The 60,948-nt window shown below is 43.0% G+C and overlaps 1 protein-coding gene across 2 annotated transcripts; it reads left to right on the top strand.

Moving 5' to 3' along the window:
• The first annotated feature begins 888 nt into the window (after positions 1 to 888).
• On the top strand, positions 889 to 57,068 carry PGM1 (phosphoglucomutase 1). Of its 2 annotated transcripts, none has more exons than XM_082357702.1 (11): positions 889 to 1,393; positions 30,355 to 30,517; positions 30,862 to 31,008; positions 32,455 to 32,580; positions 34,939 to 35,129; positions 36,405 to 36,559; positions 39,060 to 39,175; positions 47,938 to 48,073; positions 50,897 to 51,080; positions 53,875 to 54,009; positions 56,400 to 57,068. In XM_082357702.1, the coding sequence occupies exons 1-11, from the start codon at positions 1,148 to 1,150 to the stop codon at positions 56,487 to 56,489; spliced, it is 1,689 nt and encodes a 562-aa protein (XP_082213828.1). In that variant the 5' UTR covers positions 889 to 1,147; the 3' UTR covers positions 56,490 to 57,068. The 2 variants fall into 2 exon arrangements, with proteins under 2 accessions (XP_082213828.1, XP_082213827.1); XM_082357701.1 differs by lacking the exon at positions 889 to 1,393 and adding an exon at positions 24,873 to 25,359.
• Positions 57,069 to 60,948: the final 3,880 nt, after the last annotated feature.

Genomic DNA, 60,948 nt, shown 5'->3' with positions numbered 1-60,948 from the left:
AATAAATCTTACCTATTAGTACACCCACCCTAACCAAATGAAGTGTGGCCCATCAGTAAACAGGTGGAAAGTAGCAGGTTGAATTAGATCTTTGAATTAGACACAAATACCCTAATATTTAGAGAATAGAAAAAATGAGTCAAAATCTAGCTAAGGCTGACACCCCTGACATCCCTCAGAACGTGTTTCCGGAAAGTTATTTACACATGAAACACCAGCTTAACCACAGGAAATGTTGTACAGATCTTCTTCCACTTAGGGTTACCTCCTGATAAACCCACTGTTAGGTGAAACTATCATAAGGGGAAAACGCATTTAATACACGTAACCTAGCAAACACTGTAGCTCAGCTTAGCTTACCTAAAAGAGTACTTACTTTACCCTGCAGTTGGGCAAATTCGTCTAACACAAAGCCTATTTTATAATAAAGTGTTGAATGTCTCATGCAATTTACTGAATACTGTACTGAAAGTGAAAAACAGAATGGTTGTATGGATACAGAGTGGTTCCACGTGTATTGGTTGTTTACCCTCCTGATAGGTGGCTGACTGGGAGCTGGGGCTGGGTTTGCTGTCACAGCTCAGCATCTCCAGTGTACACAGTACCCACTGCATATTGCTAGCCCGGGAAACGATCAAAAATCAAAATTCGAAGTACGGCTTCTACTGAATGCTTATTGCTTTCACACCATCATAAAGCGGAAAAATCCTAAGCTGGAACCTTACCAAGTCTTCTAAGTCCGGCTGTCCCTACTCTATTTTTCCCACTGTGCCTCAAGTCCTTGCCCTGTGACCCGGCCCCTACTCCAAGCTCTGCTCTTCCACTTAACGGAAGGAGGCGCGGATCTCATTTTACAGCGGATGGGTTTACGAGGGGAGGGTAAATCAGAGAGGCTCCACCCATCTCACCGGAGGCCTGGGGGTGGGCGCTCCCCATTCCCCTCCCTCTCGGACCTGCAAGGAGGTGGGCTGGCCGCGAAGGGAGGGCCCTGTCCCCTGTCCCTTTAAGGAGGAGGGACGAGCACCAATGAGAGAGCCGGCATTGCCCCGACCCAGCCGCGGCTTCACCACACAGCAGCTGCAGCCACAGCTCCGGTCGCCCCTCGCTTAGCAGAGTCCTCTCCGGCCCCAGGAAGCTAGTCGCCACCATGGTGAAGATCGTGACCGTTAAGACCAAGGCGTACCAAGACCAGAAGCCGGGCACGAGCGGGCTGCGGAAGCGGGTGAAGGTGTTTCAGAGCAGCGCCAACTATGCCGAGAATTTCATCCAGAGTATCATCTCCACCGTGGAGACGGCGCAGCGGCAGGAGGCCACCCTGGTGGTGGGCGGGGACGGCAGGTTCTACATGAAGGAGGCCATCCAGCTCATCGTCCGCATCGCCGCCGCCAACGGGGTAAGGGACGCGCCCGCTCCTCGGTCGCCCCCGTCGCCCGCCCGCCTTCTGCCTCACTCTTGCGGGGCCACTTCCGCGCGCGCCGCCGCAGTCTCCACCCCCTCGCTTCTCTGCGCTCGCTCTTCCTGGCCTAGCGGGTCGGGCGGAGGTCGCCCAGGGCCGGACAGTGGCCACGGGGCGCCGCAGAGCTGCTCTTCTGCCAGCTCCTCCCATCCCTCGTCGCCCCCCGCCGCGGGCGAGGAGGCGCGAGGCGAGGAGCAGGGCTTGACCTTGGGCGGCCCGCCCCTCCGCCTCCTGCGCCTCCCTTCTCTCTCCTCCTCCCCCCTCCCCTCCCCCCGCCTCCGTCCAGGCCTCTGACCTTTACGTTAACCTTTTCTGCCGGTGAAGATCCAGTTACCGAGCAGAGTGCAGTCGCCTTAACCGGGAAAGGTTAGAGGCCGCCGCCTTGCTCAGAACCCCCTTGCATCCCGCCGGGTTGCCTGCTATTCTCGTCCGGGACTGGCGCTTCCCGCTGGCTGCGAGCTCAAGGCTTTGGGCACCCGCCCCGCTGGTGGTCAAGCGCTCAGTTCTGAGGAGGCGGTCGCAAAGTCCCTTTCCCCGTCCCCTAAGTTTGCTGGGACGGAGCTTCTGCCTCTGCCCTGGCGCGGCCTGGTTGCTAGGGGGCAGGCTTTTGAAAAGGCTAGTCTTTGCTCGGTGTTGCTTCTGGATCTGTTCCACCGAGGGGGCTGGAGCTGAATTTCCATTAGAGCGGAAACCAGCTACCCAAGGGCGCTCTTACGTAAGCAGTCGTGGCAGGCCAGGAAATTAACGCAATACCTTGGTTCTGCCACCCCAGCTAAGAAACGTTAAATGAGTTAATGGGGCAGGTCCACTCAGGTGAGACCTTGAGATAGACTTTTCAGTCAACCTGGTACATTTGCGAAAATGCGGCTTTATAAAGTAGGTAAATTGGGGTGATTGTTTACTCTTAAAGAAAAGTTTTCTAACGAGTTTTTTTTTTAAGTTTTCTTTTTTCTTTCTATATTTAACATAAGATTTGACTTATACTCACCTCTTCTGGAACTCAGTAATATTTAGTAATATTTTTATCCATTTTAGCAGTACTTTATTTCTCTTATTAACATATTGAGTGCCGTTTTGCCAAGCCCTGTGAAAAGTACTTCCCTGCAGTATCTCATTTATCCTCCTGTAGCCTTATGAGGTAGATGCTATTATGGGCATCTTCAAGATGCCAATGAGAAAACGGAAACTTAGGCAGGTTCAACAGGAACTCTAATGGCAGCACTGAGAATCTAGTATAGACCTGCTAGTTCCAAGGACTTGAACAGTTTCTGGGAATGAAGAGACCCTTGAGTCTAAAGATGTATTTTCCAGCTGTCTCTCAAATCTAAACTGGGAGCAATCTACATCTGCCTCTCTGGGTCAAACATTTATAAGCATCGGTGAGAGAAGATTGTCTGGATTTGTTTTCTTTATGCTCCTGAGTTTTCAGACAACCTCACATTCCCTTGAAAGAAGAATGAAGAATGAACAAGACCTGTATCCCAGTACAGCTCTTGTTCATTTCCCTGTTATCAGCTGTGTTGAACTTGCATTTCTTCAGCAAACACTGAGCCTATACTATGTCAGAGAAATGGGTGGAATAAAAAGATGATTTAGAAGCAAGACTTGTCCTTAAGGGGCTTACAGCATAGTGGGAATTTAAGGGGTCCAACTGGAAAACTGTCCATTTGAGAGTAGCGTGGGGTGGAAGAAAAGAATTAGTTAAGACTAAAAATATATGTTCTTAAAACCTCTTCACCCTTTTGCTTCTACCCTGTTGCTTTCCCCCCACCTTTTAGCCAATCTTTGTAAAGGTTGTCTGCATTCACCATCACAGATTTCTTAACTCCCGTTCACTCACCACCTCGCTGCAATCTGGCTTCTGTTTCTTCCACCACTCCACTGACGTTGCTCTTGCCAAGGTTACTGATGACTTTCTGGTTGCTAAATCCATTGCACACTGTTTAGGCCTTATCTTATTTGACCTGCCTGTTGCATTTGGCACTGCTGACTTTGTACTCTTTTAAAATTCTCATTCTCTTGCCTTGATCACTGTCTCCTGATTCTACTCACACTTCTTGAGAGTTCCTTCTTGGACTGCTTACTCTACCCACATCCTAGCTATTCCCTAGGTTTCCATCCTCAGCTTACTGTTCTCTGATTTTATTCTCTCTCTCTCTCTGATCCCTCACCAGGGATTTAAATATGCTGCTCTTTCTCTTCTGGTGCAATCCAGATAGCATTTTCAGAAAGCCTTTCCCAGCAGCCCCTGTCTGCCGCTCTTCTCCCTTAACTGACCTTTCCCCATAGATACCTCTAGAATAGATGAAATTGTCAGTTTACATGTGACACTCCCTCGTACCTAAGGCAATGCAGCATTCAATGAATCCTTGTTCTGTTGCCCTGAATTATGAATTATGAAGTATATGGAAAATACTTCAAGTATATTCCAGCACTTAAAGCCAGCATATAGTTTACAACCCATACATTTATTCTCATTAAACATTTATTATGTGCTTACCTCTTATCAGTCATTGTGCTTAGTACTTGGGATATAATACATTCCTGCCCTCAGTAAATACATAGTCTGGAAGGGGAGGTAGACAGGAATAAGCAGACAGCACAGTGGGTTAGGTGTTGTGAGGGAGTTATGTACCAGATGCTGAAGGGGCAAGAGCATGGCAGGCTGTACTTGGGAGCGGAAGGGGAAGCGAAAAAGTTTTCACAGAGGGGTGGTAGCGGGATTGAGGCTTACAGGATGAGTTGGAGTTTCTAAGGTGGATTTGCTGGGGGAGGAATTCTAGGCAGAAAGAATAAAAATCATAGGAGTTGGGGACAGTTCTCTTGGGCAAGTTATTCAATTTCTGATCCTTTTTCCCCCTTGTCTGTGAAGACTGGAAATGATAATACATACGCAGTGAGGCTCTTGTGAGGATTAAATGAAACAACGTATTTAAAAGTACCTGGCAGCCCCTTTTCACCTGGAAACTGTTTGAATGACACTTGTAGGGAAACCTCAGGATGAGCCTGAGGGCAGGACTTTCTCTTATCAGTGTTCTGCTAATATGGGGACACTAAGTTAATCATACCCAACCTGAGGCACATATTAACGCCCACACCCCATAGATCTCAGCATTGTCTCCTACCTTCCTCTTACCCTCAACGGCCCCAACCAAAATAGAGGGATACCTTGTTAGTCAGAACCCAATTGGGTACAAGTGACAAAAACTTAGATTAGCCCAAGCGAAAAAGGAGGGAATTTGGGATACCTTCCAAATGTTCATTTACTGCTTAAAACCTTACCCAGACTGGAGAGGGGGAAGGGTAAGCTGGGACGAAGTGAGAGAATGGCATGGACATATATACACTACCAAATGTAAAATAGGTAGCTAGTGGGAAGCAGCCGCATAGCACAGGGAGATCAGCTCCATGCTTTGTGACCACCTAGAGGGATGGGATAGGGAGGGTGGGAGGGAGACGCAAGAGGGAAGATATATGGGGATATATGTATACATATAGCTGATTCACTTTGTTATAAAGCAGAAACTAACACAATAATGTAAAGCAATTATACTCCAATAAAGGTGTTAAAAAAAAAAAAAAAACAACTTTACCCAGACTGACAGTGTCCTCAGCCACTCCCTGCGGGAATCCAGTATTTGGAACACAGTCCTGGCGTATCTGTGTTTGCTACTGTTTAACATCTCTTGCATTCCAGGAACAGAGGGGGCAATTCCCAGTCTCTTTTCCTGACTCTGTGACTGTGGACCAGGGACACCTGAAATGTTTGCTGTAGTGAGAAAATAATGCAATATGTGTGGAAGTATCTTGTAAAATATAAAACATGAGGTGTTTTTAGTGTGGTTGCTTCCTGCAGAGTGTGAAACAGCAGAGTTGGAGGATGGGGCTCTCTCCAACCAACCTCTTCAACCTACTTCCTCAACATGCTCTCCTCTCTCACATCTGGTTCCACCTGGAGCGTTCTTCTCGCCCCTTCACCTTCAGGTCTGGGTTTAGTGGGCACTTCTCTGCTCCCAATCCCTGAATCAGGTGCACCGCTTTTCTGCTCTCGTAGCCTGTCTTGCTCACCTCCATAATAGTGCTGACTGCATCTGAGAGTGGTTGTTGGGTTGCTTGTCTGTAACCCACCTGGCCTCCAACACAAACCTTCTTGACTGTAGGTCTCAAGTGGATGAAGCCTGGGCTTGTCTTGTTCTCTGCTTTATCCCAGGAGACCATGCAGATTCACTGCGAGTTCATCTTGAGCTCCCCGCCAGTGTGTGTGGTCCTCACACTGGTTGGTTTGGCCCCAGAATGGCTACTCACCCCGCTGATTAAGCCCATGGGACTCACACAATGTAGTGACCATTTCAGCTCACTCTTTAGCAACACAGGCGTTTGTAAGCATATTAGAGTTCAGTATAAGAGACTAATATTTATTCAGAATCAAATCCTTACCCCCAGATCCTACCATGTGGTGACTCAGGAGGAAAGTTACCCCAGATCCTACCCCCAAATCCTTATCCCCAAATCCTACCAGGTAGTGTGACCTGGGAGGAAAGTACTCCTTGGGCAGAATCATTCACACTCAACAGCAGGCAAAAACAAATTCATGTATCAGTTGCCAAAATAAGCCGTATGGTATAATCTATAGGAAAACAGGATCTCACCCTCCCTGTATGCCATTAACAACAGTTTAAAAGGAAGAGGCCAAACTTAACCCTGGGAAGATTTTTATAATGTATGGACAGTCATATCAGCCCTGGGGTGGTGGAAATTGGTATTTCCCGATATCATTCTGGGGCCCTCTTGCAATCTCACGTGACTCTTTTGTATATTAAAAGCTCTGAAAGTCCTACTTAACATTGCCTGATCCAGTTTTCCCAAGCTTTTAAGTAAGATATAACAATCCCTGAAACTGCTTGCTTTGGGATATACTTATTTATGGAAAAGATCAACTGGATGAAATATCAGAAGACCAGAGTCCTGATTCCAACTCCACCATTTCTAGCAGGTTGGACAAGTCAACCAAGTCTTTCTGTACCACCACCTACCTGTCACATTTCTTCTTTTCAGAAACACTTTGGGGCACTCATGAAGAGGAAAAAGGGAAGAAATTGTTTCCAGTATGAAAACATAGTGTTCAAAGTGTTTCAGACTCATTGGCCTGAACTGATTGGCATTCCTCACTGTATTTATTCAGGGCTTCATTCACCTTTTCTATCTTGTGCCTCAGGGACTCATCTGAGTGGTGATTGGGATGAGCATTGGGAAGGGAGACTTCCAACAGTTGAAGTTAAAAAAGCAACAAAACCCTGAGGCAAAGGCAGCCCCTTTTCACCCTTTCCAAACATCCCCCCCAACCCTAGGGCTACCCCATTTGTGGTCCATCCCGTTTGAGGACACCAGGTAAGAAAAGTCTTCTCCAAATTCTCCCAACTGAAGGTAAGCCCTCAATTACTTGGCACACTCAAGAGCCATTAAAAATTTTTTTAAATTTTTTAATTTGTGTGTGTGTGTGTTTTCACATTTTTATTGGAGTATAAATGCTTTACAATGTCATGTTAGTTTCTGCTGTATAACAAAGTGAATCAGCTATATGCATACATATGTCCCCATATCTTCTCCCTCTTGAGCCTCCCTCCCACCCTCCCTATCCCATCCCTCTAGGGGGTCACAAATCACTGAGCTGATCTCCCTATGCTATGCAGCTGCTTCCCACTAGCCATCCACTTTACATTTGGTAGTGTATATACGTCAATGCTTCAGTAGCCATTTTTAAAAGGTGATTCCCCACTTTAACCACAGCTCCAATGGCCACAGAATGACTGGGTATGTCTGTGTCAAGTTCAAGGAAATTTAAGGGAGAATGAATGGATCATAGAAACTTGCCTGCTTAACTTTCTTAGAGGTGTAGCCCACTCAGATCATTCTTCTGAAAGCTTTTCTGAAGTCTGAAGGGGTCCAGAATACATCACTGTGGCATAAAAACTATTTCGAGCTGAAGGCCTTTGAGAATAGGCATTTTTCTGAACCCCTTTCTCTGCCTAAAAGCAGAGCCTCCTCAATTGTTATAAATCCCGTCCCTGGAAGAGAGTTTCTGGAAACCAAGGAAAATTGACTCAACACCACACCTAAACAGACATTATCACAAAATTATAATATCCCCTACCCATTCCTTTAAGGCCCCATTTATCTTTCCTAAAAGTCCTTTGTTTCTCCAACACTGATAACCACAGTGAAAGTTCTCACCTAGATAGAGTTTTGAAGCCTGAAAACATTAGCTTTTATTTTTTGGCCTCTATGCTTTGTCCCTCCCCTGATTTCTCTGTCACTGATGGTCACTTTAAGACAGTAGGAAAAGCTAGGCTGGGTAAGAAGACAGTATCCTTAATGGGTTATTTGCTGGTAGGCTAGTTCCCACTGTCTGGCAGAGAATCCCAGGAAAGATTTAAGCCTTTTCTGCTACACCTGCTGCTTCATGGGTAGCTGCTTTAGCGTAGGTACACAAATGGTCTTCATCTCAACTCTGCAGTGTACAAATTACTGGACTTGGGCAACGTGATGCACAAGCCACAAAGAAAACTTTCCTTAGCAGAACCATAACCTCCATTTCTGCTAGCAGGCTGCCTAGTCCTTGCCTGAGCTCCTTTCTGTATTGTGGCAAGAAGCAGCCAACAAACACTCCTGTTCTGAATTCTCCTAACCATTTGCCTAGAGCTACAGGTTTGGTTGGCCCGTGGTCTGCCTTCCAGGGTAGTGGTGGTAAAAATTTTGCCATGGCCATAAAAAGTATGCCAATGCTGCATATTTTAGATTCTGTTTTGGTACAGAACACCAAATTTTGTCATTAGTTGAAACGTAGGTTTTGGCTGCTATAGCAGAGTTCTAAAATAAGTTACTTAAAATAAAAGTTCATAGTAATAGGTTCAAGAGTATTACCCTTTCTGTAATAGACTGGGTGTGGGCAGTCCAGGGCTGGGGTGGTGGCTCCACTGTGTCAGAGGATGCATGTTTCTTCTCTTTTGTTGCTCAGCCTTCCCCAGTGAATTGCCCTTATCTGCATAGTCCGTTGTGGTTGCCTACCACCATATGGTCATTCCAGCCAACAGGAAGGGGAGAAAGAGGGAGGAAGGCACACCTTTCTCAGAGGCTGCATGTAATCGATTTCACTCCTGTCCCATTGGCTGAAACTTAGGCTAAGGCCTCCTCAAGCAGCAAGGGAGGCTGGGAAATACAGGTATACCTCATTTTATTACACTTTGCTTTATTGCACTTCACGGATACTGTATTTTTTGCAAATTGAAGATTTGTGGCAACTCTGTGACGAGTTTTTTTCCAGCAACATTTGCTCATTTCGTGTCTTTGTGTCAAATTTTGGTAATTCTCGCAATGTTTCCAAATTTTTCATCATTATTATATTTGTTATATGATCAATGATCTTTGAAGTTGCTAGTGCAAAAAGATGATAACACTGAAGGCTCAGATGATGCTTAACATTTTTTTTTTACCAATAAAGTATTTTAAAATTAAGGTATATACAATTTTTTTAGACATGATGCTATTGCACACTAAACAGACTACAGAATAATGTAAACATAACTTTTATATGCACTGAGAAGCCAAAAAATTCATATGACTGGCTTTATTGTGATATTCACTTTATTGCAGTTGTCTGGAACTGAACCTGCAATATCTCATATAGGTATGCCTATATCGATGTTATTCTGGGTACTATGTGTTAGGCTAAATATTGGGGGTGTCAGTCTAAATGAAAGGCAGTATTAATCTTGGGGAATACCCCACAGTCCTCATTATCATAAACATGCTTTCCAAATTTATTGAAAACCACTCAGTCATTTTTAAGCGATAGAGTTACAGAGGGAACATAGAGACCTGATTTTATATCAGTACCTAGATTTTTTGAAAAGACCTTGACTATCATTTATTCCAACTACAGGCTTAGAAAGGAACCTAGGCAACAATCATTCTCATTGTGGAGGACTTTTAAAATAAAACTACTTTATTGAGATATAATTCACACACCACACAATTTATCCATTTAAAGTGGACAACTCAGTATTTTTTAGTGTATTTACAGAGTTACGCAACCATCACCACAATCTAATTTTAAGATATTTCCATCACCCTAAAAGAAGCCCTGTGCATTAACAGTCAATCCTTCTTGCTCCCCTACACCTTCAGCCCTAAGCAACCACTAACTCTACCTTAGGCCTCTGTAAATTTGTATGGGTGGATTTTACACAGACTGAATGTCCAGTTTTGCTTGCCAGGCAGTAGAAATTATATTTGGCAGGCGAAGCCCTGGGAACGTGAGAAGCAAAGGCAAAGGGTCCGCCTCCAGAACAGGAATTAGTGTCCTGTGCTTCTGTGCACATTGTCCGAGCATTGGAGATACAGGATCAGAATAATGTCCTCATTCTCAAGGAGCCTCTAGTTGAAGGAGGTAGATTGACACAAAAACAGACAATCACCACTAAGTTTTATAAGTGCTAATACCTGAGGGAAAAGCGATGGCTGTGGACGCTCAGAGCTGGGACGCCTGCCCCAGCTTGAGGCGGTGGTTATGTGTGGGAGGGGGTAGTGTGTCCAACGAAGCCTTTCTGCAGGAGGTGAGTCTATTTTTCTCAGCGCACTCCTTGTCGAAAGCCAACCAGGCTGTCAAAAAAAGGAGGAGAAATTTCTCCAGGAGAATAGCTTCTTCATTTTCATGAGTGTAAGCAATCAGATTTCTTTTTTTTACAAACATATTTGAACTTATATATCCAAAGTAGTATTGTACCCTGCAAGTCGCCACTCTGGGAACCATACACTTATTCCAGTGATGCATCTGGTGCAGAAAGCATTTTGAAACTCCTCTACGGGAATTATTCTTCAGCTAGTCGGTTTATGGGTCACCTAGGGAAACCAGTCACATTATTTTACAGTCATGCCTCATTTTTCACCTAAAACGATGTAACAAGATTTGATCACCCACTTTATTCATTAGACATGGCTCCAACCAATTTTCTTCTCTTTCCAAAGTTCACATCTATTCTCAAAGGATGAAATTTGTTATGACTGAAGACTTTCAAAGAAAGTACCACAGACTGTAAAGACAATTGCCCGAAAAAGAGTTCCAGAAATGTTAGTGCAATGTCAGCATTGTTTGAATGCATATGTTGCTACCCAGCGTGCTTGTTTTGAAGGAGATAATATTAATTTAGATGAAGATACTCTGGCATAACTGTTGAAAATGAGTTACATTTTATACTGTTCAAGCACACTGCCCTGTCGAGAAGGTCTTAGAAGACAGTTCATGCTGAGGGAGATTCTGGCGTTCTGCTTTCCTTCTGCAATTTACCACAGTGGGCTGGGGATCCAGTTCTCGTCCATCCTGGTAAACATCTCAACATGCTTTGGTGCATTTAGAAATTGTACACAGTAGGAAGGTTTGTGAGAGCCCAAGTAGACAAAATGACCCTGACCTTGGAAGGGAGTGCTATTAGCTCAAAGCCACAAAAACCAGAAACCTAGGTGTTAAGCCTGTGTCCACCTCAACTCTAAGAGATCATCCCATGATTGCAAAGAGGCCAGAAAATGGAGCTGGGTTGGCATAACTGGGTGGGGATGGGGAAAGACCTTTTGCTTTGGTAATAAAACTATTATGTTACGCTGCCCCATGGGGACTTTGAAAGAAATGCATTCTGTGGAGCTAAATGAAATCCATTTAAAAATGAAGCAAAAGGGAAATAAGTGTAGGAAACTCAGATGGAATTGGGAGTGAGGTTGGCTCCTGTCACAAAAGACAGCTGCCTCTCTGGGTAGGGCCATGCAGTTGGCGCCAAGCCCTCTGAGGTCAAATTCATGAGAAACATGCTTATCACACAGTTCACCATAGCCTTTTACCCTGTAAGTAGATTTGGTATAGAGTAAAAATATCTGCCTTAACGATTAATGTGAGAACAAAGTAAAATTTGTGAAGCACTCACCATAGTGCCTGACATTGGAAGTATGTAGCAAACAGAAGATTCTGATGATTCTAATGATTATTATGATTATTCCAAACTCTGAAGCCAGTGGAGGGGCAGAGGGGAAGGTCTTCTGTGTCTGCCATCACCTCCACTGCCTACATGTCCTATCCTATCTATGTCCATACATTATCCCTTGAATTTGATCTGTGAGGCAGAGGTTCACAGTTGCTGTAAGTGTCAGTCACAAGGCCATTGATTTGAGGCCTTCACCTTACTGGAGTCATGAGCTAGCAGTGGGTAGTTGAAGATGGGTATTTTGGGATGGATCTGTGGAATGGTTACCTGGCCCAGGCCAATGTCATGTTACAGATGGGAAGCTGCAAGAAATGTGTGCTGGCATTACTGTGAACCTCCTGGGCCACATGTATTTTCTCATTCAGCAAGCATTGCTGAGCACTCTTTAAGTGCCAGGCATTGTGTGAGATGGTTGCAGGTACAAAGATAAATAAGACAAAATCTTCATTCTGTGGATTCATGATGGTAGAGGAGAATCCATAAGTAGTTACAAAAATATGGTGTGAATACAAGTGTATTAGTTTCCTGTTGCTGCTGTGATAAATGACTCCAAACTGGGTGGCTTAAAACTACAGAAATTTATTTTCTTACCGTTCTGGAGACCAGAAGTCTGAAATCAAGGTGTTGGCAGGGTTGCACTCCCTCTGAATCTCCAGGGGAGAAGTTCAGGGAATCAAAGGATCACAGAGTCACTCAACCCCACCTTGAAGGGGAAAGGAAGAATGAGGATGTTTTCTCTGCCCAGACAAGGTGATTTTTGAGGCAAGTGCAGGATGATAAAGAGGAATCAGGGAGACCTTAGCCGAGAGTGAAGTGAGGGTGGAGGCAGGGCACAGTTGCTGCTTTAATGCATATACCTAATACCGTTGTTGCCCTATTTAAAACTATGCTAATGATAATAATTGACAAGAAGATTCCAGTGCTCCATAATCCACACTGCTTTTGTAGACTTCTGACATACTGTCAAACGGAAGACAGCCACTTGGTGGCTCCTTGAATCTTACCAGATAACTTTAGTTCATAGTGATGGGTTGGAATTGAAGATTTTGGTTCAAATCTCAGTTGTACAATTTACTGTGCAATATTGTGTATTCTGCTTAACTGATCTAAAGCTCAGTTTTCACACGTGTAAAATGGAATCAAGTCTAGTATCTGCCCTATTGGAGAGTTTTGTGAGAATTAATTTAAATAATGGGCATACAAAGGTTTGGAGGGCTCTAAGGTGCAGTCATTGGTGCAGAGAACTCCAAACTCCGTCTCTGTCTTCACTGGCTTTCTTCCCTATGTGTCTGTCTCTGAATCTCACTCTCCTTATAAAGACACCAGTGATTGGATTTATGGCCCATTCTAATCCAGTATGACCTCGTCTTAATTTGATCGCATCTGCAAAGACCCTTTTTCCAAATAAGGTCACATTCACAGGTATCTGGGGTTCAGAATTTAACTTTTTTTTTTTTTTTTTTGGTGGGATGCGCAGTTCAACACACAACACCTGTGCTCTGTCTACCAAGTGCAGTGGGTTGTACAGGCACCAAAACTCATATACTTTGCACTTGGCCAATATCCCGATGAGAGTCACCTGGAATCTATCTCTTAATTTTTTCCAAGTTCAAATGCACTTGATCATCCAAAGGAGCCATACAGCCTAAGCACCAGCTTTGGCGTTAAAACTGGTGTCAAAGCCTGCCTTCCGGTTTATTAGTTGTGAGACTTTGAGCAAGTCATTTATTCCCTAAGCCTCAGTTTCCTCATCTGTAAAATGGGGATTGTGAGGATATCTACATCGCAGGGTTGTTATTAAATAAACCTGCCTGAGAACCTACATGTAATCCTGTGTACCATGATAAGCCCATTACATGATCTCCTTTTATCTTGTCAACAACTCTTAAAAAGTTGGTATTTAGACCTTGGTTTTACTGATGAGGAAATAGAGGGTAAGTGATTTGCCCAAGATCACCAAGATACTAAAAATTATCAAGCGTAGGGATGCAAACCTAGATTTCCACTATGCTGAATTCTTCAAGGTAGACATTTTTAATAGAGTTATCTAGAGCTCTAGTCTAGGGGGTTCCCAAATCTTTTATGTTGTGGTGCAACTTTTGATTTTCCTGAAGCCTTGTTCTTACTTAAATCTTAAAACCCAGCGAGAGTGTCCTGCCTCTGCCCACTTGGGCTACTGTTTATCCCAGGAATTCCCATAAATGGTGTAGAGTGGGAAAATGACCACATTTCTTTAGATCGCTGTTTTAAAAGCTATTGCATATTATATATTTGCCATTCACATGGCCACATAATACAGTAAGAGGCAAAATGGCATGATGGTTAAGAGGGTGGGCTCTGGAGCCAGATTCCGTGGGTTCAAAACCCATCTCCACAATTTCCTAGCTATTTGACCTTGGGCAGATGACATAACCAGTGTTCTCATACCTAAGATAGGGGCTGAGAATAATAGTATTGATCTCATAGGGTTGTTGTAAAGATTAAGTGAGTTAATGCTTGTAAAGCTCTTGGAACACTGCCCAGCACATCGTGACCTACTGCAATTCTCTCCTACTGTACAACAGCCTTTAAAGCAGTGTCATTGTCCCTGTTTTACAAATAAGAAAAATGAGACCAGAAAGGCCATACACAGCCAGAAGCTGGCAAAGGCAGGATTCAGACCCAGTCCTGTCTAAAGTCCTCTGGTTAGAGCAGGGACTGTAGATTCCCCTTCCTCCACCTTTTCCCTGGCCCATCGTAGGTGTTTAATCTATCCCACAGGCCGACCCAGAGCATTGATTCTCTCCTGCCTGGGCCCACGTGCTTTAGAGATCAGGGGTTGTATTAGAAGGATGGGATCAGTCCTTCTCAGTATCTCTATTTTGGTAGTTTATATAACATTTACTGAGTGGCTACTCTACAGCCCGGCATTGTGATAAGCACTTTACATGCCTTTCCTCATTTGTTGTCAGAACCTTTAAAGGAAGTTTTACTATCCCCATTTTACAGAAACTCAGACTCACAAAGACCCCATAGAAAAAGATGTCCCCTCTTTGTGGCTACCTTCATTCAGTTTCTTTACAGCTGGACATCCTAGTTTGGCCAGACTGTGCAATTGGAAAAATCCTTAGTGAGGAGACAGAGTAACGTAACATCTCTTCTTCTTAAAAGTCAAGAAATCTGCCCCATTTTAATTATTTGACAGAGGGCCAATCACCGTCTGCCACAGAATTCCAAGGGACTTGATTCTCATCGTATTCCAGGCGAATGGTACCCCCGAGAGTTGTGTAATGCTGCTCCAGGCAGGTAGCCCACCCATTCTGAGGCTGTAGGAAATCTTGCTTGTGTTTCCATTTTCCAACACAAGAGGGAAGCATACAGCCATGAATGATTTCAAATCAAGCAATTCTTTAGATAGCCCTCTTTTTACCAAAGGATTTTAATACATAGTTCCTGGTAATAGCCAGAATATGGGAAAATATTCTGCTAGCTCCAAATGAATGTTCTTCAGGGATTTAAATGAAAAAAGTTTTAAGGATGCTCCAAAAAGGAAATAAGATAAAAATACATATAGGGCTTCCCTGGTGGCGCAGTGGTTGAGAATCTGCCTGCCAATGCAGGGGACACGGGTTCGAGCCCTGGTCTGGGAAGATCCCACATGCCGCGGAGCAACTAAGCCCGTGAGCCACAACTACTGAGCCTGCGCGTCTGGAGCCTGTGCCCCGCAACAAGAGAGGCCAGGACAGTGAAAGGCCCGTGCACCGCGATGAAGAGTGGTCCCCGCTTGCTGCAACTAGAGAAAGCCCTTGCACAGAAACGAAGACCCAACACAGCCAAAAATAAATAAATAAATTTATAGAAAAAAAAATTAAAAAAAAAATACATATAAAAATTTTATATGAACCATATTAATTGTTTTTTTTTAGGTCAGAATGATTGAATATTGGTGATTTCTTATTAAACAGGAGTCTTCTTGACATGTGCATTTTGTATGAAAGTAATTCCTAAGCCTTGAGCATCTTCAAGTTGGAGAGATTGTTTTTAGATTTAACCACACAAATTAAGAATGGTATTTGTGGAGTGGGGAATGCCTTCCAAAAATTTTCTCTCTCCTCTGAACACTCAGAGCACCCTTGCAAACTCCCAAATTTTACTCTTTTTAAAATGATTTATTGACTTATTAATCTCTCCTTGTAGATCAGGAGTTTGACACCTTGAGTCTGTCATCTTCCCGTGGTGCACAGTGCCTGATGATATGAATGGAAAAAGTCAGTTTACATAGTAACTGCTGGACATATGGATGTAAGCAGAGGGCCAACAGACTGGCACATGTTAAAGGATGTACACGCTCCTAGGCAGCGGTTTTGTTTGTTTTTAACTCAAAATATGCTTCAGGAGTATTTTTTGAACCTGGGATTCTCTACAACTCTAAGCAAACGATTTGGTCCTTGTAATTCTTCTGGCCTTGTACCTTTATAGTTTAATGTAGTTTCTCCTTTTCTTTAAAAGACACTTCCTAACTCTATTAAAACATATATACTCATAGATAGCTATTAAACGCAGCTACATATTTGCAGATTGGTTCAGGGTAGTCATAAAAGCTAACTCTTATGTAGGACTCACAGGGCACTAGAACCAGCCAGTGCTAAGCTCTTTATATTTATTAACTCATTGTACCTTTATACAACAAACCTGTGCAGTAGGTACTATATCTTTCTTTTTTTAACTCTCTTTAAGAGATACATTTTTTTAAAAATTGAGGTATAATCGACATATAACATTGTGTTAGTTTCAGGTGTACAAGCTAATGATTCTAGATTGCAATACTATGAAATGATCACCACAGTAAGTCTAAAGAGGTGCTATTATCAATCGCCATTTCAAAGATGAGAAAATGGGGTCACCGAGAGGTTAAATACTTTGCCCAAAGTCTCCTTGCTGTTGGCTGAGGTTGCTCAAAGTGTGAAGGCAGGAGGTTTCTTTTCTTCCTCTTCTTGCCTGGATGGGACAGCAGGTGGAGCCTGCCTGAGAGCTGGCAAATGGGAGCCATGCACTACAGAGCCCTGCTCAACACACTGAAGCGTGCAGGTGTGGCAAGTAAGAGAAACCCAGTCTGACACAGTGAGCCTCTAAGAGGACTGTATCATAAGGCCAGAAGGTCTCCTGAAAGCCAAGGGCAGGGTGGGCACTTGGGCCTCACGAGAGCCCGAGGCAAGAGGAGCCCAGGCAGCTAGCCTCTGTCTCTCCTCTCTGTTTATCTCAGCACATCTGCTTCATTTTCCTCTCTCTCTGCTGACTCCATTGTCAGTGTAAGTTGGTGCGGTGTGTGTGTGTGTGTGAGATCTTAGCTATATACTCATTTACTCAAACTCCTATGAATATTTCAAGTTTATAAATCAAATATGTGTATTTACTTTTTACAGCCTTTGTCTAACAAGCAAAACTTTGAAAATATTCCCATTGTTCTCATATAATCTAATAATGATAATAGCAGATACTTGTGTAGGGTACCCTATGCCGCAACGGTTTTAGAATTTTCTGTATATTACTTCATTCAGTCACGACTGCAACAATAAGTGAGGTAGGGGGACTGTTGTTCTCGCCATTTTTACAGATGGGGGCAATGGAAGCCCAGAGAGGTTAAGTAACTTGTCTGAGGTCACAACAGCCAGTGACTGGCAGAACTGGGTTTCAACTCTTGTCAGTCTGGCCTTAGAATCCATTCCCTGAAATATTGCAGTAGACTCTCTGCATCTGATGATTTAAACATATAAGTATGGTACATTCAAAGTTTTCTTGAATGATCCAATAATGTTTATAACTTTTATAAAATTCTCTTACTTGAAATCATAAGTCAAAATAAGTTACTCACCTATATCTTATAAATTGGAATCACAGGGCCGATCTATTAGATAAACCAATATCCCAGAGTCTCTTAATGTACTTAAAGTATAGATTTTCTCCCAAGCTTATTGCAAAAATGTTAATACTATGACTTATTATCTCTCTACTGTGAGTTTGATTTACTTCATGTCTACACTTAATTCTAACTCTTTTTATGTTAAGAAGTGCCCAATCCCTGACTTCAAACTATACCACAAAGCTACAGTAATCAAGACAGTATGGTACTGGTACAAAAACAGAAATATAGATCAATGGTACAGGATAGAATGCCCAGAGATAAACCCACGCACATATGGTCACCTAATTTACGACAAGGGAGGCAAGAACATACAGTGGAGAAAGGACAGCCTCTTCAATAAGTGGTGCTGGGAAAACTAGACAGCTACATGTAAAAGAATGAAATTAGAATGCTACCTAACATCATACACAAAAATAAACTCCAAATGGATTAAAGACCTAAATGTAAGACCAGACACTATAAAACTCTTAGAGGAAAACATAGGAAAAACACTCTGACATAAACTACAGCAAGATCTTTTTTGACCCACCTCCTAGAGAAAGGGAAATAAAAACAAAAATAAACAAATGGGACCTAATGAAACTTAAAACCTTTTGCACAGCAAAGGAAACCATAAACAAGAGAAAAAGACAACCCTCAGAATGGGAGAAAATATTTGCAAATGAAACAACAGACAAAGGATTAATCTCCAAAATATACAAACAGCTCATGGAGCTCAATATCAAAAAACAAACAATCCAATTAAAAAATGGGCAGAAGACCTAAATAGACATTTCATCAAGGAAGACATACAGATGGCCAAGAGGCACATGAAAAGATGCTCACCATCACTAATTATTAGAGAAATGCAAATCAAAACTACTATGAGGTATCACCTCTTGCCAGTCAGAATGGCTATTATCAAAAAATCTAGAAGCAATAAATGCTGGAAAGGGTGTGGTGAAAAGGGAACCCTCCTGCACTGTTGGTGGGAATGTAAATAGATACAACCACTATGGAAAACAGTATGGAGGTTCCTTAAAAAACTAAAAATAGAACTACCATATGACCCAGCAATCCCACTACTGGGCATATACCCCAAGAAAACCATAATTCAAAAAGAGACATGTACCACAATGTTCATTGCAGCACTATTTATGATAGCCAGGACATGGAACCAACCTAAATGTCCATCGACAGATGAATGGATAAAGAAGATGTGGCACATATATACAATGGAATATTACTCAGCCATAAAAAGAAACAAAATTGAGTTATTTGTAGTGAGGTGGATGGACCTAGAGTTTGTCTTACAGAGTGAAGTAAGTCAGAAAGAGAAAAACAAATACCGTATGCTAACACATATATGGAATCTAAAAAAAAAATTGGTACCGATGAACCTAGTTGCAGGGCAGGAATAAAGATATAGACATAGAGAATGGACTTGAGGACCCAGGGTGGGAGGAGGAAGCTGGGGCGAAGTGAGAGTAGCATTGACATATATACACCACCGAATGTAAAATAGTTAGCTAATGGGAAGCAGCAGCATAGCACAGGGAGATCAGCTTGGTGCTTTGTGATGACCTAGAGGGGTGGGATAGGGAGGATGGGAGGGAGGCTCTAGAGGGAGGGGATATGGGGACATATGTATGCATATGGCTGATTCCCTTTGGTGTACAACAGAAACTAACACAGTATTGTGAAACAGTTATACTCCAATAAAGATCTATTTAAAAAAAAAAAAAAATTCTCTTATCCCAAGCAATTAGGAGTTACCTTTCCAATGGAATTGGCGGTGACACTGACCGGAAATCTGGCTATGGAAGCACCCCAGTCCAGAATGCCAGTGCCACCAGGGGAGTCTCAAGTGGCTTGTGTTCAAAGACCACATTCCCCAACTCTCATGTCTCACGAGTCTGCAACCCTTACCCACTTGAGAAGATTCATCTAACCTATATTCTGCCTGAATCTACTCTGAATTCTTTTCCAGTTCTTCCTATACATCAGGCCCCCAGCTCTTAGGGACGCCTGAGTGACCCAGAGTTGGATCCTGCATAATATTGTCTCATATTCTCATGTATCATCTGGCTGCCAGTTACAATTCTATAGATATTCTCATGACACGACATCCCTGCCCCACAGCTCCTGAGTTTACCTGTATTCCCAGTTCAAGAACTGACTGAATCTGACTGGCACACTTCTGAATCCTAATTCTAGATTCCTAGGAGAAAAAATGTGAGTGATCTAGCTTTGGTCAGGTGTCTGCCCTTGGTGATCATGGCCTGGCATCAGGGTCCTGCAGTAGAAACTTGGCCCTAGGTATCCACTCTTGTGGGGTGGGGTAGGGGACCGTTCTCAGAGAAGAGAGAGAGTGAACTGAAGGGGTCAGAGGAAAGAGAGCTTATTCGGGTAGTGTCTTCATATTGGAGGAAAATAACAGGGCCCAAACTAGCCAAGACTCAAAGTTGAAGTCCTATGTAAGAGGAGCAGCTCTTTTTTTTTTTTTAATATTTTTATTCTTTTTTTTTTTTTTTAACATTCAGGTCTTTTGGGAATTATTTATTTATTTATTTTTGGCTGTGTTGGGTCTTCGCTTCTGTGCGAGGGCTTCCTCCAGCTGCGGCAAGTGGGGGCCACTCCTCATCGCGGTGCGCGGGCCTCTCACTATCGCGGCCTCTCTTGTTGTGGGGCACAGGCTCCAGACGCGCAGGCTCAGCAATTGTGGCTCACGGGCCTAGCTGCTCCGCGGCATGTGGGATCTTCCCAGACCAGGGCTCGAACCCGTGTCCCCTGCATTGGCAGGCAGACTCTCAACCACTGTGCCACCAGGGAAGCCCAGGAGCAGCTCTTGACAAGATCACAGAGACCAGGATCCTCAGAGCCACCTCAGCTGCAGAGGGAATTCTTTTTTGCAAGCCTTGGTTCATCTTTTTCCAGTCTCTCCTCCAAGCTATTTGATGCACCACTGGCAGCCATTCAACTTCCCAAAAAATAGCAGTTTGTATTCCTCTGGCTTAAAAATTTCCATAGCTTTTGGTGCCTGCAGAATAAACTTTATTGTGATTCATGAGACTCTATAATCTTGCCCCAACTACTTTTCAGCCTTACCCCATCACTGCAAACCTCTTGAGAGTCATGGCTCTGTCCATGCACCTCCGGGACAGCACCGAGGCCACCAGGCTGTGATGGCTCCTCCAAGATGAACTTCTTAAGAACAAAGGTCCGTTCATCTTTTTTTCCTATCCCTATCACCCCTCAGAATGTGAAAAAAATTCATATCTTTACATCATTTTCTAGTACACAGAGGCTTTCATAGACATTCGGGGAAGTCATCGTCCCCCAAACCTTGTGAGGCAGGTATCATTATCCCATTTTAGAGATGAGGACATTAAGAATGGAAGGGTGAGGGGCTAACATTTACTGATAATCTGCTGTATGCCAGACACAGGTACTAAGTGTTTTCACACCTGTTGCCCAATTCAGTTCTCAGAACAACCTTGACAGCTATCCCCATCTTACAGGCTCAAGTCAGTTAGTTAACTTGCTCAAGATTATACCTCCTCATACACTTTAGAGTGCAAGATATGAGCCCTGGTTGTGTCTGGCTCCTGAACCTGTGGTTTTTGCATTATCCTGCAGTGCCTCTCCTGGGGCTGGCATTCACTACATGCCTACTTACTGTTGGTTGGAGAAATGAATGACTTTTCCCAGCTTTTGTTTCCTGTCACTGGGGTCAAACACCCCAAGCACTCAGGCAGGTACCTGCAGCTGTCACAAGCGCAGGGCTTTGGGCTGGGGGTCTAATGACCCCTGCTGCTTTTAGCCCAGTTAGTAGCTTTCTTTCTAGTGCTTGTGCTGAGAGAAAGGGTTACCAGTTCTATCCACTATGCCCACACCTGTGGCATTTTCTAAAGAATAATTCTTGGTTTGAAGAGGCGAACCTTTTCAGACCCTGGGTCCAGCCCTCGCACTGGCCCTGGGTCCAGCCCTCGCACTGGCCCTGGGGCACAGCAGTTAGTAACCCAGTAAATATTTGTCAGTGGCAAAAAAGAAAGAAAGATAGAATGAATAAAGGATTGGCAAGTCTTCAGTTTCTGCTGTGTTCTACTAGGAAGACATCATTGCTGATCAGAGTGGGAGCTGGAGTCTTTGCGAGGCTGGGAGCGAAGGGGTTCATAACGCTGCCATTGTGAAATTGATTGGACCCAAGACCAGTATGAAAGTTCCTTGTCTGAAGGGAATAATCCTTAAATCCCCCGCATGGTTTAAATGTAATTTGTGTCATTGTGAAGGAGTACTGGCAAGGCAGGCGAATTCATTAGGCCAAATTGGCTTCGCTATGCTCGACAGTAACGTTTCCGAAGATGAAGTTCAACCTTTGCTGGAGAGCTCAAACAAATGAGTTTCTTAATAGCTACCCCACTTAGTCTGAGCGTCTTCGGAAGCTTAATGTTTTTAATGCTTCTTCTTTTTTACCACACTTCAGAGTCCATCTAACATTGCTGCTTCTGGTAATATTTTTATGTGGGGCTGAATTCTATAGTGTCCATAAAATTATGACTCAGGCCCATCTTTAGAACAGAAGCTTTTCTAGGGCAAAGATTATATGTTTTTGGTTTAGTTTTGCATGTTGACAAACACCATGCTGACACATGTAGTTGGTGAAAACATTGCTCTTCATTTTGGGGTACAGAACTCTCTCCTTCGGAGCCTTAGATTTGATGTGCGCTTAAATTGCTGGATATTCATTGGCATGTGCAAGGGCCGTGAGAGATGGGGTCTTTTCCAGTCCATGCCTCGCCATAAAGCTGGCTCACATACAGTGAAGTAAAAAAGCGTATGTGCCCACACGGACATTCCCATCCAGGAAGGGGGGCGCTGGGTTCACCTAGTGACCTGATTCCCCAGGTTTCACAGGTAGGACTTCTCGATGCTCAAACACTGCTGTCTATTTCCATTTGTGTTCAGTAATGTTTTAAATATGAATATGTTCCACTGGGGAGATATATTTAAAAACCTTGGAAGTGAGAAGCCATCAAATAATGAACCCCAAAGTGGCATATCAGCTATTTGGAGAGTTAGGAGTGGAAGAGCACCAGCATTATTGTTTGCAGTGATTCTTCTAAACTACTTTAGAGTATATATATTTTCACCTTTAAGAATCAGAATACTTACGTTTGGAATACTTTCTGTATCAGTCAGTTTTTAGGTGGTTAGAAACTGGTACTAGGCCTAGGAACAGGCTTAATCCTGGAGAAGTGTAACTCTTACAACAGTTTCAATGTGAAAAAATATTTTTAGAAACAAATTTTAGTTCATATGAAAACACACTGCTAAGCTGTTCTAGTATCTGATGTGGCCACTGTCTTTAAAAAGAAAAAAGCAAGCATTTGCCATCCTTTGAAATAACACCTGTTGGATCTTACGCTGCAAACAAACCCATTTTGATGCTTGTGGGTTTTTGTGTTGAACATCTGTCGATTTTGAATTTTCATAGTTATGCCTTGATTCTTCATCATTTCTCATTTTACGGAATTGATTTGCATTGACCATAAACTGTAAATAAAATAAGTGAATGTGTGGGAAAAGCCCCCAACAAAACATTACTCTCCTAGTTCTGACTTTAGAAAGAGCTTCGAGAGAGAGCGGTCGATCACCAGCAGAGAACATGCTGGAATGTGTGGGCAGAGAAGCTTTAGTGGGGATATTGGAGCCCCTTTGCAACGAAGTGTCCCTGAATCTATGCTGGGCTTTCAAGACCTTGTTAAGGACACTACCAATTACATGGTTGGTTGCTCTGTTATTCCCAATGAAAAGATTGTTGAGTTGATATTTCACAAATGCGGATCTATTATTAAATATGTCAAGACACATAGACTGGCATAATTTGCGAGCCTATCTAAAATCAGAGAAAACTGGCCACAGAACTTAAAAAATATGAATTAAAGAAATGTATTTGTAGTAAGTTGAAAAACATTGGGTGTGTAAACTACTGTTCGCAAAGGAAGCTTACTTCATAAGAATTTTAGTTTTAAAATTGAAATAAGAGGGAATAATAAGCTATAAAAAGCAATTGTCTTTTGGCTGACTGGTTTTCAGCTTAATAGACGTGTCCTGTGAATTGTTATAATGTTATGTCTCGAGGTCCTCTTTGCAGGTGGGCCAGCCCCGTTTGCCATTTGAAGGAGACTAGGCTTCCTTGGTAGTGGCCTGCTTTCTGCTCATGAGCCCGTTAGCTCTCCTGGTCCAGTATGAGTAGCCCCTGGAACACAGAGACATTCTTGCCTCACAGAGGGCAGTCTGCTGCTCTCAGGGCCTGTCTGCTTTTGGACCTGGCTTGACAAATTAGTAGAAAAATACTCAGATTTTGTTTCTCAAGAGATTACTACTTTTCCCTTGAAAACCTGACTTTTATGTGCACATCAAACTGCCCAGACATGTGGCGTAACTAGTCCTGATTTACTTTTTAAGCCTTGTTAACAAGTTCACCAAAACCTTGACAATGGAGCTTCGTAACTGACAACTTTTGCTGAGCCAGATAAAGAACACAACATGTATGTACCGACATAGATTATTAATAAAATCTCAGGGATCAAATGGGATGAGGTAGAGCGTTTTTAAACATCTTAGGTTCTTCAAATGCAAAGGACTTAAACTGCTTCACTAAAAATGTTTTCTTAAAAGTCAAGTCTACTTAAAACTGAGAATATGAATATACAAAATTTAATCTTATGTCCATATTATTTTTCCAAATAATAACTTGATCAAGCCTCATGCATTCAGAAAAACTTACTTCCCTCTCCCCCTACCACACACACACTATTCTGCTTATGTTTTCAAGGATTTGGTGCGTCTTCATCCCTACTTTTCTATAAGTTCAAGGGAATGACCAAGCTGTTGGTCATTCAGGGCATATTTGTGAATCTCTATTCTTCTAGAAGTGAATACTTTTTTGTTAAATCTTTGGTGGCCAATGAATAAATCTGTTCTGTTAGATGCTCTTTTTCCTTCTAACTGGGATTGCATGTGGGAAGTAAAAAAAAAATTACTTGAGTATCAAATACTTAAGTATCAAAATGACAGTGATGAAAGTAAACCAGAGGTAACTGAGATCCCTCACTTCCATTTTAAGATTGACCTTTAACTTGTGAGATGGCCTGGAACAACTTTAGCTGCAGTTGGCCTTCTCAGTGATGACTGCCCAGAGAGGCTCTGTTTTAAGGGGTGTCAGTAGCAGTGGGAGCCACACCAGGGTGTCTTGTTCATGATCCTGCGTCTTAGCACTGCACTTGCTCCGTCTTTGTCTGGCTCTGAGAGTGGAGTCTGGAGGCCACCTGGTGTTTGTAACTGAAGCCTGCTGCATGCAACACCCTCTGGACCCATCTCCACCCTAACAGGGAAACGAGGCAAAAATAATTGAAGGGTATTTGGCTTGGTTATGTGGGCAGACTGTCCTCATCAAAACAACTTTGAAGATCTGTGGATGTGGGTGGGTGTTTGGTCCTTTTCTTTTTCACAAGGGGTGACGACAACAGGAATTAACTCTGCTTCCTCATTGAGAGTGATCTTCCAGGCAAGACCTCTATTTTAGTTACTCGGCCAACACTGTTGCAGCTTCAGTTTGGACAGACTATTTGGGGGACCCTTGACTGCTTTCTGGACACCCTCGCTGAGCCAGCTGGTGGAAGTGAAAGATGAGTGATTCTGATGAATGGATTTCCGGGAAATACAGAAGAATGGAAGAAGGTCCTCTCCCTCTGTTGACTTTTGCTACAGCTCCCTACTATGACCAGAAACCAGGAACTAGTGGATTACGGAAGAAAACCTATTATTTCGAGGCAAAGCCATGCTATCTGGAGAATTTCATCCAGAGTATATTCTTTTCCATAGACCTAAAAGATCGCCAGGGATCCACACTGGTGGTTGGTGGAGATGGGCGGTATTTTAATAAATCAGCAATAGAGACAATAGTGCAGATGGCAGCTGCCAATGGGGTTGGTATACGATAAGTATTGCTATGCTTCTGGCTCTCCACATAACCTCTTAATTTTGCAGAAATATACACAGGTACAAAGATTTGTATATTGTAAACACCTCAATGCTACTAACATCCAATTAAGTTTCATTGTGACTTCAGAGATTGTATATTGTGATATTACCCCTGAAATTACATTAGTCACATGGGATATGGGAATGTAAGCTTAATTTCTTATGTTGTGCTCCGTGCCTGTTGCTTGAAAAAGTACCTGTTGGTTTTAGACATTCAAAGCGTACCCCAGCCTTAAGCTGTCTTATCTACATTCTAACTAGTTTTGAGGGACACTCTGTCCTGTGTATGAGGCTCTAATGAGCAGCGGAGAGAAGAAGATTATGTTTTCTTTCAATGGCTTCCTTGTTGAAGTTCAGTCACTTGTCAAACAGGAAAACAAAAGCCAGGGCACGCTGTTATTTGTGGATCCTGGTAGTTGTGCAGAAATGCTAGGAGGGAATTGGAAAATGTTAGGTGTGAGCTTTCCAAGAGGACCTGTTACAGGGGAACCCACGTATAATGACCTTGGACACAAAGAAGCCCTGTGTGTGGTGAATTCGTGCAGCAGGGTAGAGATAATAACTCCTGTAAGACTATAATATAAGGAGGCTTTGCTAAAGCTCTGCATCGTGAAAAACTGTGTTGCCTGAATCAGAAGGTATCTTGCACCAGGAAGCATTGATCTTGATAATCTAACAATTTGCACAGCCTTACTGAATTACAGGAAGGCAGGCATCAGGACATTGCTGTTTTTGCTCTGCAAATTCCTCTGTGGGACCAAAAATATATTTTTAGATTTTGGATTACACTTAGCAATAATTTGGAGCGCACAGTCCTTCAGTACTTATAAATTTTAAAAATCTGTTTTATTTCCTTTCTGGAAGCAATTCTGATTCTGAGAACATAAAAATTTAGCATTGTAGCCAAATGTGTTGGGCATTCATTTTCAGTCTATTTTAACAACACACTAAGAAGGTGTAATTGCAAAAGCCAAATTTAAAAAAAGCATACGTTATCAAATTTAAAAGAGTTTGTAGATCCTATTGTTTATGTGAAGTTTCCTTTATACCCAGTTTCAGAATCTGAATGCCTCTCATGTAAAATTTGCTGATAAAGTACTCAAATATGAAATTATGACACATACACATTTTTAAGATAAAATGTGACATGCTGTAAATTTCACCTTTGAGGAGAGCTGCAAAGGGAACGAATGGTATTAAGATGCTTTTAATCTTTTGGGGGAGAACGAATGGAACATTATTTCTCCGAATATATCTAGATTGTTGAGTGGATCTGGTACACTGTCCCCTTTGCTGTGATATATTTGGCTTCATTTCATTTTTGTGCAAAGCGGAAGGATGTGGAAGAGGTGGTAGGAATGTGTAATTGAGGCAGACGCTATAGACTTTCTCAGATTTACCATCTGAAGGTTTGCTAAATAATGCAATTAAGTGATAATAATTGACTAAATATGGTAACTGCCTATTTGTTAGAGCTGTGACAGCCCCAGCAATATTTTCAAGTCTTTTCAAGGACGTTCCTCACTAAAAATAGTGTTGCATTTAAAACAGTCACACTACCCAGCTGACTTAACGTAAAACGTTTAGTGGACCCATAAAGCACTTTCATCTGATAAAACCTATCAAATCCTATATAGTTTGATTTCTTTTTCTAACATATCCTAGATTCTGACTATTTTAACATCCCTTTGATTGTGGGCAGAACTTTAAGGAGGCAATCTAAAGGAAAAAATTTATTGCCACAGATTTCGGTAGAAGTCAGTGTTCCTTCCTCAGCTTTGTCAATACCCACTCCACCCATGAGCCGATTCTAGGAGAGCTTCTCAGCCTAGTGAGCTACATGGAGATCATTTCATTTCTCCCCTTTAGTACACTTTTATCTGGTACATTTACGGATAATGGAATACACTCTGCCTTTGTTTTTATTTGCACAGAGCTGTCTGCATTTACAGGCAATTTTAATGTACAAAATAAAACATTGGTGGGGCCCCGTTTATAGTACAGGTATCTCATTCAGTCCCCCGAGCTTTAAACCTAAAGATAATTTTAGAAATGAGAATAGAACCTGTGTATATGACTGGCAGAGCAAAGAAAATGGAACTTGTTTTTTTGTTTGTTTTTGTGTGAAACATAAGAAAACACCAGGCCCTATTTTCAATTAAAAGGAATATTTTAAAGTTTGCTCCCTGTCATGGTTAACTATCAAATGTGGGGTTGGGGGGAGAGTGAGGTATCCAGCTTGGCAGAAGGACGTGAGTCTTACGGAAGGGAGTGGGGGCCAGGAGGAAGGGCAGGAAAGACTGCTTGGTGAAGGACTCTCAATGCAGGATGGAGGGGTATCTCTAAGTTGGTAGACACTTGGGACCCAGGGAAGGGTTTTTTTTTTTTAATTTTCTTTTGTGTGGTAGAGTATACCTAACAAAATTTGCTGTTTTAACCATTTTTAAGTGTACAATTCAGTGGTATTCATTACATTCACAATGTTCTGCAACCATCACCACTATCTAGTTCCAGATCCTTTTCATCATCTCATCCAAAACTCTGTACTCACTAAACAAGAAGTCCCCATTCTCTTCTCCCCCCAGCCCCTGGCAACTTTGGTTTTACTTTCTGTGAATTTGCCTGTTCTGTGTCCTTCGTATAAGTGGAACCATACAATACTTGTCCTTTTGTGTCTGGCTTATTTTACTTAGTATAATATTTTCAAGGTTCATCCATATTGTAGCATGTATCAGAATTTCCTTCCTTCTTAAGGCTGAATAATATTGCATTGTATGTGTATACCACATTTTGTTTATCCATTCATCTTTTAATGGACATTTGCGTTGTTTCCACTTTTGGCTATTGTGAATAATGCTGCTGTGAACATGGGTGTGCAAATATCTGTTTGGGTCCCTGCTTTCTTTTTGTGTCTATACCTAGAAGTGGAATTTCTGGATCATATGGTACAGGGAAGGTTTTTGAGTAGGGGAGGGACACAGTTAGAACTATGGTTTAGAAAGATGAACTAGGTGGGCCTGGGTAGGTCAGATAGATTCAGCCAGGGTAGGGCAAAGGAGGTACAGGTGGGAGAGAGGCAGGGGAGGTTGAGTCAGGAGCTGTTACAATGCTTCAGACATCCTTCGGGGAGGAAGATAATAGAGTAATATCTCCCCAATATCAGGTTGAGGATTAATATTGCTGAGGATAATTCGTGGAAAAGAGTCTGCTCTGGAAGGGAATATTTTGGCCAGCTGTACCTATTCTTGGGCTCAGGAGAAGGAACCTACCATGGACTTCCCTTGCTTCTCTTGACTTTCTCTCTTACTCTTACCTTCTGGTATAGTCCTCTCAGCCTTGGACCATTCCTGACTGCAGATTTCACCATAAGGAATGGTAGAATTAAGGGGTGACTTGGGTGGCATAGCTTAATATTCATTTATCAGTTTCCCCTTCCACATTAAGAACATACAGAATCCAAGTAAAAGTCAGCGTGCTTGATGGGCAAACACTGTTTTCAGATAACTCCATCAGCCACTCTGGCTGATTAAATTGCCATCTGTAAGCTCCTCTCATCGAAATTATGGAACTGCTCAGCCACAGGCTTTTATTTTCATCAGAACCACACCTGGAAACTGCTGGAAGGGTGAGATGTTACCATTACCACTGTATTGAGTCAGGGAGCTACCACTTCCTGAGGGAGGCAGAACGTAAGAAATATATTAGGATAACAGAAATTGTTCAGAGAGAGACACATGAGAGCCAAGATGTGCCTGCAATGAAGCGGCTGCCTCCTGAGAGGTGGTTGGTAGTGGAGAGGGTTAATTATAAGGCAGTCAAGCTGTTAGTGACCTACGGGAAGGTGGCAAAGCTAACAGTCCCAGAAAAACTTCCCCAGGGAATCCAGGTATCTCATTGGCATTTTCAACCTTAGAAATGCATCTTCCACCATCAAGTCATTTCTTCAACCATGTTTATCTTGGGTGGGGCAAGAAGAAGTAACAACTGGAAAACTTAAAAACATCCTCGTCCCTTCCTTCTTTCAGAGGGGAGGATGGAGGAAGGGCACAAACTCCTTGTTTTTTAAATCTTTTCATGTAGCAGTCACATCTCTAGTCAGAGGAACGGACAGAACTTCTTCCTTCTTTTCCAACTTGCGTCGTGTTGAAACAGATATAAATTACTCTCATTTTAGCAAAGGAGCTGTGCTGATACCATCTGTGAGAGATATGGGAAAGTGAGTTAAGAACACAACAGGAGTACCACCTGTAGCTCTTTCATGTAGGTGTTCTGGCTGGTTTACCCACTAACACTCCCAGCATTCCCTGCCTTAGGCCCAGGAGGTAGCTCAGGTACACCCTAGCGAGGGTAGGTGTGTCCTGCTTTGAGGAACCCCCAAATCCAAGCTTGACTGGAAACATAAATTTATGAGATACATTTTGTAACATTTCTTCATGTAAAGTTTGCCCTTTTTACTTTGTCAGATATTTTAGTTTACAGAAGCCTTCTCTTTGGGTTAGAATTCCTTTAACTAGTTAAATTTATATTCTCTTTCCCAATGTGGATTGAAAGTATGATTATAGTGGATAAAAATGTGGGTTTTCTCACAAATTTTTAATGTATCCAAATTATGAACCGAGTCTGGAAAGGCTGTGTTTTGTTTTCGTGCCAAAGCCTTACAGCATCCCTGGATCATACACTACAAAGTCCCAAAAAGCTATCTGAAGGAATGGCTTTGTTCAGCAATGCTGATTCTACTTCAATAATAATATTACTCAACAACAGCAATAAAATACTTCAGTATAATAATACTATTAACCCAAGCTGTTAGATGTTCATTAAAGGACATCTTTTCTTGTCCAGTAGACTATTTCTTTGTCCATCTGGCTGTTCTGGCATTTCTGTGCAGTAGCTCTGGATTTATTAAAGTTAAAGTGTGTGTTCTGGATTTCTTCTCCTAGATTGGTCGCTTGGTTATTGGACAGAATGGAATCCTCTCCACCCCTGCTGTATCCTGCATCATTAGAAAGATCAAAGCCATTGGTGGGATCATTCTGACAGCCAGCCACAACCCAGGAGGACCCAATGGAGATTTTGGAATCAAATTCAATATTTCCAATGGAGGTGAGTTTGCTGTCATTTTGAGTATAGCCAATTTTATGTTCTGTAGGACAAACTGATAACCAAGGCCTTGGGAGGTCAGGGTTCTGGTTCTGATCCTCAGCAAGGGAGCTTTTTGTTTCCTTTTGGTGAAAGTGAGATGCTTCTCATTTTGCTGTACCTGAGTATGAGGAGCCATGCGTGAATGATCATTGACATAATATTTCTTTTTAGAAAATTCTGATACTTTGCTGCTTGAATGATGGCATGGCAGATGTGTTAGTAAAGAGGAGTTGATGAGCTTTGTGTTCTTTGTATTTCCATGTCAACTGTACAAAATGACCCACTGTTTGCTGTTTGATTTCCAGGTCCTGCCCCGGAAGCAATAACTGATAAAATTTTCCATATCAGCAAGACAATCGAAGAATATGCAATTTGTCCTGACCTGCATGTAGACCTTGGGGTTCTGGGAAAGCAGCAGTTTGACCTGGAAAACAAGTTCAAACCCTTCACAGGCATGTTTACTCTTCTCCTCTCTTGCCCACTCCTAGTTCCAACTTGAGGGATTTGCCTTTCAAGGTTTTAATAACATGGGTCTTTATCTTTGGAAAGATTGTGGTCACCAAGCTTTGCATGCATTAATTAGCAGGTCTGGAAGTCTAGAGACCTGGGCTCTCTGGGCCCTGCTGGGGATCAGCTGTGTGACCTTGGCTGAGTTGTTTCCAAATCTCTCGGCTTCAGTTTCCATACCTATAAAATGGACGGCCTTGAGGAGAAGACCTTTAAGATCATGTTCACAGCTATCTTTTATTGAGCTTTTATTATGTGCCAAGCTCTTCACATGCATTATCTCATTTTATTCTTACAGTAGCCCTGTGAGGGCAGCACTGTCAGTATTCACTTTTTCCAGATGAGGAAACAAAGGCTGAGCGAGCTTAAGTAAGAGGCTCCAGGTCACATAGTCAGTGAGTGGTAAGCCAGGATTCAGACACAGGTGTGAATGATTCCAAAGCCCGGGCTTTGATTTCCTTTTCAGTAAAATCAACTTAGACCATTTTGGGGGCTAAATTGAAACTCCCTGTGTAGCAGCTGTGGTAAACATTTTGTTGTTGAATGCCAAGTTTTGACAATAATTGATGGAATAAATGTTTATAAAATTATTCATATTAATAAATGAGGATGAGATGGGTTAGCAATGTGACTTGCATTTCAACTTTGCTCTAACATGTATTCTTTCCTCTGGGCTGCAAGTTTATGGGAGGCATTTTTTTGTTTGAACCTACCCATAAGGAGCTGACAGTTGCATCCCAACAAAGAGGAAGGGGTGCTTTGGTACATTTTGAAGACATTCTTAAGGTTTAGAAAACACCAGTAGAGAATTTCTTAAACACTTCATGTTTTGAAAATGTTCAGACCCGTGAAAACTCAACAACAAGAACAATACTTAGTTCTTACTTTTGTGTTATTCCTTTAGCAGTGCATGTGAAAAGTGATTCATTAAAAATTATTTTCTCTGCTTTTTACTATTATGTCTTGACGGCAAGGGGCCTGGAAAAAGTAAAATAAAGTAGGTGTTACATTTTCTGTTATTTTTTGACACCAAAATACACTTCTCATGGAGACTGATGGGGAATCAACGTGGCAGCAGAACAGAGTTTAGCATCAGGCAAAACTCTTGTCAAAATTCCCCTCTGTGCCCCATCCCAGCTGTGTGGGCAAGTTACTTCATCTTTCAGAACTTGAACTTGCTCGTCTATAAAATAGAACTAATAACATTTACCTCTCAGGAAATCTGTTAGTATTGAATAAGAGATCATGTAACGGCCCTGGCACATTGGAGCTGCTCCATAAATGTCCTTTTAAAATAGCAATTGCACGTTTACAGCAATATGATCATTTCAGAGGAGAATGTTTCTAAATGTGTTTAGTTCCTCCGTCTTTAATGTTGCTTGTTCTCACAGTGGAAATTGTGGATTCGGTGGAAGCTTATGCTACGATGCTGAGAAGCATCTTTGATTTCAACGCACTGAAAGAACTGCTTTCTGGTCCAAACCGATTAAAGATCCGCATAGACGCCATGCATGGAGGTATGGAGCCATTTCTTTTCTGTTCCCTTCCCTCAAAGACATGAAGCAGCTCTCGACTTTGTGTATCATGATGCTTTAACAAACCTTTTCTTAAGACTCTCTCTGTTTGACGGTTTTTAAACAGTTACGTTGCAAAAATTTCAGAGTAATATTCACGCAGATAAAAATCTAATTGTATGCAGGAAAAATTCCTCATGGTAAGGTAGTGTGAAGGTCAGCGTTTCCACATTAAGCATCAGGTTTTAAGTAACAGGCAACTATTTTTGTGTACTCTCCCTCCCCCTCAGAAGATGCCTTACATTCTTCCTAAATGCCCCCATCTATTTCCGACGGGGCCTGTGGTTTGCTAGATGCGATAAACGTGCTCCTGAGCCCCACACCCCACTTGCCTGCTCCCACATACGCCTTTTCTTAGAAGATGACCAGAGCAAGCTGAGGATTAAATTCAGGAACAACAGGATGTATGTCTCTCCCTCTTCTTCCTCTGTGGGTTGTGTGGCCAGGTCAGAGAGAGCAGCTGTCACCGAACCAGAACCATGAGATTCTCTTGCATGTAGGGAATTCCTGAGCACTTGAGTTTATTTGTTTTGTAATAATTTACAATTTTAGACTCTTTGAGTCACAGGGATTTTCCCTGGTGTTGGAATCCATCTGCCTGCCTGGTTGTGGAAGACTTTCTGCCTGTGCTTGAACCCTTTCCATGATGCTGTCAGGGCCTTCTGTTACACTGCAAAACCACAGTTAGAAAACTTCTCCTGGTGGGCTGAAATCTTCTGTCTCTGGAACTTCTCCCGTTGGGTCCTAACTTGCCTCTGGAGTCCCATAGAATGGGTCTCCTTCTTGATTCAGACAAAGGCTATTCTGACTTTTCAAAGCATTCAACAGACATGTATTGAGTAGCTACTACATGTATGCTTGGGGGTAGGCAGGGGTTCAGTAGAGACTCTCTTCAAAGAGTTTTGCGATGCTTGGAGAGATGAGGTAGGTAAGAAACCAACCATCGCCAGGCCAGCAAAATGAGGGTTAGGTAGAATTTCAAGTATTCTCCTTGGGGTGTGGAAGAAGGCATAGTTTGACCAAAGGTATCAAGAAAGGTTTCCTGGAAAAAGTGGCAGCCAACTCATCTTATATGAAAGAAAGACGTAGGGTGGTGGAGGGTCAAGTGATGGTCATTCCCAGCTGAGGCAGTTGGCTGTAGCAAATGCATGAAAGCTTAAAGATAGAAGTCACATTAGGGGAATGAGCAGAAGCCTGGGCTGGCCTGAGAATGGAGCCTGTGATGGGGTATTTGCTAGTCGCCGCTGGTCGCGAAGCTGACTTCTTTCTCCAGGCCTTTAAGTTGCTCCTCGAAAGCCTCAGTTGCTATACCCCTCACAGCCCTGGCTGCCTCGGCCTCATTCTGTGGTGTGTCAGTAGCCTCCTTAACGGGGGGCCCCTAATGGGAGACACGTATTCTATACTGTTCTGACCCCTGTCGCATATATTGGTGTCGGTACCTTCCTTGGTGAAAAAACAATCTCAGCATTTTAGAGATGAACATTCTTGATCGTTACACTAAGTATCACTGTGAAGTGTGTGACTGGTTTTTCCTGTTGTTCACTGTTACTGTTTTTTGTTTGTTTGTCTGTATTCTTTTGATCAGTTTTTCGGATAGCCTGATAGAGGAGAAGGATTAGGGCTCTGAATCCTAGCTCCCACTCCTACTATCTGTGTAAGTCTGGGCAGATAGCTTCCTCTCAGAACCTCAGTTTTCTTATCTATAAATTGGAGGAAATAATCGTAATACAAAATTTATAAAATGTGTGCCGGTACTGTTCTCAGTGCCTCATATCTATTAACTCATTTAATTCTCACATCAACCCTGTTAGGTAGCTACTATTATTATCCTCATTTTGCAGGTGGGGTAGACGGAGGCACAGCAAAGAGATTAAATAGCTTTCCCCAAATGGCACAGCCAATAATTGGCAGAGCTGAGATTTGAACCCAGACACTCTGATTCCAGAGTCCAGGTTCTTAAGCACTAAGCTGTACCACCTCGTGGGCCTTTTTTGAAGGACTGAGTGAGAAAACAGTTGAGAAGCACCTGGCACAGGTGTGTACCAGGGCCTTCATATTGGTTCGCTCCCTTCCCTTCCCCCACTCTTTCCTTCATCAAATGGCCTCACCCTTTCCAACCTAATCTCTCAATATTCCTGTTTGTAGAACTTTCTACTCCAGCCTTATCTCCCCACAAGCCCTTGAATACAGTTTGCATGTTCTCTTTGCCGTTCTCCCTAGAACACCTCCACCTTATGTAGTAAGTCCTCACCTCCTGTAGTAAGTTTTATTTTCTGGTTCTTTATTTCACGCTCTGCATAGTTGTGGGACCGTATGTGAAGAAGATCCTCTGTGAAGAACTCGGAGCCCCCGCCAACTCAGCAGTTAACTGTGTTCCCCTGGAGGACTTCGGAGGCCACCACCCTGACCCCAACCTCACCTATGCAGCTGACCTGGTGGAGACTATGAAGACAGGAGACCATGATTTTGGGGCTGCCTTTGATGGAGATGGAGTGGGTACAAGTGTTTTTAAGTGAACTCTGATGCAGGTCAGGCCTGATCCTAAAGACGGGGAGAAAGCAGACTGCTTCTACCAGGCCTTGTGGGCCTAGGAGTGCCAGTCAACCCCCTTCATTGCACCTGGAGTCAGGGCTCAATTATTAGGAGACCCTCTTGAACAGAATGAGTCCTTGAAATGGAACCCATGTGTTTAATGTCTGCTAAGAGGGGCAGGGTAACTGGGGCCTGGTTATGATGTCATGACTGGTGCTTCATGAACTAGTTGGGTTCTAGGTACCTGTCCTGAGGTAGGTTTTTGCTCTAAACGAGCAGCTAGCTACTTAATCTCTGGAAAGGGTCTTGGCCTTATAATATGCCCATCTGTTCATTCACATTAGCTGAAAGATGAAACTATAATGAGAGAATTAACATTTTATTCTTTAGCTACAATTAATATTTTAAATAAACACACACTTTTATTTACATTCGTGGGTATATGACAGACGAGGAGGGAAACTGTCTTAGGTTTGTATACTTGATATCTCAGAGATAGTAAACACTACACATATTTACTTAGTTGAAAATATATTTTGGTGGTTGCTATTATTCTTTAACATCATCTAGAATTCATTGTTTCCTAAAAATAGGTTTTCCAATATCAAAATTTGGGGACATTAAAAGGGTCCCTAGCAGACATTATTTGCAATGCATCTTTCTGTGGCAGTGCATGATGGGAGTTTTTCCCTCCATACTCTCAGTTACTTGAGTACTTCCGGTATGTCAGGCACCAAGAGAGCAGTGAGGTGGCAGCATGTTCTGGTGGATCCTGCACCACATGGAGGGCCCAAGATTTAGAAGCCTTTCCTTGAGGAAATCTGCTTTGTTCCTTGAAGGATGGCTGGTAGACCTACCAGACTCTAAAGAGCCCATATTTCCTCTCATTGTGATCTCTCCTCTCTTTTGGGAGAGAAGAGAGGTGATTAGTTCCAGAGTTTGGAAAAGGTCAGGGAGGTTACGGTCCGCTGGCCTCTGGAGGGAGAACAGAAGATTCGGCCCAGAAGGAGTTTGTGCTTGCACTTTAATTTAAAACAGTTTTAGCTCTTTGGCATGGAGGTGCCATTGGCCCAGTGGTACTGTACAGATCCATTAGGAATAAAATCCAGTGTTTAGAAGCCAGTATGAATAAATGTATCATAGTTTTAAATTTTATAAAACCTCCATGTAAGATAGTTTGGTTTCTTCAGCACTTTGATTAAAAGATCTTCCTTTGAATTCCCCTTCTCCCAAAGGATCGAAACATGATTCTGGGCAAGCATGGGTTCTTTGTGAACCCTTCAGACTCTGTGGCTGTCATTGCTGCCAACATCGTCAGCATTCCATATTTCCAGCAAACCGGGGTCCGCGGCTTTGCACGCAGCATGCCCACCAGTGGTGCCCTGGACCGGTACGTCTCTCCATTCCCTTGGCTCCCGCCAGGCCCTTCACAGTGCTGGGAACACCCTTCTTCCCTTTTCACCTAGGGCATCTGATGCATAGTATGTGCTATGGAGGTGTTTATTTTATGAAGGAATGGATGAACTTTTTTCTGGATTGGTTGTCCCCCCTCTGTGCTCCCTTAGGACCCTGCATTTCTTCCATCCTGGCACTTATCACACTGTGTCCTGATAGCCTGTTTACTTGACTATCTGCCCTGTTAGACTAGAAACTTCTACAGAGAAAATAATGTCTTATTCACTGTCCTAAACTCTTCCTGATCATGGTGTGCCTCACACACACACACACACACACACACACACACATATCATTTTTAAAAATGAATGATTGAATGTTAATAAATGAATGGATAGCACTTCGTTGTAGTCAAGACATCATTTTAGAGACTCACTTTCCCTTAGCAGTGTACACAGAGTTCAGGTGAAAGAGCAGTTTGATGTAAGATAAGTGTTTCAGCAGAACTTTCAAAAACATTCCTCATCCAGCCCCCATCAGATGCCCATACACACACAAGCATAGTAAATGTTCATTTATCCAAAATCTGAGTAAACGTAAAGCTGAAATAGTTAAAAAAAATACATTCAGTTTTTGAGAAAGGCGGTACCAGTGACAGTAAACAGTTGATATCTCTGACTTGCTTATTTATTGATTGATTGTATTTCATCTCACTTGCAAAGGCTTTAGGGTAGCTTATGGGATCACATCTAAAACATCTGAAAAGTATAAGTCCTAAATGAGGACCAACCAGGTAGAGTATTAACTAGACCATGTTAGGTGTCCAATAAATGTTTCCTGGATGAATAGATAAAGAACAAGTGAATGAATAAAAGGTCGAGGCCAGGGAGGAAAGCAGAATGTATGTATCTAGGCGCTTACAATCATAATTAATATTAATTGAACATTACCTTATGCTAGACACTAGATATGTTTTAAGTCATTTAATTCTCAGACCGACCCCATGAAGTAAATGCTATATTTAACTCCTCTTTACAGGTGGGAAAACAAAAGAACAAAGAAATTAACTAATTTGCCCAAGGTCACCCAACTAGTAAATGATGGAGCAGAATTTGAACCCAGAACCTTTGCTCCCAGCCACTGAGCTATACAGTAGTTATCTATTTCGTGTGTGTGTGTGTGTGTGTGTGTATGTGTTATAGAACTAGTGCTGACTTCAGCTAACAAAGTAATGGCTAATATTCATATAGTAGTTTGTAGTTGACACAGCGCCTTTTTACATTCACCATCTCAATTGATCCTCATAGCAGTCCTTATTTTAAAGAGGAGGAAACCAAAAGAGTAGTTAGCAGTCTTGCCCGGGACCCCACAGCTACATCAGAGCTAGAATTAGAACCTGGTAATTCTGCCTTCACATCCTCCATCGGAAGTCGTGAGCTGGTGTGTGGCCACGCTCTTGTACATTAGACCGATCAGGTCCTGAAATACCTTCTGTGTAATCCAAAACAGTTTAATTCCAAGTTCTGAAAAAATTGTTAATCCACATATAGAATCACAGTGGAAAATACCTCATTACCCAGAAAAAAGTTCATTGTACTTTCACAGGTTTCAAAATCATAGATCTAATTTTCCTCAAATATTAGAATTGAAATATGATATTGTGTTGCTAGTGATAAAACAAGCATTTTGGAAAGCACATCTCACTAAAAGAGTAAATGAAATGTAGGTAACTTTTCCTGTTCAAAGGGCAAGGGATTAAAAAAACAGTCACTCAAAGGTTTCAAATAGGCTAAGGATAACATAGGGAGAGGTAAAAGATACATTGGAGGGGACAGGGGACCATGCATCAGTGTGGATGCAGCTGGTGCACAGGGGAGACCACACTGGGCACTGTCCTTGGGGGGCCACACTGGGCACTGTCCTTGGGGGGCCACACTGGGCACTGCCCTTGGGGGGCCTTCCAGGGAAATGAAAGGAGCACTGACTGGGCAGCTGGACAGCAGGCATTGGTCATCCTGGCCGTGTGACCTTGTGCTGATCACATAACATTCCGGGTCCTGTTTCCTTCTCAGTAAAATACTGACCTCCCAGACCCAATATTCTATGTCTCTATGACTATAGGTGCATCAAAACATCACTCTCTTATTCACTATGGAATGGTTATAAATACTGTCTGTATCCAAAACATGTGGGTTTAAATGGCCCCCCAAACAGCCTTGCCCATTTTGCCACTGTTGCTTCTTCTAAAATGTTAAACTCAGTGACCTGAATTAATTCTTTCTTCGTCCTCTTTCCCCCCCTCCTCTGACTCCACATATAATAGCACATTGTGTGCAAGTTTTCTCATATGATTTTTCACCAATCTTAGAATTATGTGTACCTCTGAGGAATACTAAATGGGACCCTTGATACAATAATGGTTGCTGTTTTCCATCCCTCACATGGCTCTGCTAGCAGTCCTGCTGTGATGTAACTTTGATTTCATGCCTTTGAAGGGTGGCTAATGCTGCAAAGATCACTCTGTATGAAACCCCAACTGGCTGGAAGTTTTTTGGGAATCTGATGGATGCAAGCAAACTGTCCCTTTGTGGGGAGGAGAGCTTCGGGACCGGTAAGTGTGCAGTCCTGAGCCATGGATTTCTTTCCTGTAAATGCTACTTGCAGTGAAAGCTTAGACTGCTAAAGGCAGCACTGAAATAGCAACAGTAGCTGATGTGTCCTGAATCAAGATACAGCTTATTTATAACAACCCTGATGGAGTGTACACATTTGAAAAGCAATGAGCACATTCTGCCAGGGAGGGCTAATTTTACTTTCAGAGGATCACATCTACTGAGGCAGGAAGTTTGATCCTTGAGTCTGTGGAGATTAAACAGAGTGATAAACACATTTTTCTTCCCTCGGTGGCCAAGGAAACCTTTATAAATGTTTTCATTTCTAGGAAGAAATATGGTGGAGCGAGTCAGTTTCTTGTTTTTATTTAAGAGAAGGTTTCACCACGGCATTACATCTTCCTCTTTAATAGGCACACGTTTTCCGTAGCAACAGGTTGTGATTTATTAAGGTTAAGTGGAGGGAGACCATTAGCGTGGAACTCAGTTGCTAGGTGATCAAGAAGTTGACGACAAGGACCTATATGTAAATTGTGGTGTGATGAAAGAGTAGAACATGGTACGCTTTGGGAGATGTCCCAAGACCCCTAGATCCCACTTTCTATGCTCTCTCTCCTCTTCTATGTCTGTCCAATATCGACCTGAATTCCCACCTCCATGACCTTTCCTGTAACCCACCCTACATCAGTCTCTTTCTTTTCTAAACATTCATTCAGGAGTGTGGCCCTTTGCCACGTGTTGTCTCCAGCAGCCAGGTTGCAAGGTACTTCAGTGGCCCTATTTCCTCTCCTCCTATTTCCTCTACCCAATATTTTGAAGTAAAAGGACCAATCTTCTGGGTCCTTTAGTGCTTTTCTTCCATCCTTTAGCAAAGAAAAGATCAACATCTAGCATTCTATCAGCCTTGCCATTAAGTTGCAAGTCATGCTAAGTTAAACAGAATAGAATGCTGATTTCTTTTCCTACAAGTCCTAGGGCAGGGTGGGTAGAATGAGCTGGTAAATTTGAGACACCCATTGACAAAATTCTAAGCAGTTTAATACCCTTGAGGGAGTGGCAGTACTTCTTGGTAATGAACTGGCTTGATGGAATTGGAGAGTATTAAGAAAGATGGATGAGTCTGGGGGGTTGAACAATGTCTACAAAAAAGGCTACATGATTTCCCAAGGCTCTAGGTCTTTGGTAAGAGGTAACAAGTCTACTGCTTAGTCCCTTCCTACCTCATAACGTATGGATGGTGCCATGTTACTCCATGGGATACTAGATGAATACCCAATGGACCTGTGAGGTGGTCTTCTCCCATGAAACCTCCTCAGTGTTATCCAGTGCAGACTTGGTGTCAATCATTTTTCCCTATGGATGAAGCTGTCTTTGAAGGCAGGCACCATGTCCAAACCTTTGGTTTCCTGACCCCATGTACCTATTTCAGTGCTGAGCCTAGCAAAAAGAGAAGAGTCTAGAACAGGTCTTTCCAGGGTGTTTGGATGTGTGGAAAGATACTAGTTCCATGAAAGAGTTCTGAGTTCAATACAGATTGGGAAACTTGGAATACACCTTTCTGTCTTGGATGTTCACGATGATGTTATCATTTGAAGATTCCAAAACATTCTGCTATAAGGAATCCTGTTTGTACAGTTTTACCTAAGCATGGTTAACTGCGATATCTCTTTTTTGTGGTATATCTAGGACCATATTGCCCCACAGACCCATGTGGGTAGCATTGGTCAAGGTGGGTCAGAGTCCTAGAGCCAAGTAGCCAACCAGGTGTTGACTGTCTGGGAACAGGCCTGAAGACAGGATGGCACAAGCTGCTCCTCCTGCTCATGACAGGCCTTCAGATGCCAGAGGGCAGTTCTCAGGTCCTCTCTTCTCTGGCCACCCATCCCTAGTCCTCCAGTCATCCCTCACTTCACGTTGGTTATATACCCAGCATGAGTTTCTTGATGCTTCCCCGTTCACCAATGCCCTTTGAAGAAGATCATGTCTAGAACTGAGCCCAAATCTTCCAGGGTTGACCTGACAAGTAAAGAGTAGATGGGATGACTATTTCTAGAGAACTGGACCCTGTAGTTTTCTTGATGTAACTTTCATTTATGTTAGCTTTTAGGACATTTCATAATACTGTTTAGCCCATGTAATGCTGTAGATAATTAAACCCCCTTAAGCTTTTACTTAGGAACATTTGCCAAGAAAAGTCCCCATGTTACGTTTGTGGAACTGATTTCTTTGAACCCAAGTATTAGATTTTAAATTATTTCTTGTTAAAGCTTGTTCTTATTTGTTTACTTATTAACCCACTCATCAAATACTAAGTACCAACCATGGTTTTATCTTCCCTTTGATATCTTTTATATCAAAAGAGAGAATTCATCATAAGAACAATCCACAAACTCATTCTCTCTCTCTCTGAAAAAAAGACAATTGTTCTGCAATATTTCTGAGATAAGCATTTAAAAAACCAGGCTGCATAGCCATGGGTCTCCACTGCTGAGTGAGTGCAGCTGAACTTATTTAACTGAACTTCTCATCTCCTTATTTATAGAGGAGTTAATTTCCACCTACTATGTCCCTTGTTGGCAAATGCTTCCGACGGTTCCTTTACAGAGCTTCTCAGGATGGACGTTAGTGATTCTACAAGCTTTGAAATATTTGAATTCTGTAGCTTAATTGAGTACAGGGTCATTTATTTGTGTATTTTTCTAGGCGAGGGCAGAGGCAGTTTCTCAGGAAAGCCTCCCTAACCTTCCAGAGTGGGTCAAATCCCCTTCTTATTGGACTTCATGGCACCGCATACTTCTTCCTTACATGTATTACAGCTGTAACTTTATAATTATTTATGATTACTTGAATAACGTCTGTTGGTTCCACTAGATTGTAAGCTCCATGAGGACAGGAGTCACATCTGTCTTGTTCTCTGTCATATCCCCAGAGCCTCCTATAAATCCCAGAATGGACCAGGTGCTCAGCAAACGCTTGTTGAATGAATGGGAGAACACCTTCTTCACTTGGCATCCTCCATTCAGACCAACAGAATCCTGCTGTTGGAGAGGAAAGAACTTTAAACGTTATCCCACATAATTTTCTGTGTGTTGCTGGAGTCATAAGTAACCAGTCAGTGCCCTTCTGCTTAAACACCCACCTCCATGGAGAATGCCCACCTCACCTCTGGCTGCCAGTCTGGGACTCTTGTGGGGACTCAGCATCATTCCCACTCCATAGTCCAGAGCTGAGGACCCAAGGTCTTTGTGAGACGAGATGACCTTTCATGAAAGAAAAGGAGAAGTTTACTGGCAAAGAGGTGCATAGGAGTCAGACTTCAGAACTGGCTCACCAAATAAAACAAACCACTAGCATTTAAAAGCACAAGCCACAATATGACTCTTACCAAGTATACGTTAGTCTGTTCACGGTGGAGAAACAGCAACTGTCTCACATGATTACTGTAGCCACCAAGGCTATGACACTTCCTCAGACATCAGCATTACAAATGCCAGGGATAAAGGTGTTTTTCTTAGGGCACCAGAACTAGACAGGGTGAACCTGTTGTTTTTGGTTGATCTCGTGGAGCAGTTATTTTCCCCCCTAACTGTGGATGCTGGTGCACGTGTTCATGCACAAGGGTGGAGGGAAACCTTGAATTCTTGGGAGATTGGGAAGGAAATAGAAAGTGACGTCACTGAATAGAATAGAATGTCACTGCTTTTGAAACTCTTCCTTGGGAAAAGTGGGGGGTCTTGGGAAAGAGGGATAGGAAACCAGGTTGAGGATTAACTTGGTATCATGCGGAAATACGCCAGTAAATTCTGATCTGGTTGGGTCCAAAGGTTAGCAATATTTTTCCCCCATCCCATCTTGAAAAGGTCCTAGTGATGATATATTATATAGGAGTGATATCTTGAAGAAGTACAGCATTCATGCTTTGCAGATTTCTTTTAATTTTAATTTCTTATGAAAAGTCCTTCATATTTGTACTTCTTTTCATCAGCTCATTCCTCAAATGTTTATTGAGCTTTGACTGTATCCCAGATACTGAATTAGGCTCTGGGAACACAGTGTTAAGCATAACCTCCCTGTGGAGGACTCCGTGGAGGCCACATTTGGGGAAGGAAATCGGACCCCGGCCAGGCTATTACAAGTGTAATAGAAAGTGATAGAAACTGAAGTACAGGATGCTCTGGGAACTGTATAGTCAGGGCGCCTAACCTGGTTCTGTGGTGTAAGGGATTAGATGTCCTATCTACTTCTCTGCCTGCCCTGATTTGCATACCTACTGAGTACATTTTCCTGTAGGTAAAGCCCCCGCAGGAAGGTTAGAGCATCCCGTCTCTGGAAATTTCCCAGGCAGAACACCCCAGTAGAACTAGGCTGATACCCTAATTATAACTAACTCAGTTAAACTGTTACCTGCATGTCTGTCTCCCTCATCTGTACATCTGTGCTCATCTGTGAGGGCAGGGAACGTATCTTATTCATCTTAGTATTTTCTCATATACTTGGAACATGGTAGGCACTGATTCAGATTTGTTGAGTATCAAATGGAGTTTGGGTTAAGACAGGTTTCCTGCCTGTCAGGCGCTTACCAATTTCCTCCAAAGGAAACAGAGCTCCAGGGGCAGTCATGAAGCAGCGCAGGATGAACTGATAAATGGAAAGTTTGGGGGTTGCTGAGGAGGAGCCCCCTTGAAGGCCGGAGTAGTCTGGAAAAGGCTTCCTGAGGAGCTTATCTACCCTTTCACAGGGAAGTCATTTGTGCAATGGAAGCCAAAGAGGACAGCACTGCAGACAGAGCAGGTGTGCTGGACCTCCCAGCCAGTCAGCTGAGGTCTGGGCATTCTCTGGGCAAACCTGTATTGAGAGCTGACTGCACGCCAGGCACGAGCCGGGGATACAATTCTTGGCGTAGGTTGGGGTAAGAGCAGACAGGGTGTGATAGAATAGGGGTAAGGACAGAGGGTAACAAGTAAGGCATCCTAGATAAGGAGGAAGTTGAAAGTAGTTGCAGGAGATGTTAGCCAGGCTAATAGGTATATGTGGGGTGGACATTTCCAGGCATGTTTAGGAGATTGAAGGAGAGATAGAGATGGTCAGAGAAAGAGAGAGAGACAGACAGAGGCAGACAGATCGATGCTAGGGTTTTCAGAGAACTCTGTGGAGCTTTTTTTCTGCTGCCGTGGTCCATCCACAGGCCTTGGCCTGGCAGAGGCAGGAGCTCAGGCACTCCTGAGATGCTCATACTGGTAAATGAAACCTAATCCCTAAACTATTGGCTCTTGGCTCCCTGAGCAAAGGTTGACATTTTTCTTGGCTGAGACCAGAGTGTGCCCTGACTGAGCAGAGTTTATACATATCACAAGGTGCTGATTAAGCTAAAGTCAAGTGACAGGTGTTTGAAGATGCTGAAAGGGCAGAATCCCCATAGGCTTCGTTGGTCCCTGACCTGGACTAAGCATGAAAAGACCTGAGGCAAAACTCCTGTCAGCTAGGATCAGTGGTGCTTGCTGATAGTTTTCCCTTTCCTTACACTTCAGTGGGATTGGCTTTTTTTTTTTTTAATTAAAAAAATGATACCAGTAATTCACATTCATAATAGGATAAAATTAGATAAGGAAGAAGAGAAAAGCACTGTAATCACACTGCCCAGAAAAAAAGAACATATTGGGTTATATTCCATTTTCTTTCCCAATATGTAGAGTTAAGGGACGTTATTTTTGAAAGCTTAATGAGGTAGTAGAAAGCGTTAATTTTCCCTAAAACTTCTTTTATTTTCCCTTATTAATAATGGTATCTTGCATTTATATTGTACTTAACAATTTATAAACTATTTACATTCTATCGCAGTAAAGTCTTAAAATTGTGTGAGAAAGGTGGCATTATCCCCATTTTACAGTTGAAGAAACTGAGTCTTGGAAAAGTTAAGTGACTTGTCCAAATTCAAGCAGCTTATAAGTAAGTTTCAGTTTCAGGTTTTCTGACTCTTAAGCATAAAACATTTTCCACTGAACAACGACTGCCACAACTGCAAAAACAACAGTAGCTTGAGAAACACATATACACACCATTGCCTTTTTTCACTACTAACTTCTCATCATTCATTCAAACCCTAAAGAAAATGAAATTTACCCAGACTTCCTGAGTATTAGTCAGAGTTACCTAGAGTATTGAGACATCCAGGGTGATTAGTGAGATTACTGAGAATTTTCAAAGGGACTGGGGATTGTGTAAATGGAATAGAATATTTATTTATATTATCCAAGGCAGATGATTTGTTTATAATATTAGGTGTGTGATTTAGTTATCTCCAAGTAACTTGGTCAGAGTTGGGTGAGATTTTTAGATTTTATTGTCATTTCTACATAAAGGAAAAAGCCAATTCATTACTTAGAATAGGAAAAGCACAAAGGAACACTGCCCCCTATGCTTTCAGTCCAGCCACATCCCTTCCGCCTCCCCCCACCCCACCCCCAAGAAAAAAGAAAAGAAAAAGTAAGGAAGGACAGAAAAACAACCAAGCCTAGGGGCTCACAGATGAATAATTCCAAGCTGTACACTTCTGTCATGGATTCTCAGTATACTGGGGAAGCTGCCAGGATCTTACTGCTCAGGGTAAACTATCGCCAAAACATATCATCACTTGCAAAAGCTGTAGGAGCCAGAGAGCTAACTTTCTCTTCCTTGAAATAGCAGTAAAGGCAAATAAAAGTCCATAGCTAATAAAATTAGGTTAACATTTCTTAAATTTGTTATATAAAGTGCTAAAAGTATTGCCTGATATTTCTAGTTTGCCAGCATCCAGGTTTTGAGAACTGCTCTTTCTAAAAGTAGTGTCTTACTGAAGAGGGACTCTTTTGGGGGAAAAAGTTGTATATTTTTACGAACCAAAAAGAGAAAGAGAAGATGTTGGAGTAGATTATTAATTGATTAATTCATTTATGAACTCCTTCACAATTAGTTATTTAATATATTCCATGTGCTCTGCTAGCCACCAGACTAACTTACAAGGATATAAGAGATGTCTCCAAGACATACATGGATAGTGGGGTGAAAGGCTCATAAATAGATGGCTGAGGCTCAAGGGGTATGGCGCCGCATCACATGTTTTGAGCAGTTGCTATACAAGAAGAACAAGTAGCTCGTCACTGTCCAGGGAAGCTGGGAGCTAGTCTCAGATAGGAGAGGACATTTGAGCTGGGTCTAAAAGGATGAAGAGAGGAAGGAAACAAACTTACCTCATGCCTCATCGCCAGCATTGTGCTAGATACTCTCACAGTTGTAAGGAGAATAAGACCCAGTGGGAAGTCAAGAAGGACAGAGAGGTACATAAAGAAATTCAAGGCATGATAACATGCAAAACATTATTAGAGGGATTGTATCGAGTCCCATTCAGAAATCAGAAAGTAAAGCTCAATATCGTCTGCCCTTTTTAGAATAAGGAAGTTAAAGGCCAAAAAATGAGAGTTCTGTCCCCATCAGGCTCTTGGGAAAGGGTCTCCATGCATAGAAGCACATCCAAAGGAGCCAATTTGTTATTTTTGATAAAGAGTTTAGCAAGGACCTTAGCAGGAGACAGATGTGCCATAGTTTATTTAACCAAACCTCTTTTGGTTAAAGAAAGATATCCTAGAATTGGAGTTCCTGGATCCACAAGTAAGTCCATTTTTAAGCCTTTCATACTTTTTGCCAAATTGCTCTCTGGAAGGACTGTACCCCTCCCAGCAGCAGCATGTTGGAATACCATTTCCCTTATACCTCCCCTGATGCTAGGTGTTCTCATTTTTAAATCTATGGCCATTTGTCAAACAAGCAACAGTTTCTTATTGCGGTTTTAACTTTAATTTGTCTTCTTAAAAATAATACAACTTTTTATTATATAAATTGGATTCTTCGATGAATTGCCTATTTATGTCCTCGGCCTGTTTTTCTATCGAGATTTTACTTTTTTCTTATTAATATATAAGAACTTTTTCTATATTGAGTGTTTTAAATATCTACTTTATATTGCAAATGTGTAGTTTTTTGTTTTTTTTTTTAGTTTACCAATGGCCTTTTAATTTTATCTATAGTAGTTTTGCTGATAGAAATGCTAATTTTTAAGTAGAAAAATACATAGATTTTTTTTCTTTATGAATTCTGAATTTATATGTATTTGCCATCTCTAAGATTTAAAAAAATTATATATATCTTCTAATATTTAAAGGTTTTCAGTTTTTATATTTGAATGTATAATTCATCTGGAATTCTTTTTTGTATTGTGTTCTATAGGGAAAAAACTGATTTTTTCCCAACTGTTTAGCTAGTTAGACAAATACTACTTAAAAAGTAATCCATTCTTTCCTACAGCCTTAAAGTGACACCTTTATCATTTATTCAAGTCTCATATGTGTTTGGGTCTCTATCTGGGTGCTCTCTTTTGTTCTGTTAAGCTACCAGACTATTTTAGTTATTAAAAATTCACAGTGGTCATGTTCTTTTGTTTTTTCCACTCACATTCATACTTCATAATTGATACATCAAGTTCCACCAAATTATTCCACTGACATTTTTATTAGCATTTGCCTTAAATTTCTAAATTACTTTGGGAAGCATCACCTTCTTTTCAATAGTATGTGGCTTTATTCAATATGTGGTTTCTTCCATGTATTCAAGTTCCTCAGTAAAGTTTTCTGACTTTTTTGCTTGGGTCATATTTACTGTTGAGGAGTTTTTTCCCAAATATTTTGGAGAAATCACGTTTCTCACAGCCGCATGCTGTCCCGCTGACCAGGTTCTGACCACATCCGTGAGAAAGATGGACTCTGGGCTGTCCTTGCTTGGCTCTCCATCCTAGCCACCCGCAAACAGAGTGTGGAGGACATCCTCAAAGATCACTGGCAAAAGTATGGCCGGAATTTCTTCACCAGGTAAGCCACAGCCTGGCTGGGTACAGAGGTAGCATGGGGAAGTGGACAGAGAGAATTCTCATGCATACAAATTCTTTCTTGTCTTAAGTGATAATAAAACCTCAGTTCCTTCAGCCTCTATCAATTGGGGATGTTTAATATAATTCAGTCAGGGTCGAGATGAAGTCAACTTTTATGTTAGCCATAAAGAACGAGGCTTAAAATTTTTAGTTAACATATTCAAAAGAATGAATGTTTTGTCAGCCTTTTAAATGTACCTATCAGGTGGACATGATAATAACATTGGATTTGGATTCAGAAGAATGGATTAGAATTTTATTTCTGCCTCCTAGTAGATTTGGAAGTCATTTAACCTCTTTCTGTACTCAGTTTTCTCATTTGTAGAAATGGAAATAACAGTCTAGCTATTGAGTGGATTAAATGAAATATGAGTCTGAAACTGTTCTATAAACTCTGGGACACTGAAAGTATGGAAACTTTTTCTGAAATTATGGAAACAATTATGCTTAGTCTAAATCAACTTTTCTGACTCATTAAAATAGGTCCCCAAAGGCTGTGTAATTATCAATACTTCATTCATTGATTCAATATATATTGACTGTGTATCTACTTTCTGCCAAGCACTGGGGATTCATCAGTGGACAAAATACTTAGAATAGTTAGTAAGTCTTCTTTACCATACATACTTCTATTTTTAAGAAGCATTAACATTTTTTTCCAGTTGTACTTTTCACTAATTTTAATTTGCCTTTCCCCCAGTAGGTGTAAAAATCTAATAATTTTTTTCCTGAACCTCACTGTTCTAATTATGGAAAATAAATATGAGGAAAAGCATATTAAATAAATTATTTATGTAAGAAATACAAAGGTATTATTTCTCTGAACCTCAGTTGCCTTCTCTATAAAATAGGTGAGTTAGACTAGAGAATTTAAAAAATATATCACAGATTTAATGGTCCATGATCTTTGGATAGTCAAGAAAGAATTCAGCCTTCAGGAACTTGGCCTCCTTAATCAGAATCCTTTTTTTTTTGACTTTGGACAAGTATATTGCTATCTTCCTCCCTCAGGTTATTCTTTTGTGGAAGGTATAAGTAGTATCTGCCACATGGTACCGCACAGTAGCCCTGGTAACCAAGGCAAGGATCTCTACTTTCTAAGAACCAGAAAAATCTGGTAATTCAGAACAGCAGTCATGAACTCTCTAGAGCCTAAAGGATCATGAAGGCAGGACCATATCTGTTTTTGTAATCCATGGTTTCACCAAACACCAATTCATAGTGACATCGTGTAAATATGCTTTGAATAGATAAATGAATGAGTTAACAAATGAACAGTAGCCAGAGTGGAATAAGGCTAGGAGGGTTTGTTCAGAGAGGGTCACTCTAGAATCAGTTAGGAGTCTCCATCTAAAATCTATCTTAACATATTTTTATTAATTTCAAATAACTGCTAACCAAGTATTACAAATAAAGTCCTCAGAACCTGAATTTATGGTTAGTTAAGACTCCATTATACCCTCCATTTATTTAACAAAAGTGCTTTTTGCATGCATTGTTTCACATCAGCTTCGAAAACAGTTATTGATAAGGCAACTGAGATTCTAAGACATGAAGCAGCTTTCCCATAGTTGCACAGTTAGTAACCAATAAAGGCTGGGTTCATAGCTCATTCTGTCTGATTCCAAAGCCCAGATTCTTTCCATTATACCCCTCTGTGCCTAGGATTTATAGAACATTTCCCTCAAACACCCAAAGGTCACAGATGTAAAGCACAAACACCTGGTTGTAATTTTTTGCTGTTTATCATTTTAACTGGGGGAAAGAGCTGACTTCAGGATTAAGGGGACTGCTGTCCTTGATTCATAGAATCCTGGAGCCAGAATAGTTGGCCTTAATTCCCTGGTATTTCTCATGTCTCAGAGGTGTCTGCTTGCACATATCATATTTGTTTCACTATTGCAAATAAATATAGACTCTGCTATCTTGAGCCTCTAAAAAAAGAACTCTCTCAAGAGGGTGTGTGCCACTAGGACAAGAAAAGCCACCTGTAAGAGTCTTTAACCTCATAAGAAAGAAGTCAAGAACAATTCTTGGAGGAAAAGTTTAACAGTCATAGAATTTCATTTGTGATGTACTTTTTTTTTTCTTGGCCCTTTTGCATCCACACCAGGCCTCCTCTGTCTGGGTGAATGCTGTGGACCGGAATCCACTCTCACTGAGAGGAGGGAGGCGTTTCAGGTGTAAAGAGTTAGGGCTTAAAAAAAAAAAAAAAAAAAGAGTTAAGGCTTGGCTCCTTCATTTGGTCAGTGAAGAATTGGCCTTACTTGAGGAAGCTCCTGTGGAGACTGGAACTCTCCTTAGCCAAAATCTCAGCAGCCTCAGGCAGGTCCCAGACTGGGAGCCTTCCCAGCATTTATCCCAAAGAAGCTCCAGCAGTTTGGAAGAGCAGTGCCTGAGTCATGTGTGCCTTTATGCAGATAACATTGCTTTTGTTTCTACGTCCTCAGGATGTGGTGATTACATGTTAGATAATATCTCTCAAAAGCCTTTGAAGCTTCTAAGAGCTTTATTCTGTAGAAGAGCCAAGATGGGAGTTTTCTGCTTATTCAGAAGCTCCTAACCCTTTCCTGAAACCCTCCAAACCCTTCTTTTCATCCCTCGTCTGCTGCATCCCCAGAGAATGACACGCTCATATTTCTGCCAGCTTCTTCTGAAGTTAGATGGTTTGGGGGAGGGCCAAACAAATGCTGTAGAAAGTGGTGATATAAGTTGGTGTGATCTGAAGTCAGCCCCCAGGCCTCAACTTTGTGATTTCTTCCAGGTATGATTACGAGGAGGTGGAAGCTGAGGGCGCAAACAAAATGATGAAGGACTTGGAGGCCCTGATCTCTGATCGCTCCTTCGTGGGGAAACAGTTCCCAGTGGGAGATAAAGTTTACACTGTGGTGAAAATTGATAACTTTGAATACAGTGATCCGGTGGATGGAAGTGTTTCAAGAAATCAGGTAGGAACAGACATATGTGCAATGTGGGAGAGAAGCCTCGGAGCTTTGTCTCTGAAATCTCAAGAGAAAAAAAGAAAAAGGCTTCTTGGTCATTTGTCCTTTGCTGCCCTGTTTTCTCAAGTGGCTTTCTGCTGAGTCACACATGATTTGCACAGGTACTTGTAGGGAAAATGGTTTTTGCCCTGATTCTACGCACACCCCTATGCCCTCATTCTGGGATTCTTAGTCTAGACTCCAGAAAGACTTTTACATTCTCCAGAATTCTATGCAAGAGGTCATGTTGAATGTGTGCGCAGAAAAGAGCCCTAGAATCTTAAAAAGATGGAGAACTGCTGCCTTAGACCTCAACCTCCTTCTTCTCTCTCAAGAGCTTGTAGCAGAATGCCGGAGTGGCATGAGAGTAGCCTCTTCATAGACATTTCTGTGATATGTTCTGATTTCTAAAAAAGAAGAAAAAAATAGACAAGCCATTTGCAGACTTAGAAACATGCACTGTTATTACCTGTAGCATGTGACTCGCAGCCGACCCTAACACAGCAGCGCGTAGGAGGACATCACAGTTGAGACCCTGGACCGTGTCTGGATATGTACAGAACTGTTAGCGTTTCCCTCACTGGGCGCCAGGCACCCAGGGTGTAGGCTGGGTCAGCCCTTCTCCAGACTTCTCACTAACACCCGGGGCCAGGCTCCTCTCTCCTCTGGTTCTGTTCTTGTTGTCACAGAATGGACTCATAACTTAGAAACAGAGATAATAAAGAGGGAGATAAGATTATGCTATAGCTGTCCAGTTAGCTTTTTTTCTGATCCAGACCGAGATTTTTGGCTGGGTCCTTCTCAAGGCATCCAGCAGGCTTTGAAGGAGTTGGGCTGCAGGACTTATTTAAAGTCTCTCTCTGGAGAGCAGGTAGTGGACGAGTGGATGGAACATGGCCACAGTGACCCTCAGTGCCTGAAGTCTCCCTTTGTCAGGATTCTGGCCCCGTGGCTTTTCTTCCTTATGCTTTTTCACCATCTGTGAGAACTTTGGGTCTAGTATGGATGATCGTAAATGATGTCTGAGATAATTAGAAAAAGAGAGGCCTGGGGTGGAGGAGGGGGTGGGTGTAGGAAAGGGGAGGGTGGGGCCCGGGGGGTGGCAGAGCAGAGCAGAAGATTTTGTGGTGAAGCCTTCAGAGAGAGAACAGACCCTTAGGCAAAGTAAGCCCCGACTCTGCGCCACATCCAGCACGCACCAGGAGGGAGGGGGGATGCTGAGGTGTGCCTGGGAGGGGCGTCGGCATGAGCACGGGCACTGTGCTCCCTGCTCAGAGGAGGAAGTCAGCAGCTCCACGTTTTGTAATCGGAAAGTCTGAGCATTTAGATGGAAGACTGGGGAGGAGGGAAAATCTTCTGAAGTAGATATAGCATCTGCAATCAAGTGAAAAAAATTTAGAGGCTTCAAGTTGAAAGTTGTGGGAGAAGGAGGCCAACCCTGGTATGTGTCTAGAAAGCAGGAAATGGTAAACGGGTATTAACTGCATCCTCCCCATGTTGACTAAGTGGGAATGTACTCTGTGTATTTCATCTGCTGTCTTCAGTGCTGAGTGGCATGGTGAAACCCTGGATTGGGTCTGGTGACAAACGGTAGATGAGAGGTAGTATCTTTCCTTTTGGTTAGGCCATCGGCTTATGCAAAGTTCTTTTTATGGAAGAACTGACAGACTCATCAAGACTGAAGGGTCTTCAGATAACTGTCTTGCTCAGCCTTCTTACCTCAAGAGTCCCCAGCCTTTTTTCCCTGAATCAGGATTATTGAGGACAAAAGATGCAGCCAGAGAGGGACGGGGGAGGGCAGGAGATAGAGGGGCGGGGCTTGGCATTGCACCCACATGGGCCCTGCTTTGAGTCATCAGGCATTGGTGGAGACTGACCGCTGGATCTGGCTCAATAGATCGGAATAGGGGGCTTCCCTGGTGGCGCAGTGGTTGAGAATCTGCCTGCCAATGCAGGGGACACGGGTTCGAGCCCTGGTCTGGGAAGATCCCACATGCCGCGGAGCAACTAGGCCCGTGAGCCACAATTACTGAGCCTGCGCTTCTGGAGTCTGTGCTCCGCAACAAGAGAGGCCGCGATAGTGAGAGCCCCGCGCACCACGATGAAGAGTGGCCCCCACTTGCCGCAACTAGAGAAAGCCCTCGCACAGAAACGAAGACCCAACACAGCCATAAATAAATAAATACATAAATAAAATTAAAAAAAAAAAAAAAAAAGGTCGGAATAGCTGGCCTTCTGCCATTTGGGGCACATGGCCCCCTGTTCTATTTTGAGGCTCTCCATCAGTGTTTTGCAAAGAGTTCTTCCTCTGTTCCACCTGAAACCTCCTCTGCTCTGGTTTCAGCCCATTCTGTCCGTGTTTCCCTCCTGATCTGGAAATCGGATTTCCGTATCTAGCAGCTTATTTATTTATTAACTTATTTATTAGGCTTCAAGCTAGAATGGTTAGTCCATAAATCACAGGGAAGTGGGATGGAGAGGGCAGGGCTTGTGTCAGCCAGCCTCCCCAGGATCCTGTCTCCCGCCTGACCCTGGGGATGCTTCTCCCCCATGAGCCCAACCCCCACTGGCTGGATGCAGTGACAGGCTGACCGCGGGCAGACTCACGGGGCTCAACTGTGGCCGTTTCTCAAGGATCTAATCCTCCGATTGATCAAGTACGGGTGAAATTAGATCTCCAAATGGACCCCTCATAATTTGTCAGCCTTCAATCTTTCTTCCAGCATGTTGAGGAAAAAAGAAACTCTGTTACCTTTCCCAGGGCTTGCGGCTCATTTTTGCAGATGGTTCTCGCATCATCTTTCGACTGAGCGGCACTGGGAGTGCAGGCGCCACCGTTCGACTGTACATCGACAGCTATGAGAAGGACGTCGCCAAGATCAACCAGGACCCCCAGGTAATGCCCAGGCCCTGTGCCCCGGCTAGTTCTTTCTGTTGGAGGGAAGGGTAGTGGCTTCATTGCGCCTGTCATCACAACCCGTTTCTCAAATGATCAGACAGGTGGGCTCACTTTCCTCCACGTCTCCTTCAGTGCGTCAGAAAACAATAATAGCTAACAATTATCTGAGCATTTTCTATTCACCAAGCTCTGTTCTAAACCCATTACCCAAATGGATATACTCATTTCATTCTCCAATCTGTTATTCTTATCTATTAATATCCCTTCTACAGATAAGGAAACGGAGGCTCAGAAAGGTTAAATAATAGTTAATAGGTTCACACGCCTGGTTAAGTGGCAGATTCAAGAGAACTAATCTTTAAAATCAGCCCCTGATCTGGTGTTCTGGTCTGTCACTGATTATTTGCCACTTTGCTTGGTCTCATCCCCTGCCCTGGCAGAACATACACTGGCTCTAGATTTGGTCGGGGCTAGGGGGTAGGCAAGGAGAGACTGTTTCATGGCGCAGAAAGAAAGGTCTTTATGGGAGAGTCTTCGGACTTGCAACCTGTGTTTTGGGGTCCCAGCCCCACCCAGAGTGTCTCCAGAAGTATGTTAGAGTGAGGAGGGGCCCTGGGAGCCAGAGGTGGAACAGAGAACTTGGAGGACAGCCACCCAAAAGGGGAAGCAGGGACGCACAGGGGAGAGTTTCCCCACGTGTGTTCCTTGTTTTGGGAACTGCTCCCCACCCAGAGCTCCAGAGCCAAAGCCAGTTTAGGAAGTGCTGGGGTACGTCAGCCCCGTCTCGGCAGCTCACAACACACACCTCGCCTTAGAGCTCGGAGCAGACTTGCAGTACAGATGCCTGTTTAAATAATGTTCGCCATGTCTATTCTCCCACAAAGCCTTTTTCCTTTTAACACCGAATTAGAATCCTGTGAAACTCATTTGGAAACCCCTGGCATAGTGATTTTGATCTCTCTAACCCATTTTGGAGTTAGATCTTGTTTTAAATTCAGTTCCTTAATAACTGTGTGTCCCTGGGTAAGTCTTTTCAATGTTCTGAGCTTTGGTTTCTTTGTCTGTAAAATGGCAGAATGCTACTTACCTCACAGAGTTGTTACAGGGATTTAAGGAGATGATGAAGGCAAAATTCTGAACACTGTGCCTGACATATGGAATTAGCTTTTGAGGAAAAGTGGCTCTTACAATTGTTTTTATTACAAAAAGAGAGAAATGAGAGGATGCTTCACTTTTACAGTTTTTCCAGTGGCCAGGCATTAGCTCCAGTTATCGCCAGATTGCTGTGGTGTTGAGACATCCCTAAAACTAAAATCAAAGGCAATGGTGTCTACATTGTAGATCCACAGAATAATAGAGCAAGAGCAAAAGAGGAAGGAAGTTGTGTTTCTCTGTCTTAATACCTGACACATGGTAAATACAAAGAATGAGTGAGAGTTAAGTTTCATCTGAACCATAGTCCTCAGGGAGTGGGAGGGCCCTGAAGGATGCAAGGTGCCCACATGCCCAGGTGTACCACCATTCTATCTGGAGACGTGCCTTTCCCTACTCTAGAGCTGCTGGGCCTCAGCCTCAGCACTTCATTGGGACTGTTGGAGCCCCAAGGGGAATGGCAGGTGGTATGTCAGTGTGTGCAGTGGTTCTCCAACTTTCTTCCAGGTGTAATGAGTTGGTAGAGATTTGGATGAGGGAAAGCAACAGTGGTCAATAGAAAATGTACTACTCTTGGCTCTGCCCTTGAATCACTTGGTCAAATCACTTCACTTCTTTGGGTTATCAGTTTCCTCATCTATAAAATGGGCAGTTCAACTAGATACATAGTTTTCTTTTTTTAATATTAAAATATTTATTTATTTAAGCAACAGCAGAATTCTTTTTTTTCCCTTAAGTGAGAGGTAGATGGGAGGGTGGTGTATTTTGAAAAGACTTCTTTGGGTAGAGTGTGGGAAACAAATGGGAGGATGCAGAAGCGGATGGTGAAGCACAGTTGTTCCAGGTCAGAGGGAGGGCTTGGTGTAGCAAGAGCTGTGGCACTGGGATGGAGAGAACTGGGTGACAATGGGAGAGAGGTAGAAGATAAGTCACTTAGGCTGCTGGTGGGTTGGCCAACAGGAATGTGAGGAAGGAAGGTGTCAAGAGTGGCTCGTAGTCATTCATTTGCTTTATGTACTAGATCATTGACGGAAATAGGGAACTCTGGAACTAGGTTTTTTGTGAAGAAAGAACATGTCTTTGTTTTTAGACTGATAGAGTTTGAGGAGCCTTTGGGTTATCGGAGTAGGCCATCAGACATGGGTCTGGAGCTCGAGGCCTACTCAGGGCTGGAGCTATGGATCCGTGTCTAGAGAAAGTGACGGCAAAGTTTTTTCTCTTTGTGTCTCCCTCAGGTCATGTTGGCCCCCCTTATTTCTATTGCCCTGAAGTTGTCCCAACTCCAGGAAAGGACGGGACGCACTGCACCCACTGTTATCACCTAAGAAGACAGGCCAGATGCGGTACATCCCTCCACCCCAGGCCTTCCGAGTCAACTGATTGAAGAGCATGAACAGAAACAAAGTGTATTCACCCAGGCTTTTTAGGATTCGGTTTTTCCACTAACCAGTCATTGACAAATGGTACAATTCCAAGGCATTGCCAATTGATATGCCCATAGGAGCCATGCGGGAAAGAGAAAAAAAAGAACCCAGGGGCTTATACTACTGTCAGTTCCTTTTTGTGTCCTCGTGCGCGGCTGGTGTGTGGGTGTCTGTCTCCTTAGCACCAGGTCCTGTTTACACTACAATGGAAGATGGAGGTTGAGCATCAGCTCCTGAGGCTAATTTCCGTCCTTAGGATCCACCTGTGAAATGACAGTGCAAGTTCCTTTCTCCTTTGTGAGCCTTTCCCCCCCATTTACTGTTTACATATAATCCAGCAAAATGCAATTTCTGGTGCCTTCTCTCCAATCAGTTCTTTCCTCAGAGTGAGACGTACTTGTCTACAGAGTTCTGCCTTGTTCTGCAGCGTAGTCCCCTTCACGCAAATATTTTGGGATATTAAAGCAAAATAAGCTACCATTTCTTTATGTCTTTTTTTTTTTCTTACAAAACGCTCTTCTGATTTCAGAAAGAAACCAGATTTTTTTAGAGGGGGTGGGTGGTATTGTATTTTGTTTGGATGTCCCAGCTAGAAAAAAAATGTTGTCTGTGCTTGGTTTAAAATTAGACTCAGGAACTATAATTTCAAATCTTAGCAGGGTCAGCTGAGCCCTGGCTCCTTCTGAGGTGGATAAATTAAGCTCGACATTGTTAACTTGGAACAAGGAGAAGGAAGATGGTTGTCAGGAGATCTTAACTAGCAAAGCACTGCCTTGTGCCTTGCGGTGCTGAGATGCCACCCTGCCTGTTGAGGGGACAGAAGCAGAACTCTCGGAATCTGAGAGCAGGATTTCTGGCATTTGGCTGGAAATCTTGAGCCCGTTGGCATCTTATTCATCTTAGACTATATTCAGCCCACAAGCGTAACTTAGTAGTTAAAAGCATAGTCTTGGGAGCCAACAGACCTGAGTTTGAATCCCACTTGAGACCTTGAGTGATCTTGGAATGTCATTCTCCTTATCTTTAAAACGGGCTTGAAAAATAGTTCTAACTTTGTAGGGTCATGGAGAATATAAAGCGAGTGGGTCTGTGAAAAGCCATGGGCACAGTATCTCATTCATGGTAGGTTATCAAATAAATGGGAACTAGGATTATGTTTACAATATTGTTTCTAGATTTTAAAGAATCAGAAAAACAAAAACTATAAAACAAATATTTGAAATGCATTTTATGGTTTGGAAGGCACTTCCCATAGTCACCTGCCGTATGGACTGTTCCAGAGAGACAGCCCAGCTCTGCACCCCTCCCCGACCCAGGGTGGAATCCCCATTCCAGGTGGCAGGGTCTTTATCTGGGGTGAGATTTCCAGTGTTGCCATTTAACAAGGGAGTCCAGCCCAGCAAACAGAACTGAGCTTTGACAATGATGAGGTGAAGATGAATACTTACTGAACATTAATCCTATGCCAGGCACTGTGCTGAGTGCTTTCCATATACTCTGTAAATGCTCCCAATAACTATGAGGTAAGTACTCTGAATATCCCCACTTTACAGATGGGGTTCAGCTCATCATCCAAGCTCGCACCACGGGAGGGTGGTGGCCTGTCCCCCGGCAGGGCAGCCCTAGTCCTGCATGGTTTACCAGTGCTTTGTGTTGCCTCTAGTACTAACTGGCTACTTCTCAACTACTTCTAACAGGTGGAAGAAAGGCGTGCAAATGCCCCTGTATTTTGGTGATTAAAGGGTGATGCCTTGGGTGCCAGAGACTCTATTAATTTTGGCATTGTTGTCCAACCCCTGCCCTGGGGACTTGGATACCTGGGTGTATCAGTCAGCCAGGAAACACGTGTTGACCACCTTAAGTGTGAGATGCCTTGGGAAGGAAAGGATGTGTAACACACAGTTACCGCCCTCCAGCTGCCTGTGGGACTAGCTGGAGGAATGGAGTCCCACACAAATAGAAGGCTGTGTAGGACTCATAGACATAGAGAACAGACTTGTGGTTGCCAAGGAGGAGCGGGGGAGGGAGAGGGATGGATTGGGAGTTTGGGGCTGGTAGATGCAAACTATTACATGTAGAATGGCTAAACAACAAGGTCCTACTGTAGAGCACAGGGAACTGTATTCAATATCCTGGGATAAACCATAGTGGAAAAGAATATGAAAAAAAAGAATATATAGATGTGTATATCTGAGACACTTTGCTGTACAGCAGAGATTGGCAGAGCACTGTAAATCAACTATACTTCAATAAAAAAAAAAAAAAAGAAAGAAAGCCTGGGGCTTCCCTGGTGGCGCAGTGGTTGAGAATCCGCCTGCCAATGCAGGGGACACGGGTTCGAGCCCTGGTCTGGGAAGATCCCACATGCCGCGGAGCAACGGGGCCCGTGAGCCACAGCTACTGAGCCTGCGCATCTGGAGCCTATGCTCCGCAACAAGAGACGCCGCGACAGTGAGAGGCCCGCACATCGTGATGAAGAGTGGCCCCTGCTTGCCGCAACTAGAGAAAGCCCGCACAGAAACGAAGACCCAACACAACCAAAAATAAATAAATTAATTAATTAATTAAAAAAAAATTGACCTGTTTTTAAAAAAAAAGAAAGAAAGGCTGTGTAGGATAAGTGCCTTAGGAGTTGTGTAGGCAACACATGCTGTTAGAATCCAAATTTTCCAAGCGCCTCTTCTGTTTCAGAAGATGGTTTCCAGTAACCCTCCAAGCAAGACATTCTTGTGCCCATTTTAGAGCTGAGGCAACTGAAACTCAATAGAAGCTTAAGTAATTTGCCCCAGGTTTTCAGCTACCATGTGGTAGAGGTGGAACCTTGACCCTGAATCTCCCTCATTTTCCATGACCCTTTTCTGCCCCCCCCCCCCATCTGTTGAATCAGCTGCACAGAGTCCCGGGTCTGTGGCCCCTGGAGCGGCTTCAAGAATTTCCTCCTCATCCCTGATCATAATTGAGCTGCTTTCCCTGATCCACTTGCCTATAGGTTTGGGAGCTGTTAGCTCAAAGGAGGAAGAGAGGGGTGTCTGGGGCCGTGGAGCAGTGGGATGGGCTGGGGTATGGGCTGCCCTTCCCCCCTCTGTGGCTTCCAGAGAGACACCCCAACACGTGCCCCCAGGCGTGCAGGGAGACGGAACCCTGAGAGGCCGGCCAGCAGCGCACAGCCAAGCTTCCCCATCTCCCAGCATTGATGTGGTCTGTGAGTCAGGCCTGTTTTCTTTAGGGTGTGGTGAGGATTACAGTGAGAAAATTGGGTTTCAACTGTCTGGGGCCCAACTCTGAAATTTCAACTTTTCCCCTCCCTCTTGACTTTCAGCTCTGATTTCAGAGAAGGAGGTTCCTGTTCAGGGATGTTCCTCAGGCCCAGGGAATGGCCGGGCTTCCAGGGGGTGGGCCCTGCCTCATGGAGAATGACAGCAAAGGCCGAGCTCACTGCAGTGCCTGGGAGGCCAGCTCTGGGGTCCCTCTGCCCCCTCTGCCCCAGAGCTTATCCCACGTTGCTTCTGCTGCATGCCTGTTGACTCATCGGACAGAGAGTGGCCTTACTGTGTTAGAATCTTTCAGGAAACATAATACGTAAGAGACACACCTTTCATGTTTCTGTTCCGAAGCCCCAGCAAAAGGAGTTGGAAATGAGTAGCAGCAGCCATCGTGCACAGAATCATTGCATCCCACCTGGCGTACAGCAGAGGCCTCCTCGTGGCCCCTGGCCTTCATTCTTGTCCCCTCTATTCCGGTATTCTCATCACTGGCCGAGTGCTCTTTCCAACGCTGACTCTTTCAAGTGCTCTTTCCCCAATGCCTTGTGTAGCCTACAAGACCCATGCAGACTTGCCTGCCGCTTCCCATCCCACCCCCCGCTCCTCTTCTTCTACCTTCTGCTTTATGTTGGATGCTTCAGCCACGTGAAACCACCTGCAGTTCTCTGGAAATACCGTGCTCCCTTGTCTCCAGGCCTTCGGACCTGCTCTTCTCTCTGCTTGCATCACCCTTCTCCTCCGCCCCACCCTCCCCCATATTCCCCAACTCCTACTCCTTCCTCAGGCCTCAGAAGTTTCTGAGCTTCTAGTCTCTGGCTTGGGAGCTTTTCCTAGTGTTCCCGTAGCAGCGTCCTCTTCACAGCACTTATCGCGCTCTACCTGTTTATTTTCCATTCCTCCTACTGCCCTGGAACTCCCAGAAGGCAGGGACTGCCTTTTTCACCAATGTTTACCCAGGGTCTAGCCCCACGCCTGCCACATCGTAAAAGTTCAATAAACGTTTTTTTTTCAAGAGTGCATCTCACACCGGTCAGAATGGCCATCATCAAAAAATCTACAAACAATAAATGCTGGAGAGGGTGTGGAGAAAAGGGAAC

Source organism: Balaenoptera borealis (assembly GCF_965194805.1).
Source record: "Balaenoptera borealis genome assembly, chromosome: 1".
NCBI classification, from domain to species: Eukaryota; Metazoa; Chordata; class Mammalia; order Artiodactyla; family Balaenopteridae; genus Balaenoptera; species Balaenoptera borealis.
This window is presented reverse-complemented; position numbering and strand designations above follow the sequence as displayed.

What these genes read in the sequence shown, in the direction of transcription:
- PGM1 (XM_082357701.1), top strand. Translation starts at nt 25,060, where the DNA reads ATGAGTGATTCTGATGAATGGATTTCCGGGAAATACAGAAGAATGGAA. An exon ending in GAAGTGTTTCAAGAAATCAG is followed by an intron (nt 51,081 to 53,874) that starts GTAGGAACAGAC and finishes TACCTTTCCCAG; the next exon opens with GGCTTGCGGCTCATTTTTGC. An exon ending in AGATCAACCAGGACCCCCAG is followed by an intron (nt 54,010 to 56,399) that starts GTAATGCCCAGG and finishes TGTCTCCCTCAG; the next exon opens with GTCATGTTGGCCCCCCTTAT.